This window comes from Lepisma saccharinum, unplaced genomic scaffold (genome assembly GCF_977018435.1).
Source record: "Lepisma saccharinum unplaced genomic scaffold, izLepSacc3.1 HAP1_SCAFFOLD_540, whole genome shotgun sequence".
NCBI classification, from domain to species: Eukaryota; Metazoa; Arthropoda; class Insecta; order Zygentoma; family Lepismatidae; genus Lepisma; species Lepisma saccharinum.
Window position 1 is genome coordinate 24,421 of NW_028143220.1, and position 72,089 is coordinate 96,509.

Below are 72,089 nucleotides of genomic sequence, written 5' to 3' on the forward strand. Positions count from 1 at the left end.
GGCGATGGTGGTGCCCAATGCTGCAACTTTTTCTCGCAAAGAAGCGTCTCTGCTCATGACCCTCCTGAAAGCGGCATGCTCCAATTTCTTGTCTGCTTCGTGACGTGCATCCAAATTCGTGTGCGTGTTGTAAGCAATATCGTAATCTTTGCATGCCGCGTCCAACAGATTCACACCCTTGTCTCCTCTCTCCAATCTTTTCTCGAGTTTGGTACCCGGTCCTCAGTATTGGTAGCCAAGTAAATGCATCTCGAAAAATAACTTGTTGATGATGTCGTTCACGAGCCCCTTTCCTTCGGCAACGTTCCAGAATCTCGGAGGCAACATGTTGATAATTTTGATCAGGTAGCCGATACCTTTGTCGTCGTTCACGATGAAGTTGGAAAGTTTGCCAACATTGTAATTGGAGAGTGATGTTACCCCTACAGATTTTACTTCACAATGGAGGTTTTTGACACTCATCGAGACACACGCCCCAGAAGACGACCGGTGGATAGATAGTTGTGTATGCCAGCCACCAGTTGGGCCTGCGATCAGTTTAGTTGTTTTAAATTGTGAGTGTGTGTGTGTGAATTGAAACACTACAATTTCTTACCAAGTGGTAATATATCGACGTCTTGTAATCAGTGTGTCCTATTCCGAGTTCCAGTCAGGTCGCATAATCAATATTTCAGATTCCATTTTAAACGTATCCCGAGTCGTGATTAGCCTATGTGTGCAAAAAGTGATGTTAAAACAAACTCTTGATCTCAATAATACAAGTTGTGTATTTTCTTTCAGCTGTGGTTCCCTCTTTTTTTCGCGAGAAATAACAAATTAACCTAATCATTAACTCAACAAATAAAAATGCATCTCTAAATTAATTAATAAAAACTGTTATTACACCCAAACCTCTATTTTATCGTAAATGTAAATAAAATATCATCTCACGTAGTGAAAACAATATGAAAATTGTTCTAGTGAGTGATATATGATTGTCAAACACATACATGATTACATTATGTTACAGATTCCACCGATGTAGTTTCCAGTAAAATAATTATGATGAAATTACTTTCCGGTTCTCGCCGGTGAAACCTTTGATCGCACACCGGACACGTTTCAATATTATTGTGAGATTGAAATTCATCGCTGGATAATAGGAGCATTTGGTTTCGATTCGCATAAGAGGCTGCCAATAGTCTCAACCTCTTCAACTATCTTTTCAAAAAAAAATGTTTGATTACGTCTGGTCCTCGGTAAACATACGGTTCATCTATCCTATCCTGTCGCACAACAACAATATCCGAAACTCGAGGCTTCGTGCGGTGTTGTGGAAGAAAATTCGGGGGTGAAGAATATACATGACTTGATTTATTTATTTCTTCTCTTGTTTTTTTTTCTTTCTGAGGGCATATGCGAGTCTTATTCAAGAACTGGAATGATTGTGCCTTTCGAATCGAATTTATGGAGGGGTAGAGAGAGGGTCAATATGGACAGGTCAGAAACAAGTGATGTTATGATGATAGCCGTCGCCATTTCAGAGTGGCAAATATTTAACATTAATTGTTGAATTTTATTTTAGGCTAGGCATATTGACTTTGTCAATTTTATCAAAAACAACCATTATTCATCCTCATCGTTGCCATTAGCCGAAATAGCCTCGTTTCTTTCTTTTTTCCCAATTTTCGTAGTGTCTCCGTTAGCACTTGGCTTTTGTAGATTAACAAAAATCGTCTGAAGTTTGAACACGTCATACCAGTGCAAGCTGTTTTTGTGATTGTCCTCCTCGATTATTCAAAGTGTCTAATTTTCGCATATTCAAATACACACAAGTGGAGAGGGTTCATGTCACATTAGTGATTTTAAATTGTATTCTCGGAGCCATGCACACGTTTCCTAACATTGTTGCCTTGTAGTCGATGAGTTGTGCAGGTACAGCTGTGAAGTTGTTAATAAGACCCAACACAGACAAGTCACCCAACATTACTTTTCGACATAGATTTTTAACTAGAAAAATTGTTGTGATTACAGTACACCCATATCAGTATACAATAACATAGTACCATTTTTTCTGTTTCTGTTGTCAACAAAAACAAATCTACAGACCACAGGTTCGAGAAATAAGACATTAACTATATTTTGCATACATGTAGGTACGCCCCGCGAGGTGTGTTATTGGAAGACTCAATACATGTGAGCAGTGGAGTAAATTTTTTTCTTTTATTTTGATGTCCATGCATTTATCTGAACCCCCTTGTCCAACCAAAACAAAAGCTCCGGCCCCATCTGGAGACTGCAAAAACTAATATGTATGTTTATTCAGAAAAACCATCCATGGACAATACCATTGTGTCCTCCATGTGCATTTTCCTTGTTGGCTGAACGCGAAGATGCCCGAGACTGCTTTCGAAATTGCTTTCAGCCTCGCATCACGATACAGCCGTTTTCTACAATTCTATTAGCCTACTATTATTATCTAAAACTATTTCATCACACACAATCAAAAAAATAAAAAAATAACATTTCTCTCCTTCACTCGCTTTTAGCCATCGTCCAGTGTCCTTCTAGATAGCAGGTGAATCGTGACTAGCAAAATATTGAAATCGAAATATGAATTATCCGTTATAACCCCTCCTCCTCTTTTTTTTCTCTCCCCTTCTTTACATGCCCGCTCGATGACATTGAAATAAGCGAAAACACACCGCTATGCTTAAAAAAAAAAAAAAAAAACATCCATTGTACAACTCTATAGGTCGAGGTTCATAAGACTCGTACATCTCATGCGAGGGGCTGCATATCTTGTTTACAGTTTATAGTGGCATCATATTCCTTCACTCAGGAGACTTGCAAAACAGCTCATTACTAGATCTGTTTTGTCGATATGAGAATACTTGCTATCAGTAATAAAATATTTATGCTGTTTAACCTAACAGCTGAGGGGTCCGGGCATTCCACATTTACCTTTGCTAGTGCAATAAATATCAATATTTTTAAATTATGTAATAATTTTTGACATTATATTCATGTCCATTTCCAAAACTAGATTTATATACACAAACAACTCGCTCTTGCAATATATTATCTATTGTGAAAAATTCTCGCATGTTCGCGAAACAGGAAATACACGTCATAGCTTCCGTGAATCGAGCGCAAGGTTACTGGAGCACGCAAAATACCGTATGCCAAAAATTAAATATTCCAAATGCAGGCATCATGCACAAATAGAATAATCGGGTTGAATTTACAGTCTAAAACCACCATGTTCTGGCAGCAAGTATCAAAAACATGTGGTTAGGAGATTTTGATAGGGAGTGAGTGAAATAGTTGTTGCAAGTTACCTTTTAAACCCAGTACATGTGTAGGAATATATTGCGTATAAGCTGTCTCACTCTCTCCATATGTGTGTCAGGTGGTTGTGTCGATTGTTAGTCGTATGTCACAGCTTAACTGTACTAGGTAATATTTTTACATAAGGTAAGTTGGCATACTCTGCGAAGGTATATGTTTCAAGCTTCTAGCTGTAGAGCCTATTTGCAAAGTATAAGTTTGGCTCGTCGAAAGCAACTCAAACAGTGTTGCCAGCTGTAGGTTAATTTTCCCCGTTATACAATTGCAAGAGGTGAGTTGCTTATACCCTATCTGGAAGATGTGTCCATGGCTTATGTCGTAGGTTAATTTAGTTTGCAATAGATCTTGTGTGTTGGCCCTTACAAGTGATATAACTGCCTTTCTGCCTTTGAGTCACCTGTAAGGCTATATGTGGGTGGGCGAGTGAGGTTAGTTTACTTTACAATAGATCGACCTGTCATGCTATGTACTACTTTCTGCTTTTTGAGTTACCTGTAAGACTATATGTGGGTGGGTGAGTGGGGTTAGTTTAGTTCACGATAGATCACACTTTGAATTTGCTCACACTCTCTCTGTCTGTGTGTCAGGTGGTCATGTCGATCGCTAGTTGTATGTTACAGCTTAGCCCGAACTAGGTAATATTAACTATACTTCAAAAAATAAAAAAAATTGTGTGTATCTCATGTCGAACTAGAAATAAAAAAAATCAAACATTAAGCATTCATGCAGATTAATTAAACCGTAAGTTCAAAATTTTGCCCCCCCCCACACAAATCGCATTACATACATACATACATGTGGAAAAACAGAAGTATGCATGTTTTTTTTCGCTACTGTGGCGTTACAAGACCCCCCTGTAAGTAAGACTAATCGGGGCTGGACCTACAGTTTCAAGAACCACTTGTGCGAGTATCGAACCCTTGAATACAAGGCTACCACTGCGCCATAGGGGGGGGAGGCCCAGTGAGAGGGGGTTAGAGAGCTGGAAACATTGACACCGCTATTGCCAGTTAGCATCTTCTTCATCTTATTGCATACTTATCATCTTATAGGAGATTACGCCGTCAACTTGTAACTTGTAGGTTAGCCTCGTCTGTGAAATATCATATGTTTAAAAAACAAGAAGTTTGTGAAGCAACTAGTCAGTGTTGCCAACTCCTAATTGTAGGATAGCTTCGTCTGTAAAAGCACAATTTTCTTAGGGTGGGTTGGCAACACTAAACCCCACTTGATGATGTTGAAACAAGAAAATACATTTACTCGTACCAGCTTTTTTTCTGCGCTGTGAAACATCGTGAGCGCAATAAATAAGACGCGGAACATGGAGAGAAAATTAGTATTAGGTCATAATAGATTACACTGAGGCCCCATTGACAGACGATCTCTGCCTTACAGAAAAACATCATAAAAAAAAACAGCCTTATAGGAAAATATCATAAGTCATTTCAAAAATAAGTCACTAAACACAAACATTTTTTCCCCCTTCACACACCACAGTCGATTTCAAATACCACTACAATACAATTTTGGATCATGAGGAGCAATTTTTACAGAAAAACATCATAGCAGAGACCCAAAACATCGTAGAAGAGGTCGCATTAGGTCGTAGCAGTGGGGGTACATTGTAGAAGATCACACATGAGTTTTAAAAACATCGTATTAGCTCATAGCAGATTACACTGAGAGCAGAAGCCTATTAGGTCGTAGTAGATTACAGTGAGGAAGACGATCGCTGCCTTACCGTAAAAAAAAACAGTCTTATAGGAAAATATCATAAGTTGTTTCAAAAATAGGTCAAAAAACAAGGTTAGCATAAAAGCAAAAATTGCAGAAGGTAAAAAATAGCTAAAAAAATAATACCAGAACTTCTTTCTATCCACTTTTCTCTCATTGTAGGTTAGTTTAGTCCCATAAAAACAGATTACGCTGAGAGCAGAAGCCTATTAGCAGGTCGTAGTAGATTACACTAAGGGATCTTACAGTAAGAGGAGACAGCAACCTTATAGGAAAATATTGTAAGTCATTTCAAAAATAGGTTAAAAAACAAGGTAGCATAAGAGCTACATTTGAAATAGGGATAACATCAGCTCTGGCAATTGTTGAGAAATAGTGACATCAGTTAGCAGCATAGGTAGCAGTAGCCCCAAGACCTACATATTGTTGAATTTGTTAACAACCTGCTGTACAAATAGCATCATGTGTATTGTATACATCAGTAGGGCAGAAAATTAACTTCCATCATCCCAAAACCTATGTATTGTTGAATTCGTGTCATTGCGTCAACATTGATAGCACACGCAGAGAGGAGAGGGAACAAAATTGTAGTTTTTCTAGATGTGTTTGCGTCACAATACAAAAATAATAAGAAGCACCAGCACGCGCATATGCATGTGCAGCACATTGTTCCCGCGAGAGAGGTTTGCAAAAGTCACGATATATATTGGTGTCCAGAACTTGGAAATAATGCGTATTCGCTCACCACTGTTGTCAGTTTTAGGTTTTTCTCTCTTCATCTTACAGCAATATTGGTATCTCTATCTTTTTTAGTTGTAGGTGGGTTGCCAACACAATCTAGTTAATAATACTACATATTATACACACACGCACACACATACTGTGTTGCCATCCATCCATCCATCCCTCTCTCTCTTTTACGGCAGTATATATTTGTTGCCGGTTCTCCTTGCCCAGTGTGTGTATGTTACATCAGTATATAAATTGGCTAAGCCTCAAGCAAGGTAGCCCTTGCCAAGTAAGAAAAAAAGGCTGTAGGTAGGTGTTGGTAATACTGTCGGTTGTTTAACTCTTCCCTCTCTCTCTTTTTCTCCTCTCTCTCTTTTTTTTGTAAAAAAGCTATGGCAAAAATACCAGTAGGTTGGCAAATTGCTTTATGCACTGTAAGGCAGACCTCAAGCAAAGTTGCCAGCTCCTTGCTTTAGGTTAGGTTAGACCAAAATAAAAACCTTGGTGATTTTTTTTGAGTAAAGTGTTGGCAACACTGCAAGCACACAAGATTGCCAGCTCCTTGCTTTAGGTTAGATTAGACCAAAAAAAACATTGGTGATTTTTTCAAGTAAGATGTTGGCCACACTGCGAGAAAATAAGGCTTATGCCTTACAAGAGCAAACCATTAAAACAGGCCTCAAGCAGTGTTGCCAGCTCCTTGCTTTAGGTTAGGTTAGACCCAAAAAAAAAACCTTGGTGATTTTTTCAAGTAAGAAGCTGGCAACACTGCAAGAAAATGAGGCTCGCTTTACGAGAGAAATCCATTAAGGCGAGCCTCACCGAGCCTCATTTTCGGGCGTCGAACCGGGCCACCTATTCTACTGAGTGAAAATGTAGACAATAGATACTACATGTATTTTGCTCATAAACTTGAAGGCTAAATTTACAGAATAAATAGAACAGCTAGAACATTCCTTCATCTGATTTACAGAAAGGCTAATCGGGACTGGACCCACAGTTTAAAGTGGGATTCATATCACTATGTTCCTTCACCGGGTATCGAACCCGGCACCCCTTGATTACAAGGTGACGACGCTACCACTGTACCATCGGGGAGTCCCCATAGAACAAAGTTTCCTTCTACGACGATTATACAGAACTTAGTGCACTTCCTTCATTTGAAATCTATTCTATCAGGCTCAGTATTTCGTTATTACAACCCAAGGAATAGTATTCTCCTTAAATAAGAAATACATAAATAAAAAAAAAGCATTGGAAATAATCTTCAAACGGACGTAAAAAAATCGAATCCAACCATCTGTAGAATGCCTGAGGAAAACAACAAGAATTTTCTCAACAAACGCATATCCGAAATTTCCATAACATTCGAATAATTTCGCAACCCGTGCAAATAATCATGTGGTAAAATCTTGTCGAACATTGAAGAGACCAGGAAAGCTGAGAGAAATAAGAGAAGAAATAGAAAAATATGGAGTGAAAGTGTTAGCATTACAAGAAACACGCTGGAAAGGACAAGGAATGATAACGTCTGGAAAACATATACTGATGTATAGTGGAGGAGAAACTGGTAATAATGGTACAGGTTTCCTAATCCAAAAGTCTATTAAACCAAGTATTATTAACTTTACAGCAATTAATGATAGGATGTGCTCAGTCAGAGTTAGAGCAAAATTCTTCAATATCACAATGTTTTGTGTGTATGCCCCCACAGAAGAAGCAGAGGAGGAGGAGAAAGATGCTTTTTACTCAAAATTAGAAGAAGAAATAAATCATGTACAAAGACACGATGTAAAAATCATATTAGGGGACTTAAACGCCAAAATAGGAAGAGAAGAGATGTACAGAAGCATAATTGGCAAAGAAAGCCTGCATGAAGTAAGCAATGATAACGGAATGAGATTGATAGACTTTGCAAGCAGTAAGGAAATGGTAATTAAAAGTACTTGGCTTCCACGAAAAGACATAAAAAAGGAGACCTGGGTGTCTCCAGACGGCCGCACAAAAAACCAAATAGATCATGTTATAATAGACAGGAGACATGCCACAGATATTATGGAGATCAGTAGTTGTAGAGGTGCTGATGGTGACACAGACCACCGTCTAGTGAGAATCAAATATAGACAGAAAATTGATGTGAAAAGATCAAAAAAGGAAAATAAGAACATGAAACATAATGTAGAGGAACTCAGGAATTCCAGAGTAAGAGAGGAATACCAAGAAAAACTTATGGAGGCACTAGAAACCAAAAAGGATATATGGGAGAAAGGAGAACTAGAATGTAAGTGGGAAATACTAAAAACAGTAATAGGTAAGGCAGCAGAGGATACATTGGGAAAGAAACAAAACAAGAAGAGAGAACAGTGGTTTGATGAAGAATGCTCAATATTAATACAGGAGAGAAACGATGCCAGAAAAAGGATGCTTCAACGGAGAACAAGACAGGTAGTGGAAGAATATAGAGAAAGGAGGAGAGAAGCAGATAAGACATGTAGAGCTAAGAAAAGACAGTTTGAGAGAAATAAAATAGAAGAGTTAGATGAAATGAAAGATAGAAATGAGATACGAAAGTTTTATGAGAGAACAAGAGATCTGAAGAAAGGATACCAACCTAGAGCGGTTTTCTACAAGGATAAAGAAGGAAACCTCATTGGAGACAAAAGAAAGATGATGGAAAGATGGCAGGAGTATTTCTGCGAACTACTTAACGGAACCAATGAGGAGGATAAAGAAGAGGGGAAAAGTGATGAAGAGGAAGAAATAAGTGAGGAAGAGGAGGAAGAGATAATACCAACTTTAAAGGAAGTAAAAGATGCAATAAAGTCTCTAAAGAATAATAAAGCGCCAGGAGAAGATGGCATAGAATCGGAGCTGTTGAAATATGGTGGAGAAAGAGTGAAGAAGGCCATATATGAAGTGATAGAAGAAGTTTGGATAAAAGAAGAAATGCCCAGAGACTGGACAGTAGGAATAATATGCCCGATACATAAGAAAGGGGATAAAGCTAAGTGTGAAAACTACCGCGGAATAACGCTACTGGATGGAACTTATAAAGTATTTGGTAAAATTTTAGCAACACGATTGGAAGATTGGATGGAAAGAATCATGGGAGATTACCAAGCAGGATTTAGAAAAAATCGCTCCACGATGGACCAGATATTTTTACTGCGTCAAGTGTTGGAGAAGTTCTATGAGTATAAAAAAGAACTTCACCAACTATATGTCGATTTTAAACAAGCATACGACAGCTTGGAAAGAAATAAGATCTATAGTATAATGAAAGAGTTTGGGATCCCAAGGAAATTGATAAGACTGACAAAAATGACAATGAAGACAACGGAATGTAAAGTCAGAGTAGAACAGGAAATGACAAACGTGTTTAAAGTAGAGAAAGGACTGAGACAGGGAGATTTACTTTCTACAATACTATTTAATTTAGCATTGGAAAAAGTAATCCGACAACTACCAATCAACCCTGGAGGAACAATATTAAATAGACTAACACAAATAGTAGCATATGCAGATGATGTAGCTTTAATAGCAAGGAGTAAGCAAGCTATGGAAGAGAGTTATCAAGTATTAGAAGAGAAAGCTCAAGAACTAGGACTGGAAGTGAACACAAATAAAACAAAATATATGAAGATGGGAAATCCAGAAAGAGGCAGAAGAGAACCTTACATAATAATAAATGGAAAAGAATATGAAAGGGTGGAAGCCTTTAAATATTTGGGCTCAATAATAACAGCAGATAACAAGACAGCTACAGAAATACAGGAAAGGATAACAAGTGGAAATCGATGCTACTTTTCTTTGCAAAATGTGTTTAAATCTAAAAATGTTAGTAGGAACACAAAAATTAAAATATATACAACAATATTAAGACCCATAGTAATGTATGGTTCAGAAAGTTGGGTGATGTCGGTAAGAGAGGAAGATTGGTTGTTAAGGTGGGAAAGGAAAATATTGAGAAGGATATTTGGAGCGGTAAGAGATAAAGAGGGATGGAGAATGAGAACAAATATGGAAGTACAGGAATTATTTAACCAGCCAGATATTGTAGTGAAGATCAAACAGGGTAGAATACGATGGGCTGGGCATGTTCAGAGGATGGAAGAAGCACGGGTTGTCAAGAAAATATTCAATGGAAAACCGGAAGGGAGAAGGAGAAGAGGTAGGCCCAGGAAACGATGGATAGAGGACGTGGAGGAGGACTTAAGAAGATTAGAAGTCAAGGGATGGAGAAGAAAAGCAGAGGATCGAGACAAATGGAGGGAGGTAGTCAGGAAGGCCAAGGACCTACATGGACTGTAGCGCCGACCAGTAAGTAAGTAAAATCTTGTCGTGGTTCCCTGTAAACACTAAAATCACCAAATTACTTCTCTCCATATTTCACGTATTTTCTCCTCCTCTTTAGCTCTCAGCTGTTCGGAGTGGGATAATGCAAGATTATTTGTTCCTAATTATCTCCTTCTCTTAGTCTTGCTAATATCTTGCACTCCTTAATAACTTTCCCAACAACTACTTATCAATATGTACTGCCATGTTTCCCACAATGTTTTTCCTATTTCCTAATAACATTCACTTCTGTACACCCTTTGATGTAAAAATTAAATAATAATAATAAACCCTATCCGTCGGTCCGTTTATCTTTCCAACCTATAGAGCTGAGACTATGTTTACAAGATAAATCTCGGACTCAGACATTCCACGATCTTTTGGCTCCTCCTTCCACCTTCTCTACCTGCCCTTTTACTTGATGTTATTCAGAATTGTATTAGTATCTGGAGTACTATCGTTACATAAAGTAATTAACCTGGAATAAATTGAAAAACAAAAATGGGGAGTAATTCTGTGTTTCGAAAGAGTATTGAAAATAAGTTTAAGTATTCATTCATTCCTCTCTCTAGAATTGTCTTCTTTTGACTTAATACACGTTTATCAACGTTTCTAATTGAAATACTTTATTCCAAGCAAACAAGTATTTGCAACTGATTAAATATTTTGCTTTTATCTTTTCGAGACATTCGAGACGAGACGAGACTTTTCAAAAGTCCCGTGAGCAACACTATCTGTTTCAATTAATTTTTGGTTGCATTTCTCTCTTCGTAACAAATATTACGGATTTTTTAAATTTAATTTCATCATTAAAGAACTGTATTGCAAGAGAAGTGCCAACAGCTAATACAATTCTTACATCGTTTTTTAAAACAAATGTATATTATTTAACTCTTGTCTTATTTATATAGGGGAGAGTTGCCGAAATTGGACCAGTTGGTACTATTTTGCTTTTGCATCAAAAACAAGACACAGAAAAAGAACGAAATTGTAGGTATGAGAAGCACAAACTATTAGCATTCACTTCATATATGTTATTCAACAAAAAATGCAGGAACCAATATAATAGGGTACAAAAACGAAACTAGTGACATCGGTCCATTTTAGGCAACTGGTTTCCTAACTAAGACCACCGGTTGCTTATGTTGGACCGCTCAAATGCACGTATGTATGTCTACGGTATCTAGACACCTGCAGCACTCACTGCACATCATTGTGGTATTTACTCCACGTTCGCTGCTTGGTACAGCACGTACCTGTGATTTTCCTTTCTCTGCTACAAGTTTTTGTGGACGTTTCTGGACTGTGGTGAAACCTGACTCATTCACGTTGAATATTCGGTCAGCTGTAAAACCAAAAAAACATACCTTCTACTACACTCGTTCAAGCTATTGTCCCCATTATTGTATGCTTCTATAGCCATTTGCAATTCCCTTTCTGTCCATAGCCCATAATTCCGCCGGTCCTATTTGGGAAACACATTGTGGTCCAACATAGGTAATTTTACCCCGTTAATAAAAATATGAGGCTACACGAACATACGAAACTAAACCATAGTTTTATCACATGTAGTTAGTGATTAATGAATGGCACTTTTATAATATACTACTACAAGTATACTACTTGATTACATACCCCTTGTCTACACAAGAGCTTAAGATCCGAAGCACAATAATTGCAACACGAACAATGGAAACACAATAACAGCACTCCTACTTCGTTGACTGACCATTCAATCATTTGTACACTTCGCAACATCTTATTTGACCGCCCCGAAAGAATTCTAAGTCCCGAAATCGTAAACTTAGCAACATTGCACTTCGGCTCCAGCTGAGAGTAGCCAACTTTGAGCAGGTCTTTCCACTAGACGAAAAACGCTGCGGTGATAGGTTTTCAATTTAACACTTTCCATGAACTTAGAAACTATAAACCGCTATTATAATACGCAATCAAACAGAAATAATAAATTGGAAAAAGAACCTTGAAGGATATTTACCATTCTGCTTGCTCGACTTGAAATTTGGGGGGGTTGAAACACTGAATAGAATTTTTCTCCACCTGGAGGAAATTGCCATCAAGTTTGTGTAGAAAGAAGCAAATTTGTGAGGAGTTTATGCGACATTTTATTGACAATACCTTGCATAATATCGAACAGTTCTCAAAAACATATATTTTACACGACTTGTCGAGAAAATGTGCTTGAAACACAGGAAGGTGGGAGTCTTCATAAACGTCAACATGTTTTTAAGGGTATAACGTCATTAAGTTAACGTAGAGTAGTTGGTTAGGCGCTACTATCTTTAATTTTCATCAAGCGTGAAAGGTCGCGGGTTCAAATTAGGGATGGCCAAACGGATCCGGATCCGAAAAATCCGGATCCATTCGGATCCGGATCCGGATCCAAAAGTTACGGATCTGGATCCGGATCCGGATCTGAAAGTTTCGGATCTGGATCCGGATCCGGATCTGAAAGTTTCGGATCTGGATCCGGATCCGAGAGTTCCGGATCCGCGGATCCGGATCCGAAAGTTCCGGATCTGGATCCGGATCCGAGAGTTCCGGATCCGCGGATCCGGATCCGGGTCTGAAAGTTTCGGATCTGGATCCCATTATAATATTACCACACCTTAGTCCTACAAGAATTTTTTTCAAGTGTTGTTCCTAAAATACTTTGCTACGCATCGGCTAACACACTCGTGCACAAATGTCCGAAGTGATTTTGTAAATGCCATTGAAACGAATATGTATTCATTAGAATGTATTGAAATGAAAACACACATAAATGTGAGACATTCCATTCCAGGATGAAACCTTTAACACATATAACAAGATAGAAATGTTATACAAAAATTATACAATTGTTCTACAGTTACAGTTTTACAAATTAAAATAAAACATTATAATTAGAGCCCGGAAGTTTGGCAAAATGCCTCTTTTTATCTATTGCATATATTGATAATTTTTTTTCCGGATATACGTTTCTTATGTTGTTTCGAATGTTTTAGAAGCCTTTTCATTTTGCCTAATTTGCCTATTTGGGACCCCACTGCCTATTTTTAATTATAATGCCTTTTTTGCCCTTTTTTGCCTTTTTCAATGAAATTTGACCATTTTTATAAAAAAATGTGTATATAAATTATTTTTCTCCCAAACAAAAGGTTGTTGGCATTTAGTTTTCTTCCGTTTATTATGTGAATAATTTTCGCCTTATTAAAGTAATATTGAACTCATGCATGTTTCAACATTGCTGAAGGAGAAAAGTGTGAGAAAAAAATGTATTTCATGCTCAGTTAGGATATTGCCTTTCGGTTAACATTCCCTTGTGCATGATTGACTGAAGTGGACAGGTTGATTTCGAACACAAAGAAGATATTTCTGAAATCTCCCTCTCGAACCCGAAAATTTAAGGATGTTGCATCTGAGCTTAGTTTACCTCTGCAATCAGTCTTGACCAGATGGGGAACCTGGATATCAGCAGCTATATATTATGCTAACAACCTTGAAAAAATCAGTGAGGTGATAGATGCTCTTCCAGAAAATGAAGCGGCTTCAATTCGTGAAGTGAAAAAACTCCTGTGCTATTCAAGTTTATTTTTGCACATTATGGTGCATTGCCAGAGACAATTACAATTATAGCATCCATGAAAATCTACGTGGAATCTATGCAGCAGATGATGGAAGTGCCAGGAGAAAAGGGGTGAGCTGTTGCGGAAAAGTGCAAACGGGTAGCGAGTGCAAATGAGTACTTGAAACAATTGAAAACAATTTGTGATATTCTAAAGGTGAAAATGCTGTTACCAAAATGAGTCCAGCTACATTAGCTTGTTTTATGTATGCTCCAATAACTTCTGTCGAAGTAGAAATATCATTTTCTATTATGAAAAACAATCTCTCTGACAGACTACTATCAATGAAACTTGAGAACTTTAAAAAACACCTTGTAGTTATGTGCAATCAAGACGGAGAAAATTGAAATGCTCTTCCCAATGTAGATTTTCACATGTTGCCAGAAATTATAGATAAAAGTAAGTGACTTCCAAATGTGCCTTTTTTGGTTTATTTTGCCTTTTTTTCATTTTTAGTGCCTATTTTCAACATAATAAATGCCTTTTTGCCTGCCTATTTTAACGAAAATAAATGCCTGAACTTCCGGGCTCTAATTATAATATATGCAGTGTTAAATAATTACAAAGTGTAAGACTAACAAGGGAGGTTATCTAAAGGTCCCCCTCCGATTTCCATGAAACTTGGCAGTATAGTGGGGCCCAAAGGAAGAATTACGTGTTTTTTTTGTTTCAGCTAAAAAACGGTTTTAGGGGGCAAAACCCCCTCAAATGTCAAGATGAGGACAAATTGAAGTGAGGATCTGACCCCTGTGTCTTTCCGATTTCCATGAAACTTGGCAGGTGTATAGTGGGGCCCAATGGAAGAAATACGTGTTTTTTTGTTTCAGCTAAAAAACGGTTTTAGGGGGCAAAACCCCCTCAAATGTCAAGATGAGGACAAATTGAAGTGAGGATCGGACCCCTGTGTCCCCCTCCGATTTCCATGATACTTGGTAGGTGTGTGTATAAACGGGCCCAAATGAAGAAATACGTGTTTTTTTTTGTTTCGGCTAAAAAACGATTTTAGGGGGCAACCCCCCCTCAAATGTCAAAATGAGGACAAATTTAAGTGGGCATTTGATTTGTGTGTCCCCCTCCAATTTCCATGAAACTTGGCAGATGTATAGTGGGGACCAAAGGAAGAAATACATGTTGTTGTTTTTTTTGTTTCAGCTAAAAAACGGTTTTACAGGGCGAAACCCACTGAATTGTCAAGATGAGGACAAATTGAAGTGGGGATCTGACCCCTGTGTCCCCCTCAGATTTCCATGAAACTTGGCAGGTGTGTGTATAAACGGGCTCAAATGAAGAAATACGTGTTTTTTTGTTTCGGAAAAAAAATATTTCTAGGGGGCAACCTCCTCTCAAATGTCAAGATGAGGACAAATTGAAGTGGGGATCTGACCCCTGAGTTCCCCTCCGATTTCCATGAAACGTGGCAGGTGTATAGAGGGGCCCGAAGGAAGAATTATGTGTTTTTTTTGTTTGAGCTAAAAACTGTTTCAGGGGGCAAAATCCCCTCAAATGTCAAGATGAGGACAAATTGAAGTAAGGATCTGACCCCTGTTTTCCCCTCCGATTTTCATGAAACTTCGCAGGTGTATAGAGGGGCCCAAAGGAAGAAATACGTGTTTTTTTGTTTCGGCTAAAATACTGTTTTAGGGGGCAAAACCCGCCTCAAATGTCAAGATTAGGACAAATTGCCGTGGGAATGATCTGACCCCTGTGTCCCCCTCCGATTCCCATGAAATTTGACAGGTGTATAGAGAGGCCGTATGCCCCCTGTTTCTTCCTATGCCATATTTACGTGGTTTCGGGGACAGATCCCCACTTCAATTTCTCCTCATCTTGACATTTGAGGGGGGGGCCTCTATACACCTGCCAAGTTTCATGGAAATCGGAGGGGAAGACTTAGACCTCCCTAGTAAGTAAGTGTATTAATTAATTACAAATCGCGCACGCGAGCACACACACCATATATATATATGTGTATGTATATTATATATATATATATGTATATTAGCAGGTAACGATATGTTATAAGCACATTCTTACTTTCCAAAGAAGCGCATGTGGGATGGCAAAACTGATCCTGATCCAAAAGTACCGGATCCGGATCCGAAAGTACCTGATCCGGATCTGAAAGTACCGGATCCGAAGGTTCTGAATCCGGATCCGAAAGTTCTGGATCCGGATCCGGATCCGAATCTGAAAATTCCGGATCCGAAGATCCGGATCCGAAAAATTTTAGGATCCGGATCCTAAGGATCCGGAACCAACCGGATCCGGATTTCGGATCCGCTAGGATCCGGATCTGGCCACCCCCACCCTCTCCTTTTTCTTTTTTTTTGTTTGCTGAACAGATACCGTTGATATTAGAATATTTAAAAAATGAATCCGATGCACACTTGAGGGACGTCCCTTCTGCGCATATTTCCCCTTAGAAGTTGGAGATTTCCAGGATTTAAAGTTAAAACTTTTATTTTTAGTTATTGTTCATATGTTGTGTTAACACACACATCATAATTAATTCACAAATCACATATATGTATTCAGGATGCAAAAATGTGTTTCTTCTTCACTGACACCTGAAATATTGATTATTTGATTCCGATATACTAAAAAAAGATATACAGTTATGTTAAGTAGTGATGTAGTGCAGTACTGTAACGAAGGAGAGCGTTTAATGAGTTCAAATTGCTAAGATTGGTAATTTTATGTCCGTTCCTTCGTAATGACTGTTTTCAATCCCCTCACCACCATCTTACCATGCGTCTAAAACTAATAGTAAATCGTTATTTAATGTAAGTAAATTGTTATTGCGACTAAGGCCGATTCGATAAGAAACTACTAATAGGTATTTATATAGTGAGTGACAAACAAAAAATTCAAAACCTCAGAACGATCGTTAATAAATCACTGCTTTGTATCTAAAATGTTTGTCTTCTTTGAACAGAAAGTACGAGTATCAGATATAACAAACTTTCCGCACTAACTTTGCAATATTCGAAACCACCATTACAGACTTAGCTCTACGTAACTTGATTCTGCGCATTCCACGTGGCATGTGACTTCCTCCTATCATCCAAATAATTTTCTCTTACTATTTCCTTTCCTCTCGTGAAATACAGAGACCAATGTTAACTTCTTAGCACGGTGGATAAACTTTACACCCAACGATATACTCCTGAAAAAAAATCCTGCCTAGGTGGAGAATCGAATGTCATATCAATAATTTCCTCATGGCAATTTTCATGAGGAAGCAAATTCAGATAAAATCGAGAAACGCTGAATGGGAAAAATGATGAACATGTCTATTGGCGTTTTGTCATATTTTGTAAATTGTGTAAAAATTCCGTGTTTTGAACAAGCAATCGTTTAGTTACGAAGTATTTTGTTGTTTGTTTAAAGTAGGAACAGGAGAGCGAAAAGGAGTAATTTGAACCAGACCCCGTTTGACAAGAAACTTCAGCTCTCTTCCAAAGACTGTATGAAAAGAGAGAGGAACGTATGAAATATAAAATATGTGTGAAATTAAAACAATGGAAATCTTGAAAGATAATACTAACGAACTTCAAACTATGAAAAACATATTTTCGTGGTGGAAAACTCCAAGTCATTTTCGAAATATGAACTTGATGTTTTTTATTTATTATGAAGTGGAGATATGGGACTATACGATACCTCAGCAAGAAGAATTTTAAGTAAGCTACCACCAACTTTTTCAATGGTCATAATTACTAATTAGGGTCCGGAAGTTGATGAAAAATCAACCTTTTTTTCTGACCATTAAAAACAATGCTAAACCTGATATCATGTCTGTTTCCCTTCAGTTAGAGCCAGAAAACACTTTCTATTTTACATTTTTTTTTTAATTTTTCGGCCTTGTTTGGCTTTTAGTTTATTTGTCAGTATTTTTAACAGTTTTTGTTGCATTTTTACTTATTTTTGAGGTTTATTTTTCTCCTCCCCTGTTGTTTCGTGCATTTTAAATGCATTTACTAGTAAAACTTACATATTTAGATTTCTTGACATGGTCCTTTTAGCAAATTCACCATGAATCGAAAATACGGTCAATGGAAAAGCATAATATTATTCTTAAATGAAATGTTTGGCAATGGATTAAAATACTTTGTGTGAAGATCTACTTTGAGGTTCTTTTTCTGGACACTATTATCGCTTTAATCTGTAGTTTTAAAGTAAAATTAATCACAATATTAAATGCAATTACACTCTGGTATACGCGAAGCAGAACTGTATTTTCGGATGCTGGCCGACTACAGTATCATAGAGGGCCAACTCTGTAAGGAGATGAATTGGTTGATTTGGTGTTTTAAGTCAACTTTATGCATAGTAAGGCTAATCGGGACTGGACCTACAGTTTAAAGTGGGATCCGAACCGAGTGCATAAAATAACGTAAACCGTCTGGTGTAGGGGAATCGTTTGCTTATGGAATGGAAGGTCATGGGTTCAAATCTACTTTTTTGCAAAATCTTTTTCGGGAAGTAAACGGCTTTGGACGAGAATGCTTACCTACGTTTCTTGGATATTTCAGTTGATATTTATGCGATTTATGTCCAGCATTTCCGGATGCAGAAAGTTGACATGTAAGTTCTTAATATGTGTTAACTTATAACAGCTGAATGAAAGGAAAAGTATTTCCTAAAATCCTGCCAATCACTGAAAGATTAAAAACATTAGTAGAAGCATTACTTGAGGCATGCACAATGGCGACGATTATGGAGTGTGGACGGGCAGATGACCCAGCATTATGCTAAACATTATCTACAAAGGAAAAGAAACTGTCCTTGCCCTCCCCCTCCCCCCACCTTGCCTCATGAGTTTTGAAACCCAATCGCCGCCACTGAGCATGCATCGCATAAATATTGACAGTAATATCATATAATATTATATTACGTTATTAGAACACTTCGTACTCGGTAAATAGAAAGGAAAAATAATAAGGAAAGGGTGGGATTTGAACCTACGATGTTTCGATCTTGACGAAAACAGTAAAAAAACGGAAATGCAGTCATCTAACCAACTACTCTAGGAGATTGCTAACAAAGAGTTCATTAAATCACGTTAATCTCAGTTGAAGCAACATTGTGCCGGAGTTTCGAACCATTTTTCGCCAAGAACCAAGGAAAAGACACACTTTGCAGAATCGTTTGGTGTTGTGCAAGGTATCTTTACTAAACATTTCGCATAAAATCACCATAAAGTCCGGAATTCGTAAATTTGGCAGCATAGCGCTTCAGAGCCAACTAAGAGTAGCCAACTTTGCAACATTTCTTCTTCATGAATGAAAACGCTCGTGATTTTTTTTCATTCTTTCACATTCCATAAAGTAAAGATACCCTAAAGCTGTAATAAAATATATGAGTAGACAAAAAAATGTTAAGTAGAAATACGAATGTTGAAAATATTTCAAGATTCTTCGTTTTGAATTTGAAAATAGGAAAATGTATGTGCATTGTGAAACACTGAACAGTTTCTCATCCACCTGGAAAGAGTTGCGGTCACATTTGAATGCAAGAAGGCAAATTTATGATGATTTTATGCGAAATGTTTAGTAAAGATACCTTGCACAACACCAAACGATTCTGCAAAGTGTGTCTTTTCGTTGGTTCTTGGCGAAAAATGGTTCGAAACTCCGGCACAAAGTTGCTTCAACTGAGATTAACGTGTTTTACTGATCTTTCTGTTACCAATCTCCTGGAGTAGTTGGTTAGATGACAGTACTTTCTTTTCTTTCAGTTTTCGTCAAGATCGAAACATCGTAGGTTCAAATCCCACCCTTTCCTTAAATTTTTTTCCTTTTTATTTACCGAGTACGAAGTGTTCTAATAACGTAATATAATATTATATGATATTACTGTAAATATTTACGCGATGCATCCTCAGTGGCGGTGATTGGGTTCCAAAACTGATGGGGCAAGTTGGGGGGAGGGGGGAGAGCAAGGACAGTTTCTTTCCCTTGGTAGATAATGTTTAGCATAGTGCTGGGTTATTTGCCCCTCCACACTCCATAATCGTCGCCACTGTGCATGCCTCAAGTAATGCTTCTACTAATGTTTTTAATCTTTCAGTGATTGGCAGGATTTTAGGAAATACTTTTCCTTTCATTCAGCTGTTATAAGTTAACACATATTAACAACTTACATGTCAACTTTCTGCATCCGGAATGCTGGACATAAATTGCATAAATATCAACGGAAATATCCAAGAAACGTAGATAAGCATTCTCGTCCAAAGTCGTTTACTTCTCTAAAAAGATTTTGCAAAGAGGTAGGTTTGAACCCATGACCTTCCATTCCATAAGCAAACGATCCCCCTACACCAAACGGTTCACGTTATTTTATGCACTCGGTTCGGATCCCACTTTACACTGTAAAGAACCTCAAAGTAGATCTTCACACAAAGTATTTAATCCATTGCCAAACATTTCAGTTAAGAATAATATTATGCTTTTCCATTGACCGTATTTTCGATTCATGGTGAATTTGCTAAAAGGACCATGTCAAGATATCTAAATATGTATGTTTTACTAGTAAATGCATTTAAAATGCACGAAACAATAGGGGAAGAGAAAAATAAACCTCAAACATAAGTAAAAATGCAACAAAAGTAGAGCAGGTGCACGGGTTCACAGCCCGAAAATGGGGCTCCGTGGGGCTCGCAGTGTTGCCAACTCCTTACCCGAAAAAATCACCAAGGTTTTTGGGTCTAACCTAACCTAAGGCAAAGAGTTGGCAACACTGCAAAGCAAGCCTCAAGCAGTGTTGCCAACTTGTTCTTGACCTATTTTTTATTTTACGATGTTTTATGCACTAAACTAACCTACAATGAGAGTAGAGCAGGTGGCCGGGTTCCCAGCCCGAAAATGAGGCTCGGTGAGGCTCGCAGTGTTACCAACTCCTCACTTGAAAAAATCACCAAGGTTTTTGTTTTTGGGTATAACCTAACCTCAAGCAAGGAGCTGGCAACACTGCTTGAGGCTTTTCTCGCAGTGTGGCCAACTCCTCACTTGAAAAAATCACCAAGGTTTGTTTTTGGGTCTAACCTAACCTCAAGCAAGGAGCTGGCAATACTGCTTGAGGCTTGTTCTGCAGTATTGCCAACTCGGGCAAGGCGTAGCCTTTTGGGTGTATGTTAACCTCACAGTGTTGCCAACTCGGCGTAGCCTTTTACGCTGTATAATTTTTTAGCTTTTTTGTGTGTGAGTGTATATGTGTTACCAACTCGGCGTAGCTTTTTGGGTGTATGTTAACCTCACAGTGTTGCCAACTCGGCGTAGCTTTTTGGGTGTATGTTAACCTCACAGTGTTGCCAACTCGGCGTAGCTTTTTACGCTGTATAATTGTTTAGCTTTTTTGTGTGTGAGTGTATATGTGTTGCCAACTCGGCGTAGCCTTTTGGGTGTATGTTAACCTTGCAGTGTTGCCAACTTGGCGTAGCCTTTTGGGTGTATGTTAACCTCGCAGTGTTACCAACTTGACGCAACCTTTTGGATGTATGTTAACCTCACAAACAGTGTTACCAACTCCTCACTCGAAAAAATCACCAAGGTTTTTGGGTCTAATCTAACCTAAAACAGCTGGTAATTTTGCTGAGGCTTGCCTTGTAGTGTTGCCAACTTACTCGAAAAGTTACCAAGATTTTTGGGTCTAACCTAACCTAAAGCAAGGAGCTGGCAATGCTTGAGGCTTGGCTTATAGTGTATAAAGCAATTTGTCAACCTACTGGTATTGTCATAGCTTTTTACGAGAGAGAGGAGAGAGGGGGAAGAGTTAAAACAACTGGCAGTTGCCAACACCTACCTACAGCTTTTTTTTTTTGTTTGGTGTAACCTCTAAAGCAACTGGCAAGTTTGCTTGAGGCTTGCCACAGTACATAAAACAATTTTTTGCCAACCTACACACACTGGGCAAGGAGAGCCGGCAACAAATATATACTGCTGTAAAAGAGATGGATGGCAGCATAGTATGTGTGTGCGTGTGTGTGTAGCATTATTAACTAGTGTTGGCAACCCACTTACAACTAAAAAAATAGAGATGCCAACGTTGCTGTAAAAGAGAGAGAGACCTATCGTGACCTTTGTAAACCTCTCTCGGGGGAACGATGTGCCACACGCGCGCGCGCTGGCGCCTTTATTATTTTCGTATTGCATACAATATTTATTGTGTTTTTTTTTTTTTAGGATGCCTGGCCCCTAACCTCGCCAGGGTGCGTGGTGCCCAACCCAAAAAGGTTCTAATGGCTGCGGCTCTAGATAACCACACCTCTGTAGGGTTTCACGTGTTTTTTTTTTTTCCCCCAAACTTCCATGAAACTCTACAGAGGACCTCCGTAATGCATGCAACGTGTACTAACGACTCTAGTGTTATTTGATGTTGTAATATTTTTGGATATAGAATTTTGTGAGATATAGATAATAATAATTATGTTTATTATAATATTTTTTGATGAAGATGGAGAATGTATGTGTGTGTTACAAATAAAGTTGCATGCTTATTTTTTCTAGTGTGTGTGTATGTGTATGTGTTTTTTGATGTTCGACAGCATCTGAAACGATAAAAAAAAGAATTTTATTGTTAATTTTCTCATGTAAAAACAACAACAACAAAATTTTTGTGCAAAAATTCTGATTGTTTTGTGCTATAGTGCAAAAACTGATGATATTGTAATTCATAACTGATGAAATTAATATTGTAACTGATTTTGAACTAGTAAAATTTTCGTATTGTGCTATTGAAACTGATTGTGCTAGTACAGAAATTTCTTATTGTGCGAGAAAAGAGGTTAAAAACTTGTTAAAACTGCTCTGTGACCCTCTCGTTCTTCACGTCGTGGACAAAGGACTTCTCGGCGACCAGGATGACACTGCATACGGTATCCTCGGGCAACGGACTGTTGAACTCGCAGACGACCTTGATGTTGGTTCGATCGTTGACCACCACCTGCTTTCTCTTAGATGTGTTGATGACGAACATGGGTCTGCGGGTTTTGAATTCGCTGGGCGTGTAGTACATGTCCATGCTTCCCTCGGTCACGCGCTTGAAAGAGGTGTAAGCTTCGTAAAGTTTGAGGTAATCGTCTTTGGTCATGTCGAGGTTGTAATTCTCGCGCGGGAAGACTTCGTTGCGTCCATTCTTCAGATAAATGTTCTTGATCTTGCAGTTGTCGAACTTGCTGGAATCTTTTTCCTGGTTGTTATCGCGCCCGGTCTGAAAGAGCACTACGACGAAATCTGGCATGTCGAACTGTATGTTGTTGAACTGTGTCGTCACGTCGAATTCCATGTGACTTCCCGACGCCATCTTCTGTATGCACTGGTAACCGTGAAAGTGAATCGGTACCTGCGGACTCTTCAAGATCTCCGCTTTGTACTTGAGGGCGTAGTTTGTTTCGTATTCCACGATCGGCATTCTCAATTCCATGCTCCGGATGACGCACTTGGCTGCTTCGGGTAATGTGTTGGCTATCGGCGTGCCGTCGGCGTTCAAGTTGGTGTATCGCATCAGTGCGTTGTTATCGTTGGCTGCTCTTCGAAAAGTAACGCGCAATCCTCCCTTCCACATGATCTCCTTGTAGTCCGAGAAGAATCCCGGCAGCAGACGCATGGGAAAGAGCGCCGTGTGACTTGTCGTCGATATTTTGGTCCCTGCTTCGAATCCCCCCGCCTGGTAGTATGCTGCGTCTGTTTTGGATAATTTCAATGTTCCCACTGCCGTCGACGTGATGCCTGGATAATCTATTCTGTCGATGACGGTGTTGTGTTTCCTCACCTCCACCTGCGAGAACAGGTGAGGCACGAAGTTGTCCACGAGTTTCAAATTGGCATTGGGCGGAAACGCGTCTCCGCTTTCCTTCTTCACCACGTCGAATTGAAGGTAGAGGTCTGCTCTGTGAGGATGAACGAACCCATCCCCTACGTCCACGTCGTATTCGATCTCTCTGTTTGCTTCGTTCAAATTGGCGAACGTGCGACGGTTGGGAGGGAAAGATTGCAATTCGTAACTTTCGATTTGCTCCATTTTTACTATGTGTGTTATTTATTATACGTTGATCTCCACGATGGCAGTGGTTGTTGCACCTGCGAAATCCACCACGTCTCCTTTCTCGTTTGTCACCACCAACTCTATGTCGTCTATGCGGTTGCGGCATACTGGAAAATAGATTGGCGAAGAGGGTGTGTAGATGATCGGTTCCATGAATTCGGAACTGGGTTTGAACGTGGCTATGATTCCTGTCTGCTTGTGACTTCCCAGTAATCCGTCCGAAGATTTCGTGATCATGCCTTCCGCCACGTTGCAGTGTACGTTTAGAGTTTCTATGGCTAGAAATTTAGGAATGTTGGTTGCCGTGTGTTTGATGCCGGCTTCGAGTTTGGTGTCGTTCTCGAAACCTAAAAGTTCTTCCATGGTGCCCAGGTTTATGGTCTCCGTCGCCGATAGGATTTCCACTCTGTGCGTGACCGAATTTTGAGAAAGGTACGTGCCTTTGGGTAACTGAGCTTGCAAAGTGGAAAGATTGTATTGGCCTGGCGTGACGACAATGTGTTCGCTTCCGACGCTAATTTTGTTGTTGTGCTGCGTGACATTAGGTATGAGGTACATGCTGTAGAATGCACGCAGAGCTACGGATTTAGGATAGACGATGTCGTCGTGCAGCGTGAGTTTCAAGATTGAAGATTCGCTCGTGAGATGGAACACGCCCATCGTGTTCTAGGTTCCACAATGCTTTCTGAAAATCTTCCACCGAGGGGTTATTTATTTTAGACATGTATGCGAGAACGGAAAGGCATAGGTGACCGCAGTTAACATCGGTGAAACCCTGGATGCGTTTGTCATTGTAGTAGAGGTTGGCAACACTGAGATACTTCACCAACCTGGCAGGTGGTGTGCCACCGAACGAATCGAAAACAAATGCATTGTTATCGTCAATTTTGAGGTAGCATATCCAATGTGTACCAGGATTTTTGTAACTGTCCAGGTTGACCACGCCATACTCCCTTTTCTTCACAGCAGAGGGTAGAGAATCGGACATGAAAACACCCCTGAAGTTTTTTATTCCCAACAGTTCGATCAGAGATTCAATATCGAAGTTGGACAGGGCTTCTTCTTTTTTTTATATTTCTTCAAAGCATCGAGGTTGCTTTTTTTTGTTTTTTGGTTATACCTTTCCCCATCTTCTCCATAGCCAGGTTGTGACGTTTCTGTTCTTCCAATTCTGCCTTGTTCTTCTTCGAGTCGATGACGGTTTTTGCGATGGCGGCGCTACCGCCGGCCAAACTTCCAACGGCCCCTAATGCTGCCAGGATGGCTGGGATGCTGAATATGAAACCTCCGATCTTTTGCTGTTTTCGCGAACGCTGCAAGCGTCTCAATTGAGGTGTGCTGAGAAGTAATTTCATTCCGTGTCCTTTCGTCAAGCAAGAACGTTTCTTCTCGCGTTGTTTCTTGGTGAGTAACCCATCGAGGGCACCTAGATTTTTCAGATTGGAGTATGGTATCTGGTACACGACACCCTTGGGCTTCATGATGATGCTCTATATGCTATCTTCACGGTATGTTATTTATATATATGTTCTGAGATTTTTTTTGTTTTGTGTAATTTTTTTTGGTATGTTATTTATATATAAATGTTCTGAAATTTTTTTTGTTCCGTGTAATTTTTTTTCAAGAATATACTCCGCGCAGAGCCGTTACACAAATTCTACTACATCCTTTGTTTTCTTACCAAGAAGTTCCTTTGTACCCTTGTATACGATTTGAGTTTTGTTCTCGATTAAAATAGCTAGCTTCTCGTCGGATAACATGTTAGCGTATCGATCTGGTAAAAATAGACTGTATTGTGCGTTGAGCAACAGACGCGCCTTGGGGCCATACTGGGTAGAAACAATTGAACCGGAAGTTATCGTGTAAGGTTTGTCCACTTCTAATTCCTGAATTTTTACATATTCGACTGATGAATTTAGCATTTGTTTTAATGCTTGGGCGTCTAGTGATTGTTTACTCATTTTATAAATGGCAAACACAACTGGAGTTTTTTTTTTTTTTTTTTACGTAGTGTTATTTATATACCGAAGAAATTTTTTTCACGGTTCGAGAAATTTTTTTATTTCTACACACCCCATCCAAGTTTTTGTTTCGTGTTCATGGCGATGGTGGTGCCCAGTGCTGCAACTCTTTCTCCCAGCGAAGCGTCTCTGCTAACGAATCTTTCGAAAGCTGCGTGCTCTAACTTTCTGTCTGCTTCGTGACGTGCATCCAGATCGGTGCGAGTGGTGTTGTAAGCGATGTCGTGATCTTTGCATGCGGCGTCCAACAGATTCACACCCTTGTCTCCTCTCTCCAATCTTTTCTCGAGTTTCTTACCTGGTCCGCAGTACTGGTAGCCAGGTAAATGCATCTCGAAAGGTAACTTGTTGATGATGTCGTTCACGAGTCCTTTTCCTTCGGCAACGTTCCAGAATCTCGGAGGCAGCGTGTTGATAATTTTGATGAGGTAACCTATGCCCTTGTCGTCGTTCACGATGAAGTTGGAAAGTTTCGTGCTGATCATGTCCACGATGCCAACCTTCTCGTTGTAGAAATTACGATTGCCTGCATTCTCCTCTCCTGCAATAACCAACAACCTGTCTATGAGCTTGCGCACGTCGTCCACCCACACAAACTCTTTGGGCAGGGTGTTGTAGAGTTTGACGCCGCTGCCTGTTTTCACCTGGTTCCATATCGGCTTGATGAGATTCCTGTACTTCTCGCCGCTGCTTGATTTCACCCTATTCTGCGTAGCGTCGTTGTTTTGGTATAAGGCATCCGTCATGATCAAAATTTCCTTGTAACTCTGGTAATCTTCGTCGGTGTAATCCTTCGGCTGCTTTTTGGCAACGAGTTCCCACAGTCCCACCGTACCCGGATACCTGTTCCAACTATTCTTGTCGCCTAAATTGACTTTAATGTCGTTGCCTTCGAAGGTCACCTTCGATTTCCCAATCTTCCATACCACACCGCCGCCTTCGTTGGTTTCCATGGTGGGATACAATCCGAACACTTCATCCTTGTCGAACTTGCCCGTGCTCAGGTAGTCTCGTGCCAAAGGTCCCAACTCGATTTTATCCAAAGACGACGACGTGCTGCTTATGGCTCGACGTCCTGGCGGTACGTCCTTCAATTCGAACGGCGTTGAAGGAATGCTCGAAATAGGCGTGGGTACGGTGTAACTTTTAGCTGCAAGTGGTACGAGTTCGTTGATCAAATTTTTATTTTGTTCCGTGACGCCTTTAATTTCTTTACCTAGATCGCTGATAGCATCGATCACAGGTTGATCTTGACGTTTCTTCTCTTCGTAGAATCCGCGATTCTCGGATTTCCAACCTTTGAAGCGTTTCGCGAGGTAGTTTCGCAACTTGAGATTTTCGTCTTCGATTTTTCGTTTCGCCATAACGTTATTTATACATGTCGTTTCTCACAACGTTGCAACGATTAGAAAGTCGTTGATTTTGTTTCTATATTTTCCGTTGTTGGGTTTCCTCGTCATGTCGATCGTCGCGAATCCGAAATCGTCACTGTTCCAACAGTGGGAGCAGCAGCGTTCCGAAAATTGATTGTAGTTCATGTCTCCGCCTACGTAGTCATCGTACGCGTGATTGAGGTTGGTGTGATCTTGACGAAACAAACATATGAAATTAGCGTTGTCGCGTACTAACTGTTTTGGAATTTTGGAAAACGTTTGAGCTAGGAAGAAGCAATCCATTCCTTTGTGACGACCTTGCGTGAAAAAATTGCGAATTTCATTTTGATTTTCCAGGATGACATCGTCGAACACAACGACTAAATTTTCACGACAATCGTCGAGTGGTTTTATTTCCGAAGCGAATGTTGCAATGTCCAGACCATCGTACAGTTTCATCAGTTGCAGGTATTTCGCTTGTTCGAGACTTTTCGAGAACACGTAGAGGTGCCTGTTCTTCCAATCTAACCAATTCGGTGCGAGGAGAAAATTGTCCACAAGCAGTGTCGTTTTCCCGCACCCTGAAGGACCTACGATCAGACAGCGGATGCTGTCGGGAAGCAACTCGCCGTTCTTTTTTTTCGTTTGACTTTCCGAATCAGGTAGACGTTTCACGACATTCCACGCACTCATAGAATCACTTTGTTTGAATCGATCCAACTCTTTTCCGGAAGTCCCAGCCATTTCACCAAAAGTTTGTCGCCTCTCTTACGCAAAACTTTTTCGATAAGGTACGTGTCGGGATGTTTTGTTTTAGAGAGTTCCTCTTCGTAAAATCTTCCTTTCAAAATCTCGCCGCTACTATCTTTTATTATATACGTGTGTCGGTTTCCGGGTAAAACTCGAACCACCGTAAAAAGTTCCGTGCTCCAATTTTTTGTGAACCCCTTCTCGAAGGTGCGTTTGAATTTGCTGATCCTCACCTGGTCTCCAATTTTGAATTTTGACTTCTTGGTAGTCGCGGGAGTGTACTTTGGACAGTAAACTGTAGAAATTAAACGCTGCTCGTCGGATTTCGTAACGTCAGCTGGCTTCATGCCTATGGTTCTGTGTACCCTATCATTATAGGTGTCGACGAGTTCCGGCAGTATGTCGACCCATTTGTAATTTCCCCGAAGCGTGAATCGTTTCCACATGTGTGTTTTCAAGGTTCGATTAAATCTTTCCACGATGCTGGCTTTGATGTGACTGAAAGTTGAATAATGTCGAATGTCATGTTTTTGAATAAACTTTTGGAATACGGCGTTGTAAAATTCTTTACCGTTGTCTGTTTGCAAAAACCGTGGCCGTCTGCCGCTTTCGCGAAAAATTGTTTTGAATGCTTCCGTGACGCACGTTCCCGTTTTGGCCTTCAAAGGTAGAGCCCATGCGAATTTCGAAAACGTGTCTATGACGGTGAGGAGGTACTTGTTGCACTTGTTCAATTTATGTACGTTTTTCAAATTGCCGCTGCTCATCTCCACGAGGTCACTTTGCCAGAGGTCCTCGATTCCCTTGGTTACCACCGCCAAACGTTCGTAGTTGCGGCGTGCAGGTTTATGCAATTCTTCGACGATGGCTTGCCTAGACATTTTTAGAGATTACGTTTGAAGAGAAGCACCAGCGTGATGGGATTCAAAGAGGGTGGCACTTCGCTCGTGTTTTGAATGATCAGCTTATCGCCGGCACTTACGTCAAAAACGGTGAGATCTTCGTCTTCGTGTATTTCATATATGTTGCGCGTTTCGTTCCAACGTGCCAGAGGAATGTTTCCTGCTTTCTGGACACCACGATTCGATATCAAGGTCATGGTGGGAACGCTAGCTTTTCTGCCGTGAGACCAGTACGAAAATTCATTTATCTGAATCGTGCCATCGAGGAGAAACTTGTAGTACGGATGATAAGGATGTAACATGTACAGTTTGTTACCTTCGACGAACGTGGAGATTCTCTGTTGATTGGGTACGCTGTTGATTTCGATGGCTTGCAGAGAATGCAGTTTAGCGAATTTAGTATCGACGCTAACGAGGTTGCTGTGAAGCTGTCCCAGTGTATTTTGTACGGGCAACAAATGTTCGACGATGGTATCCGTTACTGTAGAAAATGACGGTTTGATTTTCACTTCCACGTTCAACTGCTTGAAGTTTTCGTTGAGTTCTTGTAATTTGGCACCGAAAGAGGCCAGCGTCGATTCCTGCGTGGATTCCAGCACTCCAACTTGATCTCTGATGTTGACGACAATACTCTGAAGGTTCTCGACTTGATTTAATTTCGAACTTTTCTCGGTAAGATCGTTCACGATGCTTCGCATCTCGGTAAACTGCGTGTGAAGGTCGGCGACGCTCTGCGAAGTGGGCAACGTCGACACCAGCGAAGCAAGTTCGTCTCGAATCTGTTCCACGTTCGCCGTTTCCGTTTCCAGTCGTTTCAGCATACGTGATATGTTCCTTTTCAAAGCGTGCAATTCTTTGGAGGTGGGGAGATTGGCCATCCTACTCTCGAGATCGCTCAACGAACTTTTGATGTCGCTCGATTCGGATAGTGCCGTCACGGCCGTTTTCAATTTTTCCAAATCTTCGCTCGAAGGTACGCTCGTCCGTAACGATTCCAAGTCGGCCTGTATGTTGTCCAGCGCGTGATGAAAATGAGCAAGGTTCGATTCGACGTTCAAATTTTCCAAATATTCCATCTTCTGCTGGACCGTGCTTAACGTGTCTTGAATGCTCGTCAACGCACTAGCTTCAGCATGAATATTTTTAATTTCTTCGTTGATCAACTCCAGAGACGCCTGAAGCGTAGCGATGGTGGTTTGAATGTGTTCGAAATCTTGATAGGCTTCCAATTGAATTTTTATGTTCGCTACGCTTTTACCGATGACCTGCAGTTCGTCCGACGATGGTAGGTTCGTCATGGTATCTTCCAAAGTCTGCAACTTGGATTTAATTTCTTCCAATGTGCCGGCGAATTCTTCTTGTAATTTGGAAACAACAACATGCAAACGTTCTACATCAATATCCTTCACAACGGTTTGAAGTTCAGAAAAATTCTTTTCTATTGCGGAAGTTCGTTCTTCGATTTCGAGTTTTAATTTTTCCAAATCTTCATTTTTCGATTGAAATTGCTGTAATTTGGCCAAATCATTTTGAAGCTTATCCACGCTCAACTGTATATTTTGAACGTTGTCGTAAGAAGGTACGTCCACATAATTTTTTATGAGCGTTTTCAGTTCGGAATCGATTTTCAAAATAGGGTCGAGACATTGCGTTTGGAGCGTAGCGATCTCCGACTCTAAACTTTTGTTTAAGGTCTCCTGCAAAGCGATCAAATCGCTCCTCAACTTTTTAATTCGGACATCCAACATAAGAATCTCTTCTGCATGGTCTACACGCTTAGTGTTGCCGAAAATATCGTTAGGCATTTTGGTTAACGGTTATTTATAATAGGATAGACGATTCGTAATTCTACGAAGAGAGGAATGAGTTTGTCGTAATCTCCTAGGAGTTCGACGTACAGGTAATCTCCTGCGGAAACATCGTACGTAATGTTAGAAAGCATCTTGTCGTGCTTGATTCGAAAAATGTTCTTGCCGGTAGATATTTTGATTTCGCCTACGTTTTCCGGATTCACGGTGATTTGAAGTTTTCCATCGATCGGAATTTTGTAAAAATGTAAATTGTTGTTGAAGACGTAAAACATTTTCCCCACATCGTCATCCAATTTCGTCCAAATGCTGTTAAGGTGAACAATCAGTAGACCGTTGAGTTTAGTTAACATGGAAGGTAGAAATTCATGATCTGTCGTCGTGTGGTGTACAGCCTCCATGTTGGTTTGTTTTCGGAAACCAAAGAGATTCATATTATGCTGGTTATTTAAAATACGGTCAAAGTTTTTTGTAATGACTGTCAGTGTTTTTTTTGTTTTTTTTTGTTTTTTTTTGTTTTTTTTTTGTTTTTTTTGTTTGTTTTGTTTTTATGAATCTTCTGTTGAAGGGCATATGTTGCAGGTTTTGCTTTCTGCTAAGCGATAGTGCCCCCACGGCAGTGTGTGGATTCCACATTGGAGAACGCACCTCTTGTCGTCGTTGGGATCCAGGGCAATCTTCCTCACTTTGTTGGTGGTTAACACATGGTCGACACTCTGGATGCGCTGTTCTGCTCTTAGAACCGACGACCCGGTCTTGAGGCAATCCACGAAGTCCTCGAATGTGAGATGCTCCCGAACCACCTGTCTGCCGACACCCTTGGCCTTCTTGGTAACGCTGCCCTCGGCTTTAATAGTATAGGCCTTGGCACGAAGACCTGCAAACTCGAGAATCACGTCTCCGTCCTTCTCGTCTTTGAGTTTGCCAGGCACCTTTTTGTTGCGAGCCAGGATTCCGTACTGGTTCGGCTGGGGATAGCCCGAGGTGTCAAAGAGGTTCACAAAAGATGGATCTGTGGCTATATCCCCGTATGCGTTGGCTGTGCGAACGTGGTACACCAAGCTGTCCGTGTCCGTGTAGAGAAGCGAGATGTTGTGGCCATAGTGTGGACGTAATGTGTCGTAGTACGTCTCGAACATGTGGAGCTTGCTCAGATCCAGAACAGTGGCTCCAACGTAGATGGGCTTGTTGAGCTTCACCACACCTTGCTTCATGTGAATCAGAACCAGCTGCTCATTGTAGATTGTTCGAGACTTGAACAATGGACTTGCAACAAGCTGACGACATCGCTCTTTCCTCGTCACCAATTTTATGTCCACGCGATTCCGTACATTCTCCATGGTCTTGCCAAACACCGCATTATTCATAAGCTTGAAGAAATCCTTATCAAGCTCGGACGTGGCTGCGGTGCGGCGTTCAGTGTTGACTTCAATATATGGACGCAACCATGGAGAATGCTCGAACTTGAGGATGCGGTGAACTGCGTGGACTGTGACCCCTTGCCGCATCAACCACCGGAGATTCTGGTAGTGAAGAACGTATTTCTTCTTGGGTTCGAAATCCATGACGAGCTTCATCTGGTTGGAATCGGGTGGACACTTGAACTCGGGTGCAGGGGGGAGATCGCAGAACAAATCCTGCAGCTCCTCGGAGAACTCAAGGTCCACCTCGGCGAAGAACCCATGTTCCGAATCGTCGAAGTTTTTGATGTCGAATTCAGAAGGATCAGCCCACTCGAACCCTCTAAAGGGGAGTCGCTGCATCATAGAGTGCCCGTACAAGTTATTTACGTCCGTGTACATGATGTAGCTTGACGGTTGGGTGGAGTCGTAGCCAGTAGCCATGTGATGGTTGTTGGCGCGCGCATGCCGTTGCGACACCTGGACCATTCCACCCCGCTTGGCACGTTCCACAAACAGCATCATGTCCACGTCCGAAAGAAGCTCAAGCTCGATCTTCGTCACCAGAAACATGGCTGACCACGCCAGTCCAGGGAGACTATAGAAGTAGGCGGGGTCCAGCTTGTAGATGGTCTTCGCAGTTGTACGAAACGCCTGGAACACGTCGGCGAGGAGCATCACATCAAGTTTGAGGTACGCGTCGTGGTAGTCCCCGAGAGTTCGACAACCCAGTTCGTGCCACATGGACTGGGCGTGGTGGTATTCTTCGTCGGTGATGTTCGAGCCTCATAGCTGACTGTAGAACTTCGCCTGGGGAGGTAGCGACGTCTCCGCAAACTTGGTAGAGTCGATGACGTATTCGTAGGGGTAGACCCCTTTACGCCTGAAGAGACTGGCGTCCAAGTTTGGAAAATTCGCAGAGGTAATGAGCATTTGCCCATCGCTAAGCTTTTTCGCCAGAGCATCGAGGCTAGCCGAGAGGAACCTCAGGGAGTCGAGGAAGCGAAGCTCGACGGTAGAGCATAATCCTGGGATTTGAACCCATTTGCTCACACTGATGTAACGCTCCTCGTTCTCAGCAAGAACGTTGATTCGCATGTTGTCGTACCCAAGATGCTTGATCAGGTGGTGAAAGTCGTACCCCGAGCCATTGTGAAAAAACACAGGGATGAAGCGCGGGTCCCGGGCCAAGCAATTGCAGTCGTCGCACCAAGGACCAACATACCTACCGTTAAAATGATCGTGGTGATGGACTTTACGCTTGTTGATGCTAAACTCACAGGTGCACACTGGACAGGTAGTAGCCTCCTCGTGTCTATGTTGATCGTCGGGGGACAGTGGGAGCATAGACTTGGGGGTCAACAGCACCTTCCCTATCTCGATGGCCTCGACAACCATCCTCTCGAGGAAGTGTTTGGCTGCGTCGGGACCACGGTACACATAGGGCTCGGGGACGATGTGTTGATCTCGTCGCACCACAACATATGCGAAACTGGATGCCTCGTGGAGTTGGTAAGGGGTGGTGGAAGAAACTTCAGGATCGGGATCGCAAGTGGACAGGGGTTTGAGAAAAGCCTCGAAATCCGCGATGATAATAGCGGGGTGCTCCACCATGGCACCGTGCATGTGGAAACACTCTACGGCGCCAGGTTTGGGCAAGTCTGCCACCCCAGGCTCATTGGCTTTGCAGTAGAGCTTGTGGTTAGCGAGCTTCTCGGCAGCGATGTTGGGACCTCTGGTGCGGTGATAATTCTTCTGTTTTTGATTACGAAATGTAGACAAGCACCTGGGACAAACTTCTATGTGGGTTTTGTCTTTGCTCAGCTGGCTCGAAACAAGCCGAGAGAGGGAATGGATGAGGGTGTAGTGGTGTTGTGTCTCGTCCTTGATGAGCAGAAGATGAATTTCCTGCACACCATCGTCGTCTACGTCACTCACCCGGATGGGGTACACCACATTTTCGTCAGTGAGGCCATAAACATTGATGGCCAACCGAGGGTTGTGTGTGCGGGCCTCGAACTTGCGAATATCCCGAACCTTCACTGGGTAGTCGATCCCAGCCATCGCATCTTCCAGCTCTGGCTCGTAGTGTAGGTAGTGGTTAACTCAGTATGGGTGGTTTTTCCAGTGGACAGGGTGTAACGCTGCAAGCACACACCATACGAAGCACTTGGCGTCTCTGTTCTGGATGTTCAGGACGGCCTTTCTATCCACAATATCAGATGGTAAGGGGACGTAGCTGGAGGCGGAGAGAGGCACAAACTTGGAAAGTTTGACGCGCAGTTCGTGAGGCTTGCCACACAGCGAACCCCCCGAGCCCTCGGCTTCATGCTCCTCTTGCTTTGCCAGCAGCTCTTCGGCAAACTTGTTGTAGATTACCTCTAGGTTTTCGACATCCGCCAGATGCAGCGTCTTCGCCTTGGTGTTGTGGCAGAAGCTGTAAATTTCATCAGACGGCTTTTTGTACTGACAACGTAGCGATGCGTAGAATTTGACGGAGTGCGTTGCAAGCGCATCGCCGAGGACGGAAATAATTTGCGCTTGCACGTTCTCCAAAAAGCTACGCACATCGCATGAGCCCTCCGAAATAAAAGGAAAGTCCTCTAACGAACACTGGAAAGCAGACTGGTCTGCTTTTATCGCAGGCTTGACGCGTTTGGCGGGTGGTGCATTGATGGAGGCTGCTTCTGCCTTCCTCTTGGTTGAGCTGGTCGACGGTTGAGCCCCAGATGTACTTTTGCTTAAACAAGTAAGCTTATGTTTTTTGGCATACGCAATTGTGATGTGTTTATTGCATCCAGAACATAATTCGGTGGCAGCCAAATGCTTGCCTGGCCCGCAGGTGCGACAATGTCTTCCAAAATGCTTGCTTGATATAGTTTTTTCGCACACAGGGCAACTTTTCATGGAGCGCATTTTTTTTGGGGGTATGTTTATTTATATGTGATCTGTTGGTGGTAGAGTGTTTACAAAACAAAAATGCCTTATGAGAAAAATTTTGTAAGGTAATTCTAATTAGTGTTAATTCGAGGGGTTTATTTATATATGGGTGGCGTTGTCCTCCTCAAATATGTGCTTTAATCAACCCTATAAAAAAAATTAAAAAAATATATAAGAAAAATATGATTGTAGATAGAAAAAAAACACAATAAATATTGTATGCAATACGAAAATAATAAAGGCGCCAGCGCGCGCGCGTGTGGCACATCGTTCCCCCGAGAGAGGTTTACAAAGGTCACGATAGGTCTCTCTCTCTTTTACAGCAACGTTGGCATCTCTATTTTTTTAGTTGTAAGTGGGTTGCCAACACTAGTTAATAATGCTACACACACACGCACACACATACTATGCTGCCATCCATCTCTTTTACAGCAGTATATATTTGTTGCCGGCTCTCCTTGCCCAGTGTGTGTAGGTTGGCAAAAAATTGTTTTATGTACTGTGGCAAGCCTCAAGCAAACTTGCCAGTTGCTTTAGAGGTTACACCAAACAAAAAAAAAAGCTGTAGGTAGGTGTTGGCAACTGCCAGTTGTTTTAACTCTTCCCCCTCTCTCCTCTCTCTCGTAAAAAGCTATGACAATACCAGTAGGTTGACAAATTGCTTTATACACTATAAGCCAAGCCTCAAGCATTGCCAGCTCCTTGCTTTAGGTTAGGTTAGACCCAAAAATCTTGGTAACTTTTCGAGTAAGTTGGCAACACTACAAGGCAAGCCTCAGCAAAATTACCAGCTGTTTTAGGTTAGATTAGACCCAAAAACCTTGGTGATTTTTTCGAGTGAGGAGTTGGTAACACTGTTTGTGAGGTTAACATACATCCAAAAGGTTGCGTCAAGTTGGTAACACTGCGAGGTTAACATACACCCAAAAGGCTACGCCAAGTTGGCAACACTGCAAGGTTAACATACACCCAAAAGGCTACGCCGAGTTGGCAACACATATACACTCACACACAAAAAAGCTAAACAATTATACAGCGTAAAAAGCTACGCCGAGTTGGCAACACTGTGAGGTTAACATACACCCAAAAAGCTACGCCGAGTTGGCAACACTGTGAGGTTAACATACACCCAAAAAGCTACGCCGAGTTGGTAACACATATACACTCACACACAAAAAAGCTAAAAAATTATACAGCGTAAAAGGCTACGCCGAGTTGGCAACACTGTGAGGTTAACATACACCCAAAAGGCTACGCCTTGCCCGAGTTGGCAATACTGCAGAACAAGCCTCAAGCAGTATTGCCAGCTCCTTGCTTGAGGTTAGGTTAGACCCAAAAACAAACCTTGGTGATTTTTTCAAGTGAGGAGTTGGCCACACTGCGAGAAAAGCCTCAAGCAGTGTTGCCAGCTCCTTGCTTGAGGTTAGGTTATACCCAAAAACAAAAACCTTGGTGATTTTTTCAAGTGAGGAGTTGGTAACACTGCGAGCCTCACCGAGCCTCATTTTCGGGCTGGGAACCCGGCCACCTGCTCTACTCTCATTGTAGGTTAGTTTAGTGCATAAAACATCGTAAAATAAAAAATAGGTCAAGAACAAGTTGGCAACACTGCTTGAGGCTTGCTTTGCAGTGTTGCCAACTCTTTGCCTTAGGTTAGGTTAGACCCAAAAACCTTGGTGATTTTTTCGGGTAAGGAGTTGGCAACACTGCGAGCCCCACGGAGCCCCATTTTCGGGCTGTGAACCCGTGCACCTGCTCTACTAACAAATACTGTTAAAAATACTAACAAATAAACTAAAAGCCTAAAATGCAAAAAAATGTAAAATATAAAGTGTTTTCCGGTTCTAACTGAAAGGAAACGGACATGATATCAGGTTTAGCATTGTTTTTAAGGGTCATCAACGTCCGGACCCTAATTAGTAATTATGACCATTGAAAAAGTTGGAGGTAGCTTACTTAAAATTTTCTTGCTGAGGGATCGTATCGTCCCATATCTCCACTTCATAATAAAGAAAAACATCAAGTTCATATTTCGAAAATGACTTGGAGTTTTCCACCACGAAAATATGTTTTTCATAGTTTGAAGTTCGTTAGTATTATCTTTCAAGGTTTCCAATGTTTTAATTTCACACATATTTTATATTTCATACGTTCCTCTCTCTCTTTTCATACAGTGTTTGGGAAAAGCTGAAGTTTCTTGTCAAACGGGGTCTGACTCAAATGACTCCTTTTCACTCTCCTGTTCCTACTTTAAACAAACAACAAAATACTTCGTAACTAAACGATTGCTTGTTCAAAACACGGAATTTTTACACAATTTACAAAATATGACAAAACGCCAATAGACATGTTCATCATTGTCCCCTTTCAGCGATTCTCGATTTTATCTGAATTCGTTTCCTCATGAAACTTGCCATGAGGAAATTATAGCTATGACATTATGTGTGAATTGGTTTCTTCAAACTGGTAGCAAATTTTAACATGAGTTACCTGAAGAAGAGGTAACTTGCTTGATTCTTACGAGGGAGGTCGTAGGTTCGATTCCCCACCTTGACAGGTTTTTTTTCAGGAGTATATCGTTGGGTGTAAAGTTTATCCACCGTGCTAAGTTAACATTGGTATCTGGATTTCACGAGGTGAAAGGAAATAGTAAGATAAAGTTCTTTCGATGATAGGAGGAAGTCACATGCCACGTGGAATGCGCAGAATCAAGTTACATAGAGCTAAGTCTGTAATGGTGGTTTCGAATATTGCAAAGTTACTGTGGAAAGTTTGTTATATCTGATTGATATATATTATAAAATACATTATTGTATGTGGTGAACTAGCAGTTATGGCCAATGTACATAGTCTGTGCATAGCAACGATTATGCATCTTGTTTATGTGTATTATGGATGATTTAAGTTTTAATCATGTAATCCACCTTGTTACAAGTTTTAATATATTCATTATGAAGTTCCAATCTTGAGATAATTATTTCTGCTTATGTCATAAATATTAGGACATAACAAAATGGCGACGAGGATTAAAGAAGATAAATAATTACTACTGTAAGTAGAATTATAGTAATTAAGTCCAAGTGAGCCAATATGGAAAAACACATAAGTTTTATACCTGCATTTGAGGCTTACGACCCAAGCCAGGATATAAATTCGTATATTAAAAGATTCCAGGCTTTTGTTGAGGCTAACGATATACAAGAAAGGAAACGAGTGTTTACTCTTATTTCTGTAATCGGTAGTTTACCATATCAAGAGCTGGAACACAGATTAAGTCCAAAGGATCCACAAGATTGCACCTTGGAGGAACTCTTTGATACATTGCGAAAAATATATGCACCGCAGGTAAATAAATGGATTCAACGATTCGCTTTTATGCAAATAAAGCAAGAGCAAGGTGAGACAGCTACATCGTACATAAATCGTTTAAAAGTTGCTGCAATAACTTGTGAGTTTACAATAGATGAATTAGACACTCGTCTTAGAGAAAAACTTGTGTTTGGACTACCCGATAGTATACTAAAATATAGATTACTGTCAGACATGCCCAACACATTCGAAAAAGTTTGTGATGTAGTACTCCAACATGAGATAATACGCACAAATAAAAATAAAGTCAATCAAAATGCATTTTTGGTAGGTGAAAATAAACAAATACAAGGCTCACGTAGATTCGGTACAAACAATTTGTTTGCTAAAGCTCATTTTTCAAAGAATCAACAAGATAGAAGAGAATCAAGATTCGGAACAAATAATACATCCAAAGGCAAGACACAATCTAAATCCCATTCTGCATTTAGCCAAAAATTTGTATCACGGCAAAATCAGGCAAATGATATAAAATGTAAGCGCTGTGCAAGGTTAGGTTGTACATTCTAAGAGAACTGTCCTGCATTCAATGCTATTTGCAGTTTCTGTAAGAAGAAAGGGCATTTCTTGGCTGCATGTTTCGATAGAAATAGACAATGCAAGGAACCTGCAGTCAATTTATCTAGTATGTATAAAGGAAATTGTGAAATCAGGAACAGTAATTTGGATACCAAAGGTAATGGTTATGGAGAACGCAATTCTCAACTTAGCTTATTCTCTGTGCAAGAAGATAGTGCATATACTTTTTTAACTACAAACACGCAACAAATGTACAATAAAAAAGCAAACGAATCTATTTCTAATTTGCAACAAGCATCTGATCAGATTTCATTGAGAAATGAACATTTACCTTTGTACATTGATATTATAATACAAGACCAATCGTTAGAAGCTATTGTCGATTCTGGTAGTTTTGCTAATTTTATTTCAAAAGATTTGTTAACTAATATTATTGGCAACTTCACACTGAGTCCGCTATTAAATTCATATACGTCGATATCAGGTGAAAGATTGTGTTTATTAGGCCAATTAAACTTAAAACTTTACTATCATGGCAAAATGTACATGATGCCTTTTGTTGTTGGCGATAATATCAATACAAATATATTAATTGGCAGAGTTGGAATGAACATATTATTTGGTGATTGGCGCAGCAAACTTCTAAATGAGTTTCCTGAAACTGATTATGTTCAAAAGGAAGATTCTACACATGCATGCTTAGGTCTAGAATCAAAACATTCGCTACCAGATGCTTGTTCTAAAAATCAGCGTTCAAGCATAATGGATACTCCAAAGGTACATCAGCAAAGGATTGATGATATAGGTGAATGTTCACGAACATCAAATGTGCAAGGGCAAAATAGCAAAGCCATGATTATGAACAAACGTAAAGCCGACGTACATAATTCAAGTAATATAAAACAAATGAGCATTGAAGACTGTCGTTCACAATTACTGACATCTTTTGCGAATTGTTTAATGAGGATATTAGTACACCTATTAAAGATTTCAAGGTATCAATACCTTTACAGAAGAATGCTAGGCCTGTGTTCAGGAAAGCGTACAGAATAGCGTATTCATTACGAGATCAAATAAAACAAGAAATAGATAATATGTGTAAGCAGAATATTATAGCTCCTATAGAACATTCAGAATGGGCTAGTCCTATTGTGCCAGTTAAGAAATCAAATAATTCTATACGTATCTGTGTAGATTACTCGAAGACGGTCAATTTTCAAACCGATGGTTTAGTGTATCCTCTACCAGATTTTCCTGATATTTTACAAAAAGTTAAAATAGGAAAGTACTACACCAGGCTTGATTTACGTTCAGCATTTTTACAAGTTAGTTTGCATCCAGACTCACAAAACATATTGTGTTTAAATTATGATTCTCACTTGTACAGAATGCAACGTTTACCATTTGGTACAAATGTTTCGTCTCAGCTTTTCCAACAGGTAATTGATTCAATTTTAACAGGATTGGAAAGAGTTGCAGCACTTATTGATGATGTTATCATTTCTGGAGATAGTCTACAAGAATGTTTCCTAAGAACAAAACAAGTTCTGGAACGCTTTGAAGATTATAATGTTAAAGTCAATTTAAGTAAATCTGAATTCCTAGTGCAAGAAGTGATTTACTTAGGAAGACGTTTCACGGCAAATGGAATCACACCAACTGAAAAGCATGTGCGTGCTATTTTAGAAAGTCCAGAGCCAAAGGATAAGGTTCAGCTACAAAGTTTTTTAGGGATGGTTGCATTTCAAAGTCGTTTTCTACACAACTTGTCATCTACAATACCACACCTATATTGACTTCTGAGGAAAGGCGAAAAATGGTTGTGGTCTAATCAATGTGTATCGGAATTTAGGGCTGTTAAAGATAAGATTGTTCAGACACCTGCTATAATTCCTTTCGATCCTTCAAAAGAAATAATCCTAGAAACGGATAGTTCTTGCTACGGTGTTGGAGGACGATTAGGGCACAAGATAAATGGCGAACATCGAACAGTGGCGTGTTTTTCAGCTACACTTTCACCTGCTCAGAAGAATTACTGTCAGGGAGAAAGAGAGGCATTAGCCATTGTTTCGTCTGTGAAACATTTTTACTTATATCTGGCAGGTCAAAAATTTACAATATACACTGATTCAACGACTGCGAAATCATTGCTTGATTCGAATACACCAGTGCCAATGCAACACAATGCACGTTGGCAGAGATGGAAAATATTCATGGCATCTCTGAATTACGAAATAGTGTATTCTAAGAAGGTTCCAATAGCAGACGCTTTGTCAAGATTACCACTACCTGAAGAATTGCAATCAGATTTAGTTTTGACAGCGTATGCAGATTTAGAACAAAAGTTACAACCGTTACGCATATCTGAGATCAAGGAGCATACAAAAAGCGATGAATTGTTGTCTAAAATAACAATTTTCGTTAAGAATGGTTGGCCAAGAGGAATTGATCCACAAATCAATGAGGAAGCAGTAGCTTTATGGAAGAAACGTCTGGAACTGTCAACAGAAGATGGATTGTTGATGTGGGGAAATAGAATTGTATTGCCAGAGACACTGCGATGCAAGTTTCTCACTCAAATTCATGGTCTGCACAGTGGCGTAGTGAGATTAAAACAGATTTGCAGAGATTTAGTTTGGTGGCCTAAAATGACTTCTGACATTGAAAGTTTTGTTGCAAAATGTGATGCTTGTCAGACGAATGCAAGAGCTCCAGCAAAACGACAATTTACATCATGGACACCGACATCACAACCCATGGAACGTGTACATGTCGATCATTTCTATTTCAATGGTTATTTATTCCTGTTGTGTGTTGATGCTCACACGAAATTTTTGAATGTTTGGCAATGTTCTAATTTAACGGCTCAGGAAGCAATTAGACATTTAAAAAGCCAATTTTACATACTTGGTTCTCCAAAAGAGTTAGTCTCAGATAATGGACAACCCTTTGCAAGTGAACAATTTAAGATGTTCTGCCAACGGTTGGGCATTGAACTAAAGCATTCCTGCCCATATAAACCTTCGGGAAACGGGTTGGCTGAGAGAACAGTCAATACCGTGAAAAGGTATCTAGCCCTCATAGGAGATTTTCCAAAAGGGGATGTTAGAAAATTAAATACTGAAGTAGAATCACTACTGCGTACAGTAATACACTGGCATAACAACACTCCATTGCCATCAACTGGAACATCTCCAAGTTCATCAATGTTTTCTTACAACACTGCAAGTAATATAATCATTAAAGATGACACTAAAAATGTTCATTATGAATGTGAGAAATTTTCAATTGGAAGTAAAGTATATTATTACTGCCCTGAAAGAAAGATATATCGGAAAGGAGAGATTATTGAAAGATGCAGTTTTGCTGTGTATAAAGTAAGAGATGTAGAAAGTGGCAGATACAGAAATGTACACTATTCATTTTTAAAGATTCTTCATGAAACAGGAGGAGATTCAAATCAGTCAGAAATACACAAGGAATATGACGATAGTGCATATCACGCATATTTATATCCTCCGATTAAAAATGAAATGCATCGGCAGGAACTAAGAGACAGTGAAGAACACAATGCTCACAGTTCGTCTCCGAAGCAAGAAAGTAGATCATATTCGAAGGAAGCGAGCAGACTTGGTCCAGGTACAGGTTCGTCTTCGAAGGGAGGAAGTGATTTTGTAAGAAGGAAATCTCAAAGAGTAAAAAGGCCAAGAGCATTTTACCCCTCATAAGTTTGTTTTCTCTAGAAGGGGAGAAGATTGATATATATTATAAAATACATTATTGTATGTGGTGAACTAGCAGTTATGGCCAATGTACATAGTCTGTGCATAGCAACGATTATGCATCTTGTTTATGTGTATTATGGATGATTTAAGTTTTAATCATGTAATCCACCTTGTTACAAGTTTTAATATATTCATTATGAAGTTCCAATCTTGAGATAATTATGTATTTTGTAATATATATCAATCTTCTCCCCTTCCAGAGAAAACAAACTTATGAGGGGTAAAACACTCTTGGCCTTTTTACTCTTTCAGATTTCCTTCTTACAAAATCACTTCCTCCCTTCGAAGACAAACTTATTCCTGGACCAAGTCTGCTCGCTTCCTTCGAAATTGATCTATTTTCTTGCTTCGGAGACGAACTGTGAGCATTGTGTTCTTCACTGTTGCTTAGTTCCTGCCGATGCATTTCATTTTTAATCGGAGGATATAAATATGCATGATATGCACTATCGTCATATTCCTTGGGTATTTCTGACTGATTTGAATCTCCTCCTGTTTCATGAAGAATCTTTAAAAATGAATAGTGTACATTTCTGTATCTGCCACTTTCTATATCTCTTACTTTATACACAGCAAAACTGCATCTTCCAATAATCTCTCCTTTCCGATATATCTTTCTTTCAGGGCAGTAATAATATACGTTACTTCCAATTGAAAATTTCTCACATTCATAATGAACATTTTTAGTGTCATCTTTAATGATTATATTACTTGCAGTGTTGTAAGAAAACATTAATGAACTTGGAGATGTTCCAGTTGATGGCAATGGAGTATTGTTATGCCAGTGTATTACTGTACGTAGTAGTGATTCTACTTCAGTATTCAAATTTCTAACATCCCCTTTTGAAAAATCTCCTATGATGGTTAGATACCTTTTCACGGTATTGACTGTTCTCTCAGCCAACCCGTTTCCCGAAGGTTTATATGGGCAGGAATGCTTTAGTTCAATGCCCAACCTTTGGCAGGACATCTTAAATAGTTCACTTGCAAAGGGTTGTCCATTATCTGAGACTAACTCTTTTGGAGAACCAAGTATGTAAAATTGGCTTTTTAAATGTCTAATTGCTTCCTGAGCCGTTAAATTAGAACATTGCCAAACATTCAAAAATTTCGTGTGAGCATCAACACACAACAGGAATAAATAACCATTGAAATAGAAATGATCGACATGTACACGTTCCATGGGTTGTGATGTCGGTGTCCATGATGTAAATTGTCGTTTTGCTGGAGCTCTTGCATTCGTCTGACAAGCATCACATTTTGCAACAAAACTTTCAATGTCAGAAGTCATTTTAGGCCACCAAACTAAATCTCTGCAAATCTGTTTTAATCTCACTACGCCACTGTGAAGGCCATGAATTTGAGTCAGAAACTTGCATCGCAGTGTCTCTGGCAATACAATTCTATTTCCCCACATCAACAATCCATCTTCTGTTGATAGTTCCAGACGTTTCTTCCATAAAGCTACTGCTTCCTCATGGATTTGTGGATCAATTCCTCTTGGCCAACCATTCTTAACGTAAATTGTTATTTTAGACAACAATTCATCGCTTTTTGTATGCTCCTTGATCTCAGATATGCGTAACGGTTGTAACTTTTGTTCTAAATCTGCATACGCTGTCAAAACTAAATCTGATTGCAATTCTTCAGGTAGTGGTAATCTTGACAAAGCGTCTGCTATTGGAACCTTCTTAGAATACACTATTTCGTAATTCAGAGATGCCATGAATATTTTCCATCTCTGCCAACGTGCATTGTGTTGCATTGGCACTGGTGTATTCGAATCAAGCAATGATTTCGCAGTCGTTGAATCAGTGTATATTGTAAATTTTTGACCTGCCAGATATAAATAAAAATGTTTCACAGAAGAAACAATGGCTAATGCCTCTCTTTCTCCCTGACAGTAATTCTTCTGAGCAGGTGAAAGTGTAGCTGAAAAACACGCCACTGTTCGATGTTCGCCATCTATCTTGTGCCCTAATCGTCCTCCAACACCGTAGCAAGAACTATCAGTTTCTAGGATTATTTCTTTTGAAGGATCGAAAGGAATTATAGCAGGTGTCTGAACAATCTTATCTTTAACAGCCTTAAATTCCGATACACATTGATTAGACCACAACCATTTTTCGCCTTTCCTCAGAAGTCGATATAGGTGTGGTATTGTAGATGACAAGTTGTGTAGAAAACGACTTTGAAATGCAACCATCCCTAAAAAACTTTGTAGCTGAACCTTATCCTTTGGCTCTGGACTTTCTAAATAGCACGCACATGCTTTTCAGTTGGTGTGATTCCATTTCCCGTAAAACGTCTTCCTAAGTAAATCACTTCTTGCACTAGGAATTCAGATTTACTTAAATTGACTTTAACATTATAATCTTCAAAGCGTTCCAGAACGTGTTTTGTTCTTAGGAAACATTCTTGTAGACTATCTCCAGAAATGATAACATCATCAATAAATGCTGCAACTCTTTCCAATCCTGTTAAAATTGAATCAATTACCTGTTGGAAAAGCTGAGACGAAACATTTGTACCAAATGGTAAACGTTGCATTCTGTACAACTGAGAATCATAATTTAAACACAATATGTTTTGTGAGTCTGGATGCAAACTAACTTGTAAAAATGCTGAACGTAAATCAAGCCTGGTGTAGTACTTTCCTATTTTAACTTTTTGTAAAATATCAGGAAAATCTGGTAGAAGATACACTAAACCATCGGTTTGAAAATTGACCGTTTTCGAGTAATCTACACAGATACGTATAGAATCATTTGATTTCTTAACTGGCACAATAGGACTAGCCCATTCTGAATGTTCTATAGGAGCTATAATATTCTGCTTACACATATTATCTATTTCTTCTTTTATTTGATCTCGTAATGAATATGCTATTCTGTACGCTTTCCTGAACACAGGCCTAGCATTCTTCTGTAAAGGTATTGATACCTTGAATTCTTTAATAGGTGTACTAATATCCTCATTAAACAATTCTGCAAAAGATGTCAGTAATTGTGAACGACAGTCTTCAATGCTCATTTGTTTTATATTACTTGAATTATGTACGTCGGCTTTACGTTTGTTCATAATCATGGCTTTGCTATTTTGCCCTTGCACATTTGATGTTCGTGAACATTCACCTATATCATCAATCCTTTGCTGATGTACCTTTGGAGTATCCATTATGCTTGAACGCTGATTTTTCGAACAAGCATCTGGTAGCGAATCTTTTGATTCAAAACCTAAGCATGCATGTGTAGAATCTTCCTTTTGAACATAATCAGTTTCAGGAAACTCATTTAGAAGTTTGCTGCGCCAATCACCAAATAATATGTTCATTCCAACTCTACCAATTAATATATTTGTATTGATATTATCGCCAACAACAAAAGGCATCATGTATATTTTGCCATGATAGTAAAGTTTTAAGTTTAATTGGCCTAATAAACACAATCTTTCACCTGATATCGACGTATATGAATTTAATAGCGGACTCAGTGTGAAGTTGCCCATAATATTAGTTAACAAATCTTTTGAAATGAAATTAGCAAAACTACCAGAATCGACAATAGCTCCTAACGATTGGTCTTGTATTATAATATCAATGTACAAAGGTAAACGTTCATTTCTCAATGAAATCTGATCAGATGCTTGTTGCAAATTAGAAATAGATTTGTTTGCTTTTTTATTGTACATTTGTTGCGTGTTTGTAGTTAAAAAGGTATATGCACTATCTTCTTGCACAGAGAATAAGCTAAGTTGAGAATTGCGTTCTCCATAACCATTACCTTTGGTATCCAAATTACTGTTTCTCATTTCACAATTTCCTTTATAAATACTAGATAAATTGACTGCAGGTTCCTTCCATTGTTTATTTCTTTCGAAACATGCAGCCAAGAAATGTCGTTCCTTCTTACAGAAACTGCAAATAGCATTGAATGCAGGACAGTTCTCTTTGAATGTACAACCTAACCTTGCACAGCGCTTACATTTTATATCATTTGCCTGATTTTGCCGTGATACAAATTTTTGGCTCAATGCAGTATGGGGTTTAGATTGTGGCATGCCTTTGTATGCATTATTTGTTCCGAATCTTGATTCTCTTGTATCTTGTTGATTCTTTGAAAAATGAGCTTTAGCAAACGAATTGTTTGTACCGAACATACGTGAGCCTTGTATTTGTTTATTTTCACCTACCAAAAATGCATTTTGATTGACTTTATTTTTATTTGTGCGTATTATCTCATGTTGGAGTACTACATCAGAAACCTTTTCGAATGTGTTGGGCATGTCTGACAGTAATCTATCTTTTAGCATACTATCGGGTAGTCCAAACACAAGTTTTTCTCTAAGACGAGTGTCTAATTCATCTGTTGTAAATTCACAAGTTATTGCAGCAACTTTTAAACGATTTATGTACGATGTAGCTGTCTCACCTTGCTCTTGCTTTATTTGCATAAAAGCGAATCGTTGAATCCATTTATTAATCTGCCGTGCATATATTTTTCGCAATGTATCAAAGAGTTCCTCCAAGGTGCAATCTTGTGGATCCTTTGGACTTAATCTGTGTTCCAGCTCTTGATATGGTAAACTACCGATTACAGAAATAAGAGTAAACACTCGTTTCCTTTCTTGTATATCGTTAGCCTCAACAAAAGCCTGGAATCTTTTAATATACGAATTTATATCCTGGCTTGGGTCATAAGCCTCAAATGCAGGTATAAAACTTAAGTGTTTTTCCATACTGGCTCACTTGGACTTAATTACTATAATTCTACTTACAGTAGTAATTATTTATCTTCTTTAATCCTCGTCGCCATTTTGTTATGTCCTAATATTTATGACATAAACAGAAATAATTATCTCAAGATTGGAACTTCATAATTAATATATTAAAACTTGTGTTTCTGCTTATGTCATAAATATCTGAATTCGTTTCCTCATGAAACTTGCCATGAGGAAATTATAGCTATGACATTATGTGTGAATTGGTTTCTTCAAACTGGTAGCAAATTTTAACATGAGTTACCTGAAGAAGAGGTAACTTGCTTGATTCTTACGAGGGAGGTCGTAGGTTCGATTCCCCACCTAGACAGGTTTTTTTTCAGGAGTATATCGTTGGGTGTAAAGTTTATCCACCGTGCTAAGTTAACATTGGTATCTGGATTTCACGAGGTGAAAGGAAATAGTAAGATAAAGTTCTTTCGATGATAGGAGGAAGTCACATGCCACGTGGAATGCCAAGAATCAAGTTACATAGAGCTAAGTCTGTAATGGTGGTTTCGAATATTGCAAAGTTACTGTGGAAAGTTTGTTATATCTGATACTCGTACTTTCTGTTCAAAGAAGACAATCATTTTAGATACAAAGCAGTGAGGAATTAACGATCATTATGAGGTTTTGAATTTTTTGTTTGTCACTCACTATATAAATACTTGGGACGGCGTAGGTTCGAATCCGGCTCTGGTCGGAATTTATTCGGCCTACGTATAGGGCCGGTGGCAACCCACCATCGTGAGGAAATTGGGGAGCTCCGAGTGAGTGAGCGTAACCCGGTCGCGAAGTCCTACAACGGCTGGAGGTCGGTCGGACCGATCACCCGTTCCCCTAGTCTGGCTGCAGATATCCACGCCCCCTTGGTGGCTCGCGTGGGAGGGAGGCCAGCAGTCGGTAGGTAAGCCTTGGCCCGATATTGGGTTGTTGCGCTATTGGATTATTATTATTATATATAATACTTATTAGTAGTTTCTTATCGAACCGGCCTTCGTCGCAATAACAATTTATTTATGTTAATTAGCGATTTACTATTAGTTTTAGACGCATGGTAAGATGGTGGTGAGGGGATTGACAACAGTCATTACGAAGGAACGGACATAAAATTACCAATCTTAGCAATTTGAACTCGTTAAACGCTCTCCTTCGTTACAGTACTGCACTACATCACTACTTAACATAACTGTATATCTTTTTTGTCCTCCTCCGTAGTCGAGCGGGTTAAGGCGTTCACTCGTTCGCTGCGGGACGGCGTAGGTTCGAATCCGGCTCTGGTCGGAATTTATTCGGCCTGCGTATAGGGCCGGTGGCAACCCACCATCGTGAGGAACTTGGGGAGCTCCGAGTGAGTGAGCGTAATCCGGTCGAGAAGACCTACTATAACGGCTGGGGATACGTCGGGCTGACCCCCCGACTATTCCAATACTGGTTGAAGATCTCCACGCTTAGAGGTGACGAAGGAAAGCGTGGGAGGGAGATCGGCAGTCGGTAGGTATGCCTAGGCCCTTCATGGGCTGTTGCGCAACGGATTATATCTTTTTTAGTATATCGAAATCAAATAATCAATATTTTAGGTGTCAGTGAATAACAAACAATACAAAACTTAAATAACATTACATTTTGCATCCTGAATACATATATGTGATTTGTGAATTAATCATGATGTGTGTGTTAACACAACATATGAACATTAACTAAAAAGAAAAGTTTTAGCTTCAAATCCTGGGAATCTCCAACTTCTAAGGGGAAATATGCGCAGAAGGAACGTCCCTCAAGTGTGCATCGGATTCATTTTTTAAATATTCTAATATCAACGGTATCTGTTCAGCAAACAAAAAAAAAGAAAGAAAGAAAGAGGAGAGGGTGGGATTTGAACCCGCGACCTTTCACGCTTGACGAAAAATAAGAATAGCAGCGCCTAACCAACTGCTCTACGTTAACTTAATGACGTGATACCCTTAAAAACATGTTGACGTTTATGAATGTGTTTCAAGCACATTTTCTCGACAAGTCGTGAAAAATATATGTTTTTGAGAAGTGTTCGATATTATGCAAGGTATTGTAAATAAAATGTCGCATAAACTCCTCACAAATTTGCTTCTTTCTGCACAAACTTGATGGCAATTTCCTCCAGGTGGAGAAAAACTCTATTCAGTGTTTCAAACCCCCCAAATTTCAAGTCGAGCAAGCAGAATCGTAAATATCCTTCAAGGTTATTTTTCCAATTTATTATTTCTGTTTGATTGTGTATTATAATAGCGGTTTATAGTTTCTAAGTTCATGGAAAGTGTTAAATTGAAAACCTATCACCGCAGCGTTTTACGTCTAGTGGAAGGACCTACTCAAAGTTGGCTACTCTCACCTGGACTCGAAGTGCAATGTTGCTAAGTTTACGATTTCGGGACTTAGAATTCTTTCGGGGCGGTCAAATAAGATGTTGCGAAGTGTATCAAACAGGCCATGCACTTAAAGGAAGAAAGCCTTCGGTAAAGGAATTCTTCTCAATGGCCAAACGCGGGAGATGATTTGTTCTGTGGGCAAATATTTTGAGCAAGAGAAAAGCAATAGGGGTCCAATCTAAACGCGTGACAAATTTAGATACCTTTCAGCAAGACGCGTTTCGTCGCCATATTTACTCTTATTATAGGAGGAAAGATCATCCCACTGTTGGGAAACTGCGCGTTTCGTTGAAGGATTCTGGATTTTTTTTAAGGTGGGAAAACATCTTTAAGGACAGTCATAAAATCTCAGGGATTCTCATACAAAAAAATTAATGGAAGCAAAATAATGTAAAGTATGGAGGCATATGGGGATGTGGAGGTAGAGCTCCACACATTCTCGACTTCGACCTAGGCTATATTTTTGAGGTGATGAGGTGACGTGGTTCACCAACCGCCATTACCCCAGGTTTGCACCAGGTACTCACTTGGGCTGAGTCGACCCCGGAGCCGCTCGGGATATTTGAAAAAGTTCCACAAACCACCGCGGGTCTCCCGCGTGAAAGTCAGACGCCACACCAACTGGACTTTTGTGCTCTTCAGTTGCGGTATCATTGAAAAATACACGATGCAACAACGCATAGCAATTATTCGAATTTATTATCACAATTCGTGGTCAGTTCGACAGACATTTCGTGCATTGAGAGGAATTTATGGTCAACATAATCGATCGACAGGACAAACAAAACTGTAGGATTGGCAGATGAAAATCCGCAAGTGATTCTGGACGTACACCTTCATCCTAGGAAAGTGACTGTGTGGTGTGGTTTTAGGGCCATTGGCGTGATCGGGCCTTATTTTTTTGAGGACCAACATGGAAATCACGTGACTGTCAATGGGGAGCAATACAGGAATATGGTGGTGCAGTTTTTGTGGCCTAAACTGGCAAATCTTTATATGAACAATGTGTTTTTCCAACAACACGGTGAAACTTACCACACAGCTCGCCAAACAATATAATTATTGCAGGGAAAGTTCCCCGGACGAGTTCTGTCCAGAAAGGGTGATGTGAACCTGCTAACAAGATTATGTGACCTAACCCCTCTGGAATATTTTCAATGGGGTTATGTCAAACCTAAGGTCTACGAGACTAAGCCACGCACAGTTCGTGACCTGAAACGGAACATCGAACGAACCATTGAGAATATACCGCTCAATATGTGTGCAGACGTGCTGGAAAATTGGACATTCAGAATCCATTCCACCCACCCAAGCAGAGGAGGACATTTGAACGACATATCGTTCAAAACATAATGCCATTGTTTGCTCTTCAAAATAAATAATATATATATATATATATTATTATTATATATATATATGTCATTATCACTTGTGGTTTTCATTCTATCTAATTTTAAAGATCTGACATTCAAATTGGTAGACCCTATCCTAGGGAAATATGTTTGCAAAATAACGCAAAAATTAACGTTTAATTGAGATTAATGGAATGACTAGAATTTGAATAAAAAAACAATCAGGTTTATTGTTGGTTGTAGGATCAGGAAGGCAAAAATTGACATTTTTAAAAAAAGTCAGGAACAATAATAGAAATGTATCCTTAAGACAAGGAATTTATATTTACAAAATTTAATAGAATGATATAGAACTTTCAGATTCTATTCCGAAAACATTTTGGAAAATTTGTAATAAAATACATCTGAAAAGAAGCCGCGTCAGGTTTTTTTTAATGTATTGTTTGATATTTTTTAGAAACATATTTGAATACAAATAAATGCTAATACAAGGTTCATTCAATAAATAACCGGAAATATTTTTTTTACAGAATCTATTATTCGAATGGAATACAACACATGATAATTATTCAACGTAGTCCCCTATAGTTCAATGTACCTGCGCCAGCGCTCCACAAGCCTCCCAATTCCACGTGCAAAGAATTATTTTGGGCATGTGCGTAACCAGTCATGCACTGCTGCTTGGACTTCCTCATCATCCTCTAACCTTGAGCCACTAAGAGCGTCTTTAGGTGGGCCAAAAATGTGATAATCTGAAGGTGCCAGATCTGGGGAATACGGGGGGTGGGGTAAGCAGATGAACTTTAGGTCATTGATGGTAGCTAATGTGACTCTAGCAGTGTGTGGTTTGGCGTTGTCATGCAGTAACAGGACCCCACTAGACACCAGACCACGTCGCTTCTTCAAAATTGCTAGTTTCAAATTTTCACACATAACGTTTGCTTATGTCACATTGACAATACGGTGAAGAAATGCCTCCCCTTCAGCCTCGTACTGTCGCAAAAGCTCCCCGAACACATCCATTTCTTTCATTTCTGGTGTCAAATGGTTTGGAACCCACCTCACACACACTTTCTTGAACATCAGTACGTCATGAACAATGTGGTGGGCTGATCCGACACTAACGTTCATCTTTTATGCAATCTCACTCACCGTAATACGCCTGTTTTTCCGTATCAACTCGTCAACTCTCGCAATGTTGTTCTCCGTGAATGCAGAGACAGAGCGCCCTGGACATGGCGAATCTTGAACACTTGTTACACCCTGTTTGAACTTCTCTGCCCACTCGTACACTTGTGTTCGACTCAAACAGCTTTCACCATATTGCACTGCATTCCGACGGTGAATTTCGATTGGTTTCAACTCTTCAGCTAACAGAAATCTAATGACACTTCGCTGCTCCAAGTTAGTGCAAACCTGCAAGGGTGCGGCCATCTTGTTTTGTGCTGATTCCCAGCACCCCGTTCGCGAGGCAGGCGTCCCAGGTCATCTGTTAATATTTCTAGGACGCCACCACAAAATAACAGAGAAACACCACACCAAACATGGTCGTATTTTCGATTTTTTACACCAATTTACCGGTTATATATTGAATGTACCTTCTATGATCAACGAATTGTTATATTCTTACTGCTGCCTTTCTTCATCTCAAGTTATTGAAAATGTGAAATGATTTATCAAAGTTAAATTTACGTGTATACGAGTTCATTGTAAAGCCTGTACACTTTTATTAATTACATGGGAACAAAAAGACTTACCGGAAGTCCACATCCGCATTTCTGCAACAGCTTGTTGCAAACATCCAAAGAGAGCTTCATGTTTAAAGTTATGATCCACATGAAAAGTAAAAGAGTCCCAACCTCAAGGGGCCATCCATTCATAAACGGCATTAGTAGTTTCGTAAATGACTTCCTGTAAACAAAAAGTCAATTAAATAGGGAAATGTGGCCTTTTGAAATTAAGCCAAGGGAAATATTTCTGAAATCTTAATTTTTAATGCTTGTATCATAGATGGTCTCGGCTCGAGTTAGCGTATCTTTGTCTTTACGCAGTATGGAACTAAACAAGATATTGACCGACATGTAGTGAAGATAATTTATTAAAAAGTTAATCTTACAGGATAAGAATAAGCAGGTACCAAAAAGATAGACACTACACTGTTAAAAATGGCCGTAACTTTACATTGATTACTCCGTAAAACTCACAGGTTATTCACCGTATACCGTAGATTCATTATACAGAATTTTAAGAGAAAGTTGAAGGCAGTGAATCCAACTTCTCTTTTACAAATACTGTATGCAATAAGAAATTAATGTATTAACACAATATTTAAATGTTATAAAACATTTATCAGTGCCGTGAATAGTTATGATTGATCCTATATATAGGAAAACATATGATCGTGTGGGTGGGGAGTAATATTTGAAATCGCTATGTACGTACCGTACAAACACCCGATTGTTTAGATTAAGGGATCGTTGATAGGCTATGTGAAGCCTGATATTCGAAGCTAATTGGCTGCAAGAGGTGTATCGTAAGAGGGGGTATAGCTCTGAGAAGCTACGTCTGCACTTATCCAAGCAAGGGGGGCTAGCCCCTTGAGATAAGAACAACACTCACGATTAACTTTAAACACTACAATTGACTGGTGTGGCAGGGGTGTGAGAGAATTAAAGACAAGGATAGAGGAACGTTTGTTACCTGTAGATCTCGAAGTGACGATCAACTCGCTGGTTCGTTGATGAAACTCTGATGAACTCTCCTGAAATAAAGCTCATTTCCGATAGTGTACTACTCCTCGCTGTTAACTCCTTTTGTAACGTTTGGTAATCCGACTTTAAGTCGGAGGCAACAACTATTCACGCCATAACTTTCTTAGTTCAACAACTTGTATAATTCCGAGGCACTGAATGTGGACGCGATAGATTTCAGATACCGACTGTTTGAAGAAATATTCTCCCGAGCTGTTTAAACGAAATTCGAACTTCGGCCGTTGAGAGACCGCGTCTCTCAATAACGGTGCTTTCAGCGTAAAGCTGTGTTTGCAGTGTCTTTTTTGCGATTCCGGATGAATTCGTATCATATTTTTACATCTGCTGAAGATCGCAGGTGGCATTTGCTTGAAAGAAGCTCTTTCCAGCTTCTTTCATACTCGGACCCTTTTTATGAAATGATTAGACTATCGGACTATGGCGCCCGGGGTCCCGGTTTCGAGTCATGCCTTCGGCATGATACGACACACCTACCTGGGGCAAGAAATTAGATTCACGCAGGGAAGTTAATTTTTTGTAACGCGAGCCCGACCATACCAGTCAATTCTAGAAGACAATTTATTTATGCCAACCCCCAAAAAAAGACTATTATACAAGGGTAGGTGAAAGGAAAAATAAATTTTACACACATCCAAAAATCATGCACTTAAATATCTAAACATGCTGGATTGTAAACAACATTGATGGTAAGCGTACTACGCGAGTTCAGCTGATGCTGACTCGCCATTTCTCATGGTGTTACCGTAGCAGTGTTTATCACGTACGCACGGAGCACACACAAACACTGTAGCACACGTATGAAGAAAAAAGCATCTTCGCTTCCTGGAAAGGTCAGTTCCTTTGCGTATAGTTCAGGAAACGCGGAATATGTTTATACACTTTCAACTGTTTAGACAATTCCTGTAAGTTATTAAAAAAAACTTGGGAAGCAGTCCCAAGAAAAAAATGGCATGCAATTTATACAGCAGGATCAACCTGAAGGGTTCACAAGTACAAACATTCAAAATTATATACCAGAAATTTAAAATTGCGATATGATATGTACATCCATGGGGCGTTCCGCCCCCAAACTATTGTCTGTTTAATTAATACACATAATTTGAAAAAAATAATAACTAGTGGCAGAAATTGAGGTAGAAAATAATGTAAGTCTTTCTGCCGGTCTGAAAGAAAAACTGTTTCCCGAAGTTACACTTCAAGATTGTGTTTTGGACATGGAGTACTGGCTGAAGATGTTGGTTGGCCAGAGAAACAGAAAAAAAATACACTTAGTTCGCGTTCTTTATGTCGCTGAAGGATACTTCATTAGCAATCGCGATGGCGAGCGTTCATTGCTAACGAAGATCTGCGAACTGTTCTTGAAGATCCGGCGACGAGTTTTGAACCGGGAACACATGGAACACACGCGGACACACGCGCAGATGAGATATACCGGAAACTAGAAACAAGTTTATCCAATGAGTCCGAAAAAGTCACCGAAGGGCTATTCCTGGACGAAGGAGAACACACTGGCACTTTGTGCGAGGGATAAAGTTCTGGCTGGCGAACAGTGGGAGTCCAGAAGGAATAGACACACGAAAACGGCACTGGTAGAGCGTCGATTTTCACGTATTTCGGTGATTGGACCCAAACACACGACGCGCGCGATGTATGTTGGGCAAGCCTGGAACCACACGAACATGTGTGAAGAATCCATGCCATCTTTAGTGGGGGATGACACTGTCGACTGCAGACTGGGTGCTTTCCTGGGGGTTAAGGGTGAGCACTGGACGACGCACTCGGAGGTGAGATGAGTTGCGGAGATGGGGCACTGGGCCAAATAGTGAAGACTCGAAGGGGGGGGGGGGGACGTGAGTGGACTGACGGACAGAGGCGGCAACATGAATCCTGAAGTGTGACGCTGGCACAGGGGCCTGGCGTAGACTTCGTTGGTGTTTCTGGTCACGAAACTGATGACACTGGGGGGGGGGAGGGAAGCATCTGGTAAGTAATGCTCATCCCCATTTTAAAAGCTGAAGGGGGTCGGGGAAACTCCGCTCTCCAAACTGATGAATCCTGATGGGAGTTCTGGTGAGGGCTGCCCACCAACACTGATGACTTCTATAAGGTGCTGATCACTAATTATTATGAGTCGTTGGGGGTTGGGGTGCACTGCTGTACACGAACAACTTCTGGTGATCGCGGGTCGCAAGAATGGTAGTTCCAGTAGGGAGGGGGTGCACTTTTGTCCTGGAGGGGATGAACATCTGGAAGATGCTGATCCGGAACATGATGTTTCCTGGGGATGCTGGATCCATCTGATGCGGTGTCTGCGTCAAACTGCAGCAACAGTCCTTGCTGGGCTGAGACGAACGGTGCGAAAAGGTAGGGTAAGGGGCAGCTGAAAAATGAAAAGGAAAACCAGACCAGATCGTTTAAAAAAAGGAGGGGGTAAACTGAAACGGTACTTCTTGAATAAATCCAAAATATCGCGATTGAAGCAAAATCAAGGAAATGTAATTAAACAAAAAACAATTACAAAAAATGCGAGGAATATGGGGGGGGTTAAGTTAAAAAGTTAGGTAAAGTAAAGTGTTCCCCTGTGCATAGCACCACGCCATGAAGGCGTATAGGGGGTAACGCCCCACACTTTCTTGATCCGGTCGTGAGTGGGGGTTTAACTGGTTAAATTGGGGACGGGTGACCGTGGCTAGAACGATAATAGTAATAATAATAATAATAAAAATAATAAATTGATAAAGGACGTTATCTTCCCGTGGGGGGGAGGGCCTCTCCGATGGCGCAGTGGTAGCGTCGCCGCCTTGTAATCAAGAGGTCCCGTTACCCTGTGGAGGCACATAGTGGTTTGCATTCCACTTTAAACTGTAGGTCCAGTCCCGATTAGCCTTACTGTGCATAAGGTACTTAAACACTAAATCAACCAACCTTCCCGCGGGTGGTGACGATCTTGCAACAAATGAAATGTCCCGTCCTCTAGTCAACGTTGACGGCATTGGAGGGGAGAAAGTAATTACGTTATTGCGCAAGAGAAACAAATTAACTAAAATAAAAAAAGATGGCGTAAATACGAATAAAAGCGGGGTTCGAAAATGAATCGGAAACACAAGGGCAATAAGGTATTGCATATGACCTATCAAGGCGGCGTAAAAGCTATGTGTAGTAAGATTCCTTGCGATTAGGCAAAGGTATCGTTTCAAACTACGATTTATTTCGAGAATGTAACCGGTTGTAGGTCCCAGTACGGGCGAGCATACGCAATAAACGAAGGAAAATGTAATTAATGTTCATAAGATGATGCCCCTTAAAATAAATATATTAGGGAATACATTTCTGTAACATTGTTCTAAAACGCGAGAATTTATTGTGGCTGAATTGAAAGCATAAGTGGAATATATCAATTACAGGTATTAAATTAAATGTGTCGAGAATTAAATTAAGGAAAATAAGTGGCTGCTTGCCAACGGAAGGGAGTGAGGAAGTTATAAATAACTGAAAAATAATTGAATCGGTACCGCCGAAAGGCGGATATTGTCGTCGTTGTTAGCGAAGGTAATTGTTTTCTGACTGCCGCTGAGAGGATTAACCTAAACGTAAATTCCCTGGTATTAACGTAATAAAATTCGGAAGGAAAATGGCTGAGCACTGTAGGGCCCAGTCCCTTTTTTATTAATAACCCTTAAAAAAGTGTCACTTATCAAGTGAAAAAACGGCTTTCAAATGTCAAGGGATACATCGATAGGCTGACGTAAATGTTAGAATGTAATGTTGGAAGTAAAGCACCATTCAACGAGACGAAATTTTAAAAACCCAATGTGGAATATTCGCTTCTATGAATTTTTATTTAAGTTAAAAAAAACTAGGTCCTAAGGAGGTGAAAGGATAGAAATGTGTGCCCTTGTTTGCGGCTAGCAATTATTATGGAACCTTGCATAGGAGGGTACAGAATACAGATCTTCGTGCAGGATTCACGGCTCTGGCAAAGTAATTTGAGTCCTGTGTTTCCTGAATTCCTCGGCGGAACGTGATATTCCCAGGCGCATGCGAGGTCCGAAGTCTACTGGCGACATTTCATGCGCAACTTGTCTCGCGAAATTTTTCGTTCTTAGGATTGGAAACCAGAGCGTTAGGGCAGCCAACACTAAATTGTAATGCAGGGAGCTGATTGGAATTGGAGCAAAGGTCAGTTACTGAGAGAAGCAGCTCAGAGAAATAGAACGTGCGAAATAACGGTGATACGCCTTGTTTATTTTGGCCATATGTAATGTTTTATTTGTTTTCTGTTAATTTTACAGAAATCTGTTTGATTTATTTGTTAGTTTCAATACTGTTGTTTGTGTTGATTAAATTTGTAATTTTTGCTATATATTTGTTGCACGCAATATCGGAAGCGGAAGTCACTTCCGGTTTATAAACATTTGTAGAATTGTCCAATCTTTTATTGATTCCGTTGCAGGGACAACAGTACGTGGAAAGGAAAAAGTAAGTTGAGTTGCTTGAGATGATGTTAAATTTGTGAAAAACACTGTTATAAAGGAAAAGCTTCAGCTTAATTGAAATGTGTTTGTATTTTTGAATATCTTTGTGTTATTATGCAGTGATTGTTTAAAGATGAAATGTGTTATTACATTTGTAAAATGACAAGAAGCTATTTCTTTTTCAAATCGTTACGTCTTGAGAATGCTCAGTGTAGCATAACACTAAGGAGAGTCTGATAACTCCGCCGCACCGGGAGATTAGGTAGCTACCGTGACGTAGTGGTCGAGTGGCGAACACCAGAAAGGAATGTCACAGGTAAATTTGGCGACCAACGTGAAGGCATCGATGATGTAAAAGGATAAATGTAACTCTTAATTGTGTGACAAAGAACGTGGGTTTTGTGGAGTGTGAAGTCATGAGGAAATTGTCGAGCGTTACAAAGTCTGATAACACATAGATGTAAGTTCATGTGATTTTGCAGTGATGTCAAGGAATGAGTAAAACAATTTTGAGAAGCCAGAGCAATATGAAAATGGATAAATTGAGTTGTTGTGATGATAAAGATAAGCTCTTGGACGAAATAGTAAAGTGCAGGAAATGCGAGGCATACTTCCATTTAGGGTGTACAAATTTGCCAATAGCCAGAGATTTTCTTTCTGATGGTGACTTGGTTTGTAAAAATTGTAAGTCTTATAGTGCAACTTTTAATAAACTACTTTGTGGCTGGTTATGGAGAATTGAAGAAGGAAGGAAAGAACATCAGAATGAAATGATAAAGAGGTTTGAGAAAATTGAAGAAGGAAGGAAAGAAGTTCAGAAAGAAATGATAAAAAGGTTTGAGAAAATTGAGGAAGGAAGGAAAGAAGATCAGAGAGAAATGATAAAGAGGTTTGAGAAAATGGAAGATTTTTGAAGATGGAAGAAACGAAACTAAAGTAGATTTCAGAAACTTAGAGGAGGTATTTAGGAATGATAAGGAGGAAATGATGACAAGAATGAAAGCAGACCAAGAAGATTTGATGAAGAAGATTGAGGATGAACGGAAAGATGATAAAAATGAAATGATGAAAGTAATAGAAGATAGAAGACAAGAAAGCAAAGAAGAATTGGAAGTGGTGCAATGTGATTTGTTAAAACAAATTGATGAAGGAAGAGATTCACTAAATAAGATAGCAGAAGTCAGGGAAGTAGATAGAAGAAAAGTAATGAATGAATTAGACACCGTAAAGGCAAGGATAGAATCCGTTGTAGATCAGCAAAGTACTTCAAGGAATTTGTGGATGCAAGACAATGAGAAGCGAAGTAAAGAAATTAACCAGAAGTTCTATTTTATCGAGGAATTCCTTGTAGTGAAGTTGGAACGATTACATTTAGAATCTTTGCAAGGAAATCCAGAAATGACTGTTAGAAATACTGGCAGATCTGTGGAAAATATTCGATGATTGAAAGGTGATAATGACCCTTTGTTTTCCGGTATATCATCAACAAAATCTGTATCTTCTGATGAATTGTTGAATAAAAGGAACCGTAAGAGGAGAAGACGTATCCAAAGTAGAAAAGGGATGTCCGCAGAAGATATTGATAAATCTCCTGATGTTTCTTACATTCCATCTGACTCTGTACAATTTTTTAGACTGTCGGATATTAACATTCTGAGCAAATTTACCGCAGAAATAAATTCCATATCAGCAGAGCGTTATTTGGAAGAGCTGAAAACGTCAATGGACATGATGAGAGTGCTTCCTTCCGTAATGAAAGGGAAAGCTAAAGCCTGGTTTATTGCCAACGAGAGAAGGTGGAAGTCTTTTGAACAGTTTTGTGCCGCGTTTAAAAAACAGTATGCCTCTGCAGAAGCGAAGCAGAGAGAGATCCAGATTTTAAGAAACAGGAGATATTCAAAATCGTCAGGACTTTCTATGGAGGATTATTGTTGGGACATCTACGGGTCATACTGTAACTTGGTCGAACGTGTGGACCAAACAGAAGTGTTAAGTTCAATTATTAATCAAATCCCATACAGAATTCGGCAGCTCGTATTAACGAGGGATCCTCGAAACATTGACCAGTTGACCAACTTCTTGGGGAAGTACGAAGCCTCAGAACAGATAGATGGGTGGAGAGGCGACGAAAATATAGGAGAGGAAAGGAGACCTAACCAACCTCGGGTTTGCAGAGTACAGATGACGACTACTACTAGGAATCCTGGAGAATCCCGCACAGCAGAGAGCCTAAATGAGAAGGAACCAGCCACCAGAGAAGGACAGCGATTCCCGGGTGGAAGGTGCAACAAAAGAAACTGGAGAAGTAACAGGCTTTATAGAAGGACTGCACCGTACACCAATAGTTGGAGAAGGGATCAAAGATCTCCAGAACGAAAAGAGTGTGCAATACAGACGGAAGAACTACCTCCCAGTAATCTTAGAGTTACAGCGTTGCCATGGGAAATTAACTGCAACGAAGTTCTGAGTTTAGCCCAGCGCCCATTGTAAGCGGTGCTCTTACGCTTGCAATGAAGGGCATGCAAGAACAAGAAAGCGATCTTCCTAACAGAAGATCTGTTAGAAGTATTGTACTTAAATATAGAAGCCACTCCTCTAAATTATTTAATAATCAGAAAGACGATAATGGAAGAAGATAGGGATAATGTGAAGAAACCTGAAATTTTAGTTCAGGCATTAGGATTCCAAATAAAATGCACTCTGGACACGGGTAGCGAATTCACCCTTATGAATTACAATATTTGGCTTCAATTACGAGAGCGATTACCTGGTCTTAAATTGCAGAAGTGTCCAGGCGTAATATTAAAAGATTTTGCTGGGAAAGAAAGATCGCGGATAGCTGGTTGTAGGCGAAAAAATTTGAAATTGTAGGTTTTATATTTGAAGACTTGGTATATGTGGTCAAGTGCTTAGAAGTTGACTTATTATTTGGTTATCCTTTCCTTCGAAGATACAAAGCCACTCTGGATGCAGGCGCAGAAAATTTGTATCTGATCAATGGCGGACACACAGTAGAACAATATTTACTTCCTAACGCTGGAGATTCAGAGAAGGGCGAGTCGCGGGAGAAGACAGCCTTAATACAGTGTACGAAAGTGGAGGAAGAAGCTAACGCTGATGAGTGGACTGCAACAGAATCAGACATAAGAGATAAAACCTTGGCTTCAGATGTTTTGAGAGTTGAGGAAAAGGAGCAGCTATTTAATTTATTGTTGAAATATAGAAGAATATTCGCCGACAAGCCAGGAGTATCTAGGAATTCTATCGGCAAAATAAATCTGACCAGTGAAGAATTTGTTTACTCCAATCCTTATCCTGTCCCGTTGTCCAAGAGGAAAAAGTTGGAAGAAGAAATATTGAAGTGGCAAGAGAAGAAAGAAATGTTTGATCTATGGAGAAAAAGAAGGAACAAGAAGACAGTTCAGAAAACAAAAAGAAACAGCTTGTAAAACACATTATCAACTAAGCTTGCACGTGATGATGTGAAGTACGTGTTATCAAATTTATATGAAAATAAGATTCTTCCAAACATCTACTTCGTAATAAAGAACAATGACAAAGAATGGGCCAAATGACACAACCATGTTAACTTCAGTAATATAATAAGGTGCAAAACGTTATGTTGTATATATTTTGGTTGAATTGTGAAGGTTGAAATGTATATTCCATCATAGAAAGTAATCGTCGAGAGTCCTGCACAGTCTTTGAAGAAAATGGATAAAGAAGAGTTTATTAAGCCATCTAATTATTCAGATGATGCTTTTCTTGTGTACATGATTTGGATACAACTTGAATTTCATTTCCTGTAATGATTAATAATAATTCCCTTTATTACATTATTACATTACATTACATATTGAACTTGCATTATCATATAATTTAGACAATTATCAACTATAAGCAACAAATATACACGTATTAGAGCTATTCAATACATGTAATAAGGGAGGAACCCCTGAAGTAAGCCCGGCTCCTCCCGTCTACATTCGAGGGTATGGTCTTACTGTCCTGGTTCCTAAAAATATACCAGGACGTCAGTTGCTCCGAATTTGACGGTTCCCCCGACTTTATTTCCTCTATTTATTACTGTTTGATTGCATTTTAAAATAGTATAATAATAAATTGTAGTGCTATACAAGGAATATATACATGATATAATTGATGTATACAACATATGTGATATTATTTCTGTTCTGGGATCCAGAACAGAGGACATGAACCTCCTGAGTGACATTACATTACATAGGACAGTATTAACAATATTAATAATATTATTTTTAACAACATCATGAAGAACATCTTCAATAACATTCTCGATAACGTTTCCCGGGCAGTGAGACAGGCATGCATAATCTCGGAGTCGCAGTGGATTCCGTTCCGGCATTCCAGAGCGGTTTGATATACAAGATTATTTTCTTCATCAAACCCACAGAACCCAACTCACAAGTCTTGAACCCAGTCTGGCATACCAGAGCAGGGAGCCCAAAAGAAGGCCGTATAATGTGCCCACACTGATTGCTATTCATTCATTAAGAAAGAAGATGTAAAATTAAAATTTTGGAGTGTGATATTTATATTTGAATATTGGCTTCCTTCTGGCTTGTTCTTTAGGGTCGTTGCCTCCGCGTGCACAACCGCTTATCTGGCACAAGTCGATGCAGGAGTGCAGCGTCTGCATTCCAGGGAGGGGACAAGGGATCACGAACGACAAGAGCAATGTCCGTGCGAAGAACGATGCTTTATTGTCGTTGCGTCTCCACATCATTCTAAGGGCCGTGCATTATGTGTCCTGCATCGAGTTCGTTGCATCGACCTGTAATGTTTATTATTAAACTGAAGGAGGGCTGACGTTAGGTATAATTCCCAGAAGAATAAGAAGTTCACAATGCTGATAATTTAGTTCCAGGAGGCTAATCTGAGAATGAATGGCGAAGTCGAAGGGAAAGGACAGCCATAATTGAAAATGATACAGGGCCAATAGGGAACAAATGTATAATTTTATGTGAGACTTCGATGTCAATAATTAAGTTTAAGCCCAGAACAATTACAAAAGTTAAACGTTTGGAAATACAAATGTTTAGGAAATTTATAGTTGGATGAAGAACAAGCCGATAATGTTAAGAAGCTCTTAATATGTGGAAAGGATGGCAAAAGAAAGAAAAGATGTTCTACACAAAGCAAGAGAACAGAAATAGTTTGAAGCATTGTTTTGATGATTAAAAAATGTAGAATCATATGAATTTTCTTAGAGCGAGTTGTTGTTTTAAGTCCACTTTATGCACAGTAAGGCTAATCGGGACTGGACCTACAGTTTAAAGTGTAATCCGAAACACTTGTGCCTCCATCGGGTATCGAACCCGGGACCCCTTGATTACAAGGCGACGACGCTACCGCTGCGCCATAGGGGAGGCCTTTCTTACAACGAGTTTGCATGCCTGTTTTAGAGTGAAGAATTCTGAAGTAAGCTCTTAGAAGAATCAAGTTTATTCTAGAAAGAAAATTTCCTTCATGTACATTGCGTCAATTTTCTTTGTTTGTATGGGAGGAGAACTTGATACGCCTTGTTTATTTTGGCCATATGTAATGTTTTATTTGTTTTCTGTTAATTTCACAGAAATCTGTTTGATTTATTTGTTAGTTTCAATACTGTTGTTTGTTGATTAAATTTGTAATTTTTGCTATATATTTGAAGGGCTCGGTGCAAGAAGGAACTAACCCTCAAAAAGTTGTTTTCGAGATATTAGCATTTGAAAGTTTGAAAAAATCCATAAGAGTCATTCCATGCCAAATCAACACAGATATGTGCAATTTCCAACCTGACCATCTCCGATTTTCATGAAATTTGGGGAGTTGAAACTATGCATATGCATGGAACTTAGTAACTATGAAAATTTTTAGTTTCGTGCGTCTTGTAATTGTTAAATTATACAAGGTCAAAGTTCGCATAAATTGCCCTTTTTGAGCCCGCTTAGCTATACTAAATATGCTGTAACTCCGTCACTATTTAGCCTAGGAAGCTCAAATAAAGCTTATTGTACAGGGAATTGAACAAGCTTTCTAGTGATACATAACAAAACTACCTTCCAATAAAAATATAATTTTGTCACGTGACCTTGACCTGTGACCTTGAATATCTCAAAACATGTCATCAAAAAAATATCTTTGGTCCCTCATGCCATACTATAAGACATATCAAAAAATCATTTTGGGACTGCCATGGGATCAGAAGATACAAAATAGACTAATATGTTTAACTATGTGACTGATAAAAGCCTCATTACATGAACTATGACGAGTCAAAAGTCCCTTAACACCCCTTACAAAATGTAAAGGAGTTATCCTGGTCATGAAATAAATAGGTTAGACACAGGGAGATCTCTAGCTGTGTGTGTCAATTGCAGGTCCGCCATATTGGTGACCGCCATATTAAATTCAACGCAAACATTTCAAAGGAAGGGGGGGGGGGTGAAGTGATATATGAAATCAGGCTAGAACTTCACGAGAAATGAAGCAGCGAAGGTTTTTCCAACTTATCTTTAGGCAGCAAAAAGTTATTACTGCATGCTTATAACCGTTTTCTCCGTTTCGAGGTGTTAAAAACAAAGTATTAAGAATGCTCCTAAAACGTGTTAGGTACTCGTCGAGATCACACTGACATCTTGGGAGAGAAAGAAGTATACGCACCATTGCATACGATTTTAATCAGCAACATTCACCAAATATTTAAATAGTGGAGAATATTGGGAAAAGTATCTCAAAGAATTACGTGACACTTCCTTTGGAATGAAAAATCTTCAGTGGCGAGGCTAATTTTTATGTTCACGGTAAAGTTAATAAAAATTATATGCAATACCTGTGATTTGATCAACAGATCCCAGCCGAATTGTTGTTGCTGGTAAGCTAATGATGTGGTATAGTGAATGGAGAACGGGAATGGTTGGTCCATATTCAACAACGGAACCTTAAATGGCGAGGGTTTCTTTTATTTGTTAAGTGAACAGGTTTTCCATCCTTGCTTACGGGATATGGCACTTTTCCAGAGTTTTGAAACAGGCCAGTGTGTGACCACACAATGTGAACATTTTGGCAATTTCTTCATGGTAAATTTCTAGGTAGATAGATGGGCAGACGGGGATCTATTAAAAGGCCTGCACATTCCCCAGATCTAACATCTTAGGAGGACTTTTACCTTCAGAAACATTTGAAGAGAATGGTTCATGCACTAAAAGTCCCTGATATTGACCATCTGAGAGAAGGCATACTTCCTGCTACATTACCAAATGTTCTATGCGAGTGTGAGAGGCGTCAACGAGTGTGCTCACAGGAATATTGACAACACTATAATGTGCATATATCGTAAGTGAAAGATATGCGTGTAACGTTTTGCTGCCTAAAAATAAATTGGAAAAACCTTCGCTGCTTCATTTCTCGTGAAATTCTAGCCTTATATGATATATCACATCACCCCCCTTCCTTTGAAATGTTTGCGTTGAATTCAATATGGCGGTCAAGAATATGGCATTTTGTAGGGGGTGTTAAAGGACTTTTGACTCGTCATGGTTCATATAATGAGGCTTTTATCAGTCACATAGTTAAACATATTATTTTGTTTCTTCTGATCCCATTGCAATCCCAAAATTATTTTTTGATATGTTTTACAGTATGGCATGAGGGACCAAATATATTTTTTTCACGATTTTTGGTGATGACATGTTTTGAGATATTCAAGGTCACAGGTCAAGGTCACGTGACAAAATTATATATTTATTGGAAGGGTGGCTTGTTATATATCACTAGAAAGCTTGTTTAGTTCCCTGTACAATAAGCTTTATTTGAGCTTTCTAGGCGAAATAGTGGCGGAGTTACAGCAGATTTAGTATAGCTAAGCGGGCTCAAAAAGGGCAATTTATGATAACTTTGACCTTGAATAATTTAACAATTACAAGACGCACGAGACTAGAAATTTTCGTAGTTACTAAGTTCCATGCATAGTATCAACTCCCCAAATTTCATGAAAATCGGAGATGGTGAGGTTGGGGGTTGCGTTGATTTCGCATGGAATGACTCATAAATCTGAATTTTGTTTGTATTATTGTATAGTTGATTTCAAAAGCATGCCTGAAGTTTCAAGTTTACATGGACACATTTAAATGTGGTACAATTATTGCAAAGATGATTCAATTAGTTTTTTTTTCAGTTCATTGTTTCCCTTGTTGGTTAGATCCTTATTGCATGACAATCTTCGGTGTCAGTTCTGTGGAATAACAACAAAGAAGAATGCATGACCATTATATTGTGAACAAAAAAATATACATAAGAATGAAAAATCAAAGTTAATTTTGTAGGGAGAAAAGAATGACATACAAGTTTAATTCATATGCAGTGTCAGCCGAAATATTCTCAGGACTAACAGCATATAGTGGCATATGAATGCAGATCGCACAAACTGTTCTGAATTCAACTGATCCAGGCCCTCCTAATGTATCAGTCATTGTCCATCCAGAGTTTCTGCACTCTCCTCGGCAGCTACTTCCGTCGGAACAAGGCTGAGATAAAAATTATGGTATATTGGAGGGATCCATTCCAACAGGGACATTATGTCTGAATATTTCCGGACATCTATGGAAATCTGTTCCTTGTACTTGCATGGCAAATCACTTAGGGGTACCTCTGGCAGTGGACGGCCTCTTTTCTTTAGGGTGCACCTAGTCCATACTGGTGCTTCTTTCTGGTATGAATAACTCTCATGCAGAATATGGCGAGTAGCGAATTCCATCATGAACACCGCAGCCTCTTTAAACTTGAGGGGCTCCTTACCATCTGTGGTGGATTTCTTGGTAATTGATGCCACAAGTGGTGTGAGATCCTTGAAGTCGGTTTACTGCATGCGTGTTACATGACATTTATTCTTTCTGTTTGCACTGCTGATCACATCTGCCCATTCATCTGTTGTATATTGTATATTATAGGAAAATGTGAATGACCTCCTGGAAGATTGTCCATTTGTGTAGGAACGTTTCGTATTCTGAATTCTAATATTTTGCATGAGTTATGTGTTCTGTGTTGAATAATCAGCCAAGTCCTAGAATGTGTGAAAAATGAACTCTGCATCCCCCTTAATTTTGTTCCAGCATTTCTTTGGACAAGTACATGGCTCACCTATCTTCCTGGCTGGAACAACATCCTTTGTGTGCCCGGATGTGTACTGCTCCCCTTTATTTCTTTTTCTCTTACGTTTCACTATCTCCCAGTTATCTTGGTCGCATCGTCTCTTTCTGGTTGGAGGATGTTTCACAGGAGATCGCTCTCTCGTCCTTGTGATGTGAAGGTCATTCTGAAATGGATCAGAGAACAAATGTATTTGAAAATGTAAACTAGCACTAAGCAATAACAGTCCAATCCACTCGACAAACAGAAATTTCCGAAACACATCATTTTTCCAAATGACAAAACAATTCTGATTATTTATCTTTACATTATTTCTACAATAACTTTCCTGTTGATTGACTGATTGATTTGTTGTTTTAAGTCTACTTTTATGCACAGTAAGGCTAATCGGGACTGAACCTACAGTTTAAAGTGGAATCCGAACCACTATGTGCCTCCACCGGGAATTGCACCCGGGGCCCCTTGATTACAAGGCGACGACGCTACCACTGCGCCATCCGGGATTCCACCTTTCCTATTCTATACGATTTATTACAATCTCCTTGATGGTACGTTGTCAGAATTTGTCATTATCAGGGAACCATGTACGTGTGTCATGTCGATTTCTTCGTGATTAATCATTTCAGCAATATAGTGCTAACCTACATACATTCATTATGTTAGCAGCAGTTGTCATCAGAATAAGTTCATGATTTTACTGTACCAACTTGCAAGGGGTCTGACGAATGCAGAGTGAGCTGATTTGCGCATTAACATGCACATCACGACGCAAACTTACCAACCGTTTTCACCGTGTCCAAGTCTGAGACAATAAGGTGTTAACCAACATTTTCAAAAAAATACCAAAAAATAAAAACTTCTTTCTTTCCTCAGAGTCGGTGCTTTCGCTGATCGACACTCCACACACATAGTCTGGGTCACCAAAGCTGTTGTCACCGCACAGAGCGCCATTTTCCTCATCAGAATCACAAATATATGAGGAGGTGCTCTGCAGACCTCCCTCGTTATCCGACATTTTCTGTGGCTTAACACTTTGTTGCACAGAACTTTCCGTTCGTACGTTCCTTTCGAGGAAGGGTACCATGTGATTGCGGGCGAATGTGACACAGCACCAGCACCACCTCTTGGTGAATGCAGCAGGCGTTCATGCCGCACGTAGTGTACGGTGTATCTCAATTTTGACAGAAGTGAGGGTTAGCTCCTTATTGCATCGAGCCCTTCATTTGTTACACGCAATATCGGAAGCGGAAGTCATTTCCGGTTTATAAACATTTGTACAACTGTCCAATCTTTTATTGATTCCGTTGCAGGGACAACAGTGCGTGACGAGGAAAAAGTAAGTTGGGTATTAATGTGTCGGACAAATTTACAATTCATGATGGTTTAAAACAAGGAGATGCATTATCTCCATTGCTCTTTAATTTTGCCTTAGAATATGCTGTTAGGAAGGTAAAAGAAACTAAGGAAGGACTAAAATTAAATGGTGTGACTCAGTTGTTAGCATATGCAGATGATGTAGACTTATTAGGGGATGATATAAATACAATTAAGAATAATGCTAAGATATTTTTCAAAACTGCTAAAGAGATAGGTTTGGAAGTTAACAAAGAGAAAACTAAATACATGCTTACAGGCCGAAACCAAGTGTTAGGTAAAAGGTAAAGTGCTCCCCTGTGCATAGCACCACGCCATGAAGGCGTATAGGGGGTGTGGGGGTAACGCCCGACACTTTCTTGATCCGGTCGTGAGTGGGGGTGATGTGATCAGCATCAAGCCCCTGACCACCTTTACCCCCAGGGTTTCCCCCAGGTACCCATGTTATTCGATGCTGGGTGGGCGCTGGTGCCGCTTCCATTGTTAGAAAAGTTCCCGGATTTGAACCGGCCGGGGATCGAACCTGGGACCTTTAGCATGGTAGTCAGATGTGTTACCGACTTTTTTTTTTTTTTTTTTTTTTTTAAAGGAAAGCCCCTATGCGGAAGCTTCCCCCATCACACTTCATTCACTCATATCATTTCATTCATATTTCAATTTCAAGACTTTTCAGGACAGACAATCACAAACATCCATGGCCGAGCCGGGAATCGAACCCGGGACCCCTGGCGTCGTAGCGCGATGTGCTAACCACTCCGCCACAGGGGCCGCCCATTGAGCCACCGCAGCTATTATTATTAAGTATTAAAAAATACCTATTTTGAAAATGCTTGTATCTGAAACTAGTTTCTCTGCTTCCTGTGTGAATGTTTGTTGACCCAACCGAATGGCTCTTATGTGTTTAATGATTTGGAAGATGACCAGGAAGTCTTGGTGATAAGGGTGGACAGTGCGACAGTAATAGTACATCTTCATGTGATTCCTAGTGAACTATCAGAGGACCTGATATGTGTGGCTTAGAGTCAATATGGCACTATACACACACTGGTGGATGAGAAGTACAATGATGAACACACATACACCGTATGCAAGGGTCAAAAAATCGTTTCTTCAATCAGTGCCCTAGTCGCCAGAAGCAATCAGCATGCACAAGTGACAATTCGTATGCAGCAAAAGTGCAACCCACCCCATTTAACCTTACCAGTGTTGAAGAAGTGTTACCTAACAAGCTGACAGAACTAACAGTCGCAATGACCAAGATGAAAACCAAACCAACTGTGGTTGCCAGTCCTGGTACAATACAGGGTGTTCAACTAATGTTGGCCGAAGAAAACTACACCCTGCCTAGTGATGGAAATTCCGACGATTCCATGGAGATTCCAGTGTCCACAAATGACGAGGCTACAATTTTGCCGATAAGTGTCCATCCTACGCAGATGAATCCATTGGAAACCCTCAAGATCTCGCCACTAACAGATGCAGGTTCTTTACAGATGCCTACCAGGAACTAGGGATGGCCAGATCCGGATCCACGGATCCGGATATGGAACTTTCAGATCCAGATCCATTTTGCCATCCCACATGAGCGCTTCTTTGGAAAGTAAGAATGTGTTTATAACATATTGTTACCTGCTAATATAATATAATATATATATATATACACACTCATCTTGACATTTGAGGGGGGGAGGTTGCCCCCTAAAACAGTCTTTTAGCCGAAACAAAAAAAAACACGTATTCCTTTGGGCCGCTCTGTACACCTGCCAAGTTTCATGGAAATCGGAGGGGGGGGGGAAAGGGTCAAATGCCCACTTAAATTTGTCCTCATCCTGACATTTGAGGGGGGTTTGCCCCCTAGAACAGTTCTTTAGCCGATACAAAAAACACGTATTTCTTCCTTTGGGATCCTCTATAGACCTGCCAAGTTTCATGGAAATCGGAGGGGGACACTTAGTCTTACACCTTGCAATTATATAACACCGCATATATTACAATGTTTTATTTTAATTTTTAAAACTGTATAATTTTTGTATAACATTTCCATCCTGTTAAATGTGTTAAAGGCTTCATCCTGGAATGGAATGTCTGACATTTATGTGTGTTTAAATTTCCTATACATTCAAATGAATACATATTCGCTTCAATGGCATTTACAAAATCACCTCAGACATTTTATGTTAAACAAGTAAGATTATTTTTGTGCACGAGTGTGTTAGCGGATGCATAGCAAATCATTTTAGGAACAACACTTGAAAAAAAATCTTGAAGGACTAACTAATGAAAAATTTCTTTGTAATCGAAGATCATAATACCTTTCAATTGTGTTGTAATATTATAATGGGATTGAGATACGAAACTCTCGGATCCAGATCCAGATCCAGAACTTTCGGATCTGGATCCAAATGGATCCAGATTTTTCGGATCCGGATCCATTTGGCCATCCCTATCAGGAACCCACCTCCAGCACTCTCATCTGTGCAGACTACATCCTCACGCACATTGGGGAAGCAGAAACGGAAGAAGATATGCCTCACAGACCCGATCCACAACCATCCGGCGAAGAAATCCAGCAACCAGCGTTCATCATCTCCAGTGAGGATTGCCATGTCCCAAAGTGTGCCCAACCCTCCGGAAACACCCCTCCCCCCCATGATGATGAAAACTGTTAAGAATGGTTCTTCAGAAAACTTGTACGTACATGAAATGTTTTTAGTTGTTTATTTCATTAGTGTGTTTTATGACGTCTCCCATTTATCATTTTGCCACTGTTAGTAGAGAGCGAATGGCAGGCTTGTTGTGAGGAGTCATCTCCAATGATTGATCCCCAGGAACAGCAAGCATTGCCCATTTGAGTGCAGAACAGCAAAGTGGAAAAAGAAAACCCATAACGAAACTAAAACAAGAGGACGAGTGTTTCACACAACATTCTGACATTCATGCATGCTTATTTGAACATTTTGCAGCCCAATTTAAAGCACCCCTGGCATCCTAGGCAGAAGAAGAGTTTGTGTCAGTCCCTGATGTTCCCATGCTATCAGGGGAAGATGAAGCAATCTTGAACCGACCATTCACCAAGGAAGAAGTGGACGCTGCTCTCCAAAGGGCTCAAAAAGGGAAA

At 39.9% G+C, this 72,089-nt stretch overlaps 1 protein-coding gene across 1 annotated transcript; it reads left to right on the forward strand.

The window, feature by feature from the left end:
* The first annotated feature begins 7,632 nt into the window (after positions 1–7,632).
* On the forward strand, positions 7,633–58,437 carry LOC145983008 (uncharacterized). The gene is made up of 2 exons (XM_083116288.1): positions 7,633–8,757; positions 58,408–58,437. Exons 1-2 carry the CDS (start codon positions 7,633–7,635, stop codon positions 58,435–58,437), a joined length of 1,155 nt encoding a protein of 384 aa, XP_082972414.1.
* The last annotated feature ends 13,652 nt before the right edge of the window (positions 58,438–72,089 follow it).

Excerpts from the sequence above, each read along its gene's own strand:
- LOC145983008 (XM_083116288.1), top strand. The coding sequence starts at position 7,633 with ATGTACAGAAGCATAATTGGCAAAGAAAGCCTGCATGAAGTAAGCAAT. Across the intron at positions 8,758-58,407 it reads AAATGCCCAGAGACTGGACA|GGACAACAGTACGTGGAAAG; the intron begins GTAGGAATAATA and ends ATTCCGTTGCAG.